This window comes from Excalfactoria chinensis, chromosome 4 (assembly GCF_039878825.1).
Source record: "Excalfactoria chinensis isolate bCotChi1 chromosome 4, bCotChi1.hap2, whole genome shotgun sequence".
In the NCBI taxonomy this organism is placed as follows: Eukaryota; Metazoa; Chordata; class Aves; order Galliformes; family Phasianidae; genus Excalfactoria; species Excalfactoria chinensis.
This window is the reverse complement of record NC_092828.1, coordinates 6,872,686-6,942,551: the sequence shown is the minus strand read 5'-3', so window position 1 is coordinate 6,942,551 and position 69,866 is coordinate 6,872,686. Positions and strand designations below refer to the sequence as shown.

The window sequence follows — 69,866 nt, the reverse complement described above, 5'->3', positions numbered from 1 at the left end:
CTTCTCAGGTTTCAAGTGATAGGACACAAAGAAACAGCCTCAAAATGCACAAGGGTAGATAAGGTTGTGCAAAAGAGCAATTGGATCTTGGACAATGAATGAAGAATCATGAGAAAAACCGAAGTGACTTGGCTTGGACTTGGCTCAGCCACTTCTGATGGTTGGACCACAGCAACAGTGAGTTTACATGTGTGAGAGAGTGCTATCAAGGGGTACACATTTTCTTAGGAACACACATTTATTATATTTGCCCTACAGGTCTTACCACACCTGAGCTGTAATGAGAAACTGAGAAATACAATATTTCTGTCCCCTTGCTTTGACAGAGCGTTGCTACTGTGGGCTAGTAGTACATGTTGTAAAATTAACTTCCCACATTCCATTTTAATGGGCATCAAGGGTGAACAAATATCCAGCATCTTGGTAAGTGTGCACCTCAGGCTATTTTGCCATGCAGCGGCAATAATCCCAAATGATTATTTCTTGCTGCTTGACATTTCCAACAGCTAACTTCTCCAGAGAAGCAAAGGGCTCAGAACAGATGTATAACTCATCACTGATGTAGACAGGATGCATTATTGTAGGAAGCTGAAGTGACAATGAGGGCTTTTATACTGAATTTGCTGCTTTGGTTAATAAACATGCTGAGGCATCGTATCAGCTACTGTCAAAGTTTGACTGCAGACCATGAGCCATCCACGCCACTTCCAGCAGAGGCTCTGGCTTGCAGCAAGCATTGCACCTGCAAGAAAGACTCCTGGCTTGTCTCTGTGTCTCAGACGCATCACTTTCCCAGCTGTTGTCCTAAATAACTTATGTTTGCAATGGCCAGTTTGACAGCAGTGATGGTCACCTGAGGAGCAGCAGTCCCATATCAGTCTGCTAAGAAGGACTGAAAAGCAGCTGTGCCTTCTGGAGTCACCCCAATTCATTTAGAGGGCTGTACAGACAAAATCATTTGCTCATATTACCACAGTATTGGCCCACTAATCCCAAATAAGATACACAGGAACCACAGTAATTTTGTGTCTGCAAGTGGATTCAAAGTCACTTGGGAACATCACTTCTCAGGACCCATGCTGGTGTGGGGCCATGGCCCCACTGAAAGCTTGAAAAGCCTTAAGTTCATCCCCCTCTGTGTCTCCCCATGCTCACCACACTGTAAATATTATGTTTATACCCTACAGCTATTTTGAACATAGAGTTTTGTTCTTGCATGTACTATTTTCCTTTCCAAGGACAAACATAATAAACAGGTTCCTAATGTGCTGGAATTACTAGGGAATTGTCTCTGTTCAAGATAACAGTCAGCTTGTGTTGAGTACTGGCCATCTGAATTGCTCTGTCTCGGAAACACTCATTGATGCTGAGGAGAATGGTAAAAGCAGAGAACACGTGAAGCAACAATCCACCCTGACTGCACAGGATCTCCAAATTTACTCCCGTCAGAGGCCACAAGCAAGCTTCAAACACAGCAAAGATCCAGAAGTCTGAGTCTCGGAGACGATGTGGCCCTGAGGGACATGTTTTAGTGGGCAATAATGGCGGTATGTGGACAGTTAGACTAAATGATATCAGAGGTCTTTTCCAAACTTAATGATTCTATGATTCTCTGAAGAGGTAAATCTGGGGAGAAAAGGTAATAGCTGTGAACAGTGAAACAGAGGGAAAAATAAAGTTCAGACCTCATAGTAGGAATCTCAGTTTGCAGATGGACTAAGCCTTCAAAAAATGCCAGTCGCCAGTAAATCTTCAGCCTGACATTAAACACTTGCCAAACAAGGTAGCAATAAACTCACCAGCCATAGTCACTTACGTAGAGATGACAGGAAGAGAAGAAAGAGGCCTGCAGAGGAATGCTAGCACTGGTGAGCACCTTGCTGGCTAAAGGAAACCTTCCTTCAAACTTAATTGAAATGTGAATTCTGCCACTGTGCAAGGCTTGAAATCTGAATGCTTCCTGACGTTCCACACTGCTATTAAAAATAAACCGAAAAGGCTTCCAACAAAGCAGCACATTTTATATATGCCAGGAAGAAAATGAATAAAAAATACATATCTTTGTTTCTTCCTGACAGTATCCCATTGATGCAAAGCAGTGGGCAAACCAGAGCAACAATCAGTGCTCTGCAGAGAGGTGCCCACTACCGAGCAAGGAGAAGGGTTCATTCCCACCCATAAGACTACCCTAGAAACCTGGATTTCCACGTACATCTCCCTTCCCACCATGGAGGCATCTCAAGGCCTATTTGCGTGCAATGGCTCTTGGAGGGAATAAACACTTTAAACTGACCCTGACACTGTGGAAAAAAATCAGGAAACTTTAATTAAGGGAACCAAAACAAAAAAATCACCCACAAGGCATTTTTGTATTTACTTTCACTAAGTGCAAAAACGAACTTCATAGAATTTCATCCCACAGGAATTTCCAATATTTCAGTATTTGTTTCCGTTATGACTTGGGACAAAATGTTGAAATATCAAAGCTCTTTTCACAGAATGAAGTGTTCTGGGAAGGGATATTTTATTCGTCACTTTGACGTGTTTCAGACTTGAAATTGCACCTGGCTGAGCTGCTGAGAGCTCTCCATGCGTGTACCCAAAGTCCCGGCTTCTGTTATAGGTCAACTTCAGCGTATCTGAGACTTCGCATCCAACAGTGCATCACCAGGTCTCACGGAGAAACACAGAAGTGCAAAAAGGCAGTAGTTCATTATGGGATACATAGTCCACCTAAGGACTTGGGTTCTATAAGAAAATGAGCCACCAGATCTCCACCCTGTATATATCTCTGTATATTAAAATGCTGGGCACTGCTGACTGAAAAGATGTTGATATTGTTGTATTTAATTTTTATCATTAAACATAGGCAATTCTCACCCAGCTGGTTTGTCAGCACTCCAGAGACATTCCTACCTCAACTTCCATAGCGGAACTGCAGCCAGATGACACAGATGGTCCAGACAAGATGGCTGTGATGGCTGGTGCAGAGGATACCTTTCCACACCGGCATGCTGTAGGTATGCTGTAGAATTATAGAATTGTTTGAGTTGGAAGGGACCCTTAAAGGCTATTTAATCCAACTCTCCTGCAGGGAACAGCGATACCTACAGCTCCATTAGGTACTCAGAGCCCCATTCAGCCTAACCTTGAGTGTCTCCAAGGATCCACCACCTCTCTGGGCCACCTCACCACCCTTTCTGTGCAAAAAATAATTCCTTATATCCAATCTAAATCTCCTCCCTTCTGCTTTGAAACCATTTCCCCTTGTCACACCAAAACAGACCCTGCATGGGATTTCACCTGCCAGAAAAGAATGACAGAACTGAGCGTGCATCTTAATTTTTCAAACACATCTGGCCTAAGGACTGTCATTATATGTTTTCTTTGTCTGATGCTTTCTCACATATTGTTTAGTGCACTCCATCCACTGCCTTTCAGGGAATTCAGGTGACCTGTGGGTTGTGCAGGAATTTCCCAGCCAAGCTTCATTCTTCCAGACATTTTTGGTATCAGAATTCACACATACACATACTTTTTACCTTTAAAACCTCAGTGTCTCCTGAAGCAAGCATGGATCAGGAGCTGGCCAGGACCACACACAGCTCTTCTAATATCCCAGCCTGATGAACAAGAGGAGCGTGGAGGAGACAACTAGCACATTGTGCGGAAAAGAAGGAGATGAAATTCAGCCATCATTAGGAAAGGACCATGAATCCATTGGTCAGAATTAAAAAAGAAAAAAGAAGAAAAAAAGAAAAACAACAACAAAAAACGTGAAAAAGAGTGGAGCTTTTGGCAGAAGGAGGAGAGAAGCCCATCATCTGTATCCTAGAGCTATGTACAAGATTTTCCTGCAGGAATGGGCTCTGTCTGGAACAGAGCATGAAGGCTGACATGCCCATTGCTTCCTCTAAGGACTCCATATAGGTAGAAGTCATACAGGCAGCCAAAGGCACTCTACAAAGGTGGTTTTCCGGCTTCTAGATCAGCCACAAGGGTAGTCCAAGCCCTTTGCAGAGCTCCTGGGGCTGGGAGCTTGGCTGGAAAAAAAGTCATTGTTGCATTCCTATGGGTTTCCTGGCAGATAAAGAAATCCCAATCTACTGAGGTAGGATCGCAGCCTCTTATTTACCATGAACATACTTTCTATAGTAACAGAAGGTTTAATTTCCACTGTAACTCATGTGTCAACACATCACAGGCTGTAAGGATGTATCTTGCCAAAGACTGGAAATGATGCATTAGGCAGAGTTCTTCCAAAAGGCAACTGTTTTGTTCCAAAGACAGGCCCTCACCCTGCAAAAGGTACAGCCTGCAAATACAGCTCCTTCCTGCAGCCTGCAGCTTTCCTTGCATCTCTTGCAGGTGCTCTTTCCGTCTATAAACAAGTCTTTCTCTTCCCAGTATTTCCAGCATGTAGGAAGATTCTGATACATATTCTCTGTGGTCACAAACACAGTGTTATGTTGTGGGCTTAATAAACAAACAGAATTTTTAAAGTTTTCCATCAAGACGTGACACATTCTCTGGTCAAATCAGTGGAAGCTTTTACTTAGGGAAGAGTCAGGGAAATACATCTGTTGTAGCAAATCTCAGCTGATAGCAATTGGGAGAGAGCCTCTATCTCTTGTGATGGTATGCTAATTCAAACCAGATTAGACTTTCTTGGATACCATGGTAGCAGGCTCAGATTGTTACAAGAACCAAAACTGTTTGCAAAAGCACTCTCCTTACTGGACCTAAACTCTATAAATGCTGTCATCTGGTCAAAAAGCACCAGATTTTCTGATATGGTGGGTTCAACAGGTCCCACTGCTACAAGATCTGCCCATTCAAATGTCCTATCCTACATCAGGCCAGGACTTCCTCTCTTTTTCATTACCATAGTGCCAAGAACTCTCAGTCCTCTGCTCTGCAAATGACTGATGCACGTGCCTTTCTTTTCAGCCAAGTATCAAGGAAATGATTTCTCTGCCTTACAGTAACCTTTAAATTACGTGTGACTTATCTAACTTGGGACAAATCCTGTCATTTTGCATCACTTCCCAGTACAAACTGATGGACCTGCCCCACGTCAGGAGTTATTGGCTGACACTGGAGCAAGAGAACCAAGTACTGCCCTCTCCAGCATGAGTGCAGATGTATGTTTGTGGCATTGGTTTCTTTGCTTTTGGCTCCAAAAAAACCCTTCCATCTCATGAAGACAACAGAAAGTTAAAAGGTGTTTTGCAAGTGTATGTCATTCCTCAAGACTGTGGGAATCAGGATTTACAGATGCATCATCCCCTCACAAACTCCAACATGAAACATCCAAACACATTTACTTACGGTGCTGGACCTTTCCATAGCCTCTCTCTCAGTGATGCTTAGTGTCTTTGTGTTTCCATGCTTAAGCCGTGTTTCCCTGGAATCCTAAATGGCATTAGGTAAAATACTTTCTCATATTCATTTTTGCTGCTTTGCAGATGTGATATCTCCATAATCAAAGGGAGCACTGGCCTGAAATGAGATTTGAAGAAGGGAAGAAGGCCATGAAAGCTGGAGGAGCAGGGAGCCCTATGGGGAATACTACCCCATGTATGCTTTCCATATATTTGTCACATCTAAGCTCAGCTACATTGGAGATGGCCGTGGTATTACAGCCCAACAGAAGCTCCTCTGACAGTACAACAGCAAAGCCCACCGGCTCAAATTGCTTTCTTATCTGTCATATCTTTCTACATCATCTGCAGAGCTGAGGCTGCGTATCAAGACAGCACCAAGCTGTGGGTGGGTTCACTCTCGCTGTAGCTTCAAAAACTGAAATAAAAGAAAATAAATCCTCAGTACAGGCACAGAAGCACCAGAACTAATTTTCCGGCAGATGCAAGAGACCGTCAGCTAATGTAGGAAATTAAATGTTTAAAGAAATTATAGAAGGAAAATATAAACTCTTGAATGGGGGCCAAAAAACACAAATTCCATCATTTATCAAAAAAAAAAAAAAAAAAAAAAAAAGGAAAAAAAAGAAAAACCCCTCCAAAGTGAGCCTGAAACTGTGTGGGGACGACTGAATGAAAGGCTATATTCAGGCAGCAGCCCTGTTTAGCTTACTTACTTTTTGGACCTTTTCCCTTTATTGATGCTTTTGGGAGGCCTTCATTCCAAAACCTCTAATGCCGTCGTGTTCTAGGATGAGTTACTAAAAGCAACCGTTCTTCTGCATATGAAAACATTCCATTATTTGCATGTTCGGTGTCTTTAATAACTCTTTTGTTCCTCTGTTTTAGGGGGTGGGGCAGATGGGGGATCTTGAATTTCAGCAGTATTCTGATATAAACTTCCTCCAAGAGAGTGAAGGCAAAGAAGAAAAAGTCTTTGCAAGCCTGAAATGGAGTCAAGGAGTGCTGGTTTTCTTGAGTTACTTGAAGGGACTGATGAAGGTGTTTATTCAAGACTTCTGGAGTGCTGCCAGCCTGTATATAAGGATGCAGCTCTGAAGGTTCAGCATTACCTAGCATTTCTCATGCCATGTGACAAAAAATGCTCAATCCGAACCACCCCAAACTGTTATTATAGTGGCATAAATATTAGATCCGTGCACAGGAGAGATGAAGGGCTCCAAGAGCTGCTCCACAATCATCTCTACTCAGAAAGGAATGAAGGTGGGTAGTGCTGGGAAGACATTTAGTGTCAAAAAAAAACCTGCCGGCACATCACAGCAGCCAAGTCTGAGGTTTTGAGTGGTCATCTTGGATCTTTCTTGGGTTAAGAGGTTACAGGAAAGCTGGAGGCACCTGGCCAGCGGCAGGCATTACCATAATTAGGAAACACATAGAATACTGTCTAATTGATCTGTGAAGTTCACTGATGTCTTGTGACTGATGGTTGGATATTAGGAAAAATGTATTCTCTGAAAAAGTAGTCGGGCAATGGAACAGGGTGACTGTGGAGGTGGTGGAGTCACCATCCCTGGAGATGTTCAAGAAACGTGGAGATGTGGTACTTAGGAACATGGTTAGTGGGCAATATTTGTGATAGATGGATGGTGGAGTGATGATCTCAGAGGTCTTTTGCAACCTTCATGATTCTATGATTCTGTGATTCTAACTCTGGTTATGAGCAGCTCCTGGATTGTTCTCTTGCAGGTTGGGTGATGCTGAAACAGTGTTTGGCAGTGGGGGGTGTTCTACCTTTCTGTAAATGCATATTAAATCTCAGTAAATTGTGCTGCTGAGCTCTGATGGACAACTGAAGGGCTGAGGCCTCCTGAAGAGCCAGCGGCCATGGCTCATCAAGGAAGTGCTAATTCATTAAGCTACAACAGTTCAATTCCAGTGATTTTCTTACCATAGCCAACAAATCTTGCAGGAATCCACAAGAGAATTGCTTGTATGTGCAGCTAACAATATTAGGTGGCCATAATAACTAGTATTAAACAAGAACCAAGAGGTTTGGAAGCAGTCAAAATCCTCAGGGCTTAAACCAGTGACTGGAGATTAGGAAGAAATGTTCAGTTATTCCTTATCTCTGACACCTTATGTCTCCTGCCAGAGCATCTGCTCTTTGCCCAAGAAGGACTTGCCTGAGGGCAGCCCAGTCTTGTTTCACCACAGGCAGGCATGGGTCTCTACATTCTCAATGAACATCTTAACGTTCTCAATGCCCCTGAACACCCCGGTGGTCGTCTGTCACTCCGCACTGTCTCTCTCCACCTCATTTTCAACACATCACCTTCTGGCACCGGGGCTCAGTAACTACTCATCAAGGTTCTCGGAGATCTCTGAGCTGCCCTGGTTTTCTCAGTCCCTGACTTCCTCGATTAACAGCTGCTTTTATTGCTGCTCCTATGACCAGCAAACAGCCCAGCTTTGGTTTCGTGGGCCAGCAGCACCACCTACAGCCAGCTCCCGCACTGCAGCCTTCAGCAGTGCACCCCTTCTTTTCACAGAATCACAGAATCACAGAATTGTAGGGGTTGGAAGGGACCTCTAGAGATCATCGAGTCCAACCCCCCTGCCAAAGCAGGCTCCCTACACCACGTCGCACAGGTAGGCGTCCAGGCGGGTCTTGAATATCTCCAGAGAAGGAGACTCCAACACCTCCCTGGGCAGCCTGTTCCAGTGCTCCGTCACCCTCACCGTAAAGAGGTTCTTGCGCACATTCGTGCGGAACTTCCTATGCTGGAGTTTCAGCCCATTGCCCCTAGTCCTGTCCCCACGCACTACTGAAAAGAGACCAGCCTCGCCACTATAGCTCCCACACCTCAGGTATTTATAAACCTGGATCAAGTCCCCTCTCAGCCTTCTTTTCTCAAGGCTAAACAGACCCAGTTCCCTAAGTCTCTCCTCATAGGGGAGATGGTCCAGGCCCTTCACCATCTTTGTGGCCCTCCGCTGGACTCTTTCCAAGAGATCCCTGTCTTTTTTGTACTGGGGAGCCCAGAACTGGACACAGTATTCCAGATGAGGCCTCACCAGGGCAGAGTAGAGGGGGAGGATCACCTCCCTTGACCTGCTGGCTACGCTCTTTTTAATGCACCCCAGAATGCCATTGGCCTTTTTGGCTACAAGGGCACACTGCTGGCTCATGGCCAACCTGTCGTCCACCAGGACGCCCAGGTCCCTCTCAGCAGAGCTCCTCTCCAGCAGGTCTTCCCCCAACCTGTACTGGTGCATGCAATTATTTCTGCCTAGATGCAAGACTCTACACTTGCTTATGTTAAACCTCATCCGGTTTCTTACTGCCCAGCTCTCCAGCCTGTCCAGGTCTCTCTGAATGGCCGCACAGCCTTCAGGCGTGTCAGCCAATCCTCCCAGCTTCGTGTCATCAGCAAACTTGCTGAGGGTGGCCACTATCCCCTCATCAAGGTCGTTGATGAAGATGTTGAACAAGACTGGACCCAGCACAGACCCCTGGGGGACACCACTAGTCACAGGCCTCCAGCCAGACACCGCACCGCCAACGACAACCCTCTGCACTCTGCCAGTCAGCCAATTCTCGATCCACTTCACCGTCCACTCATCTATCCCATACTTCCTCAGCTTTGTTATAAGGATGTCATGGGGGACCGTATCAAAAGCCTTACTGAAATCAAGGTAGATTACATCTACCGCTCTCCCCCCGTCCACCCAGCTAGTGACATCTTCATAAAAGGCCACCAGGTTGGTCGAGCACGACCTCCCCTTGGTGAACCCATGCTGAGTACTCCTGATAACCTCCTTTTCTCCCAGTTGTCTGGAGATGGCATCCAGCACAAGCTGTTCCATCACCTTCCCTGGGACAGAGGTGAGGCTGACTGGCCTATAATTATCCGGGTCATCCTTCTTGCCCTTTTTGAAGACTGGGGTGACATTGGCCATCCTCCAGTCTTCAGGCACCTCCCCAGTTCTCCAAGACCTTTGAAAAATTACAGAGAGCGGCTTAGCAATAACCTCCGCCAGCTCTCTCAGCACCCGTGGGTGCACCCCATCAGGTCCCATGGATTTATGGACATTAATGTTTCCTAAGCACTCACGGACCACCTCTTCCCTGACTAAAGGGAAATCTCCCATTCCCCAGATTCTCTCATCAACCACCGGGGACTGGGATTCCTGGGGGAGAGCCCTTTCACTAAAGACAGAGGCAAAGAAGGCGTTCAGTATTTCCGCCTTCTCAGCATCCCCCGTTACCAGAACACCCCCCTCACTTAGTATGGGGCCCACATTCTCCCTAGCCTTCCTTTTGCTGTTAATGTACTTAAAAAACCCTTTTTTATTATCCTTTATCTCCTTAGCTAGATTCAGCTCCAGGTGGGCTTTAGCCTTCCTGGTCGCATCTCGGCAGTCCCTGACTACATTCTTATATTGTTCCCAAGTGGCCAGACCCTTTTTCCACATATCGTGTACTTTCTTCTTTCTGCGGAGCTTGCACATGAGTTCCTTACTCATCCACGCAGGTCTCCTGGCACCTTTTCCTGACTTCTTAGTTACAGGGACGAATCAGCCCACTGCTTAGTGTGAATAATCCCTAGGCTGTGGTTCTTAAATCTAATCTAATCCCAGTTGTCAGACTGCCTTCTCTTGTCAGTCTGCCCTCCTGCCAGTGGCTTTTCTCCACCATTTATTGGCCATGATCACTGATCATCACTCACTGGAGTGGATACCCAACTGCAGACTAATCAAACCACTCAAATCTGTCAATACAGAATTTCAGGGTTTGCATCTGCTCAGTGTTTCATGAGATCCCTCCCTTCCCCATCTGCCTGTAGTCTTTTCTTCATGGCTTTCATGGTATTTATTGCAGACACTTCATATCTTCACGCAGATTGAAAAGTTTGCCTGGAAAATAAGCACTTTGGCACTTTTCCCCACTATAACCTATTCTCACATCTTTCTGGAGCTTTATTCAGGAGAAAGTGGAAAGCTCCAGGGGTTTCTGCCTTGAATCTCAGCTCAAACCTGAAGATGATTTAATTGCGGCAAAGCCTAAACTCCTTATTACATCTTGATTTGGGATATTGCTCCACACCAAGTAAGGAGGCTCAGAGACTAGGCCTGGAGGTATACACTTTTCTCTATGCTGAATTTAATTTATAGTGTGTTGTCACGTAAAGAGCTGTTAAATGGAGTGCTAATCTTCTCCTTTAAGGGGGAGCTGTAATAACACAGGGGTGTTCGGTCTTGTGCAGTTAAACAAGCCAAGCCACAACGCTTTGAGCCTTCTGCCCTACAGTCAGCTAGGATGGACAGAAACACATATTTTCAGATACTTTACAGATGCATACAGGGGAAAACTTGCTCTATGGTTTTATCATAGACAGGTATATGCAGGGTATGGCTTTGTTTCACTGGTAGAAATCTCATGGTTGGTTGAAGAATCCAGGTGAGATTAGAGTGTCTCCAAGGACCCCAGAACAGTATTCCTCAGTGATGCTTCTGCAGATGCATGAGGACATGAGAAGGAAAAGGGTGACAAGGTGGGTCAAAGGGCCAGATTTTCTGTCTTGCATATTGGCATTGGGTTTGTGGCTGCTCTTTGTTCCTAGTACTCATTACTTTCACATGGACCTTGAAACAGCACTTGGGATCTACTCATCAAGTTATAACCCTGCAGCCAAGTGGGAAGGTGAGACTCTTAGCTCATGCTGAATGCTTTTGAGACATCATGGTGGGGCAGAAAAGCCTCAAAAACACACAGTGAGAACAACACCAAATTGTGATGGGAAGGGTGTGCATGCTCGGAGGGCATGTTTCTCGCAGGTCATAGTTATAAGTATTCAGGGGATGATAGTTTGGAATTCCTCATAGCCACAACATGCTATTTATAACATTCATCAAAATAAACAGCCAACAAGAGGAACATCCCATCTGAAAACAGACAAGCCAGCACACAAAAATACCACTCACTGCGCTGGTAGAGCCCTTCTCCTGGCCTTTCTGCTAGAGGAAACACAACAAATACAAATGAGGTCCCATGTACTATAAACTAACTTTCAACCAGTGCCGCTATGTAGGAGACAGAAAGAGTCAGTAGAGGTAAAGATCCTACAAAGTTTAGTCAGGCTCAAGTCTACACAGCAAAGTATCATGGGATTTTAGTTCTATTTAAAACTTACCCAAAGAGAAGCAAGTGTCTAAATTATAGCAGAAGCCAACAGAAACAAGACAAAAATATGTGAAAGTCAATGGAAACACACTGAGAGCTGACGGGCTTGTTGCCCAACACTGTCTGTTCCCTTAGAAATGGTTGGTCGTTTTTTTTCTGTTTTCAGATGTGTAAGAGAGTAGCTCAGAAGCAGCCAGAGAAAACCTGTTGGTTTTCATAAAGCAAATCAATGAAAGCAAACATCTCCGCTCTCCTCAGTGTTCTAACATCAGAAGAGTTTTGCATTTATAATATCTTGATGAATTTTTCATGTTAGGTGTCACCTTCACCTTTCAGCTTGCGGGCCAGTCAGGCTCCAATCAGGTTGACCAGCAACACCAAGACGGTCAGACATTTGTGCCTTGTCTTGTCTAAGCAACCTTCTCTCCTTCCCCATGTCCATTGGAGGGCACTATCTTAATTTCTTGTTGGGGTTTGTTTGGTTGGTTGGTTTGTTTTGTTTTTACTATTCTTATTATTTTCTTCTAGTTTCTTTGACTCTGCTTAGAATGAATGGCAATGCATTGGAACAGGCTGCCCAAGGAAGCGATGGAGTCACTGCCCCTGGAGGTGTTTTGCCTGTAATGATTCAGCAGTAATTTTCTTGGCTTAACTAACATTTACAGTGGTGTCTGCAGAGGTGCAGAGCTCTCAAGTATGAGCATCAGTGCAGAGCCCTGAGCCAATAATCCTGGAGGCCAATCTGCTCAGCTACAGAGCCAGATCAGAGCTGGCCAATGGAAAAAGTGTCAAGTAAACAGGAATAGGCAGAGATAAAAGAAACGAATTTTCTCCTTCATAGCGAAGGCAACAAAGAAAAAACAAACAAAGAAAAAAAAAATCACAAACACAAAGCAAGACTGGGTTGGTTTAGGTAATTTAAGATATGAAATTAAGGCTAAATCAGGCCTGACTCAGCCCAGAAAAAGAAGGGTAGGCACAGCCATTCCCTATTTGCAATGACACAAGTTTGTATAAGTGATAAGCTGAATCATTAGGGTTGGAAAAGGCCTCTAAGACCATCTAGTTCAACCATCAGCCCACGCTCACCATGTTTACTAACCATGCCCCTCAGTGCCACATCTCTGTGGTTCTTAAACACCTCCAGGGACAGTGACTCCACCAGTTCCCTGGGCTGCCTGTTCCAGCATCTGACCAGAAAAAATTGTTTCTGATATCCAACCTGAACCTCCCTTGGTGCACCTTGAGGCCATTACTTCTTGTCCTAGAGCAGAGGTTGTTCAGGACCTTGCTGGCCCCAAAAGGGAGTCCTTGCTGCCATCAAAATGTTCCCCACCTGTGGGAAAGCTCCTGATGCAAGGTCAGATCTGCAGCCCCCACTTGGAGTGCTGCGACTGTGCCCATACTGTATGCAGAAAGGCAAAACATAACTCCAGTTATAATCCATGCCTTCACCACAGTTTTTACTCTTCACTTTGAGTTTTAATAAATAAATAAATAAATAAAAGAGAGAGAGAAAAAATCTCCAGCGTAAAGCACGTAAGTTACATCAGTATGTGGTCTGTGAAACGTGATGACAGAGGTCGGGCTAGAGCTGCTCAGGAGCTGCGTGTTAGCAGGCAAACCATGTGGAAACCAAGCAAAACGGTGCCAAGACTCCTGGGAGGGATGGATTTCCAGAGGAAAAAAAAAAACTTCAGAGCAACGTGGAAGCAAGCACAGAGTGCAGAGCTGAGATGATGATGGGGTAAAGCAGGGAAAATGCAGGCAAAACTGATTTTTCTGTCTCGCCATGGAGAAAAGCGTAAGAATTGAGTGTGGTGTGACTGCTAAGAATGATGTCCAAAGGAATGTGAAGGCTGAGGGGTCATTTGATGAGCACTGGAACTCCAGCAAACTGAAGAATGAGGAGAAATACTATTGTTTGGGGTTTTTTCTTTTCTTTTTTAATTCATTTCAAACAAAGGAATGGAGGAGGATGGAGGAGAGACTTCTGCTTTGCAGCTAAGAGCTTGGCATCTGCACGTCAATTGGGAAGCACAAACACTTCCTGGCTTGAGGTAGAGCTCTTTGTGAGACTCAAGCTTTTCAGGAGGAGTTACTGAGGGTAGTGGAGCTAAGCCTCCAAACAACAAAGCCAGAAGATACACCCAAGGAATGGATACAATCTGCACAACTTGAGTTGGACAATTACACAGCTTCAAGTGTAATTCAAGTGCAATTCAATAGAGAAACGCAATGAGGAGATAAGCTGGGGAACATTTCATCTCTGGGCACCGCAGTGATGCAGGAAAGAGAAGAAGTAATAAGGTTCTGCACCACAAAATAAGGGAAAGAGACTTACACTGTGTCCCGAGCTAGCCCTTCATTGTCAGAAGTTAGGCAAGACAAGAGGTAATGGCATCAAGTTGCAGCAAGGGAGGTTCAGGTTGGATATTAGGAAAAACATATTCTCAGCAAGAGTGTTAATGCATTGGAACAGGCTGCCTGGGGAGGTGATGGAGTCACCATCCCTGGAGGTACTAAAGAACTGTGGGGATGTGGCACATGTTGACATGCTTAGTGGGCATGGTGGGGATGGGTTGATTGTTGAACCAGATGATCTTAGAGATCTTTTCCAACCTTAATGATTGTATGATTCTGTTCCAAGGAGAAGGACAAGACATGGAGGATGCAATCTTGGACCATGGTCCCACTGGGCAGAGTGTGAACAGCCTGACCCCAACATCCCAAGCACTGAAGGAAGACCTTGTGTCCTAAAGACAATGTGAATATGAAGCATCCAAAGGCTGACAGCACTTCTGCTGGTTGCTGAATGTGTACCCACAAGTAACACCCAAAGAGGCATCACAGTGTCAATCAGGAACCAGTGTGAGAGCTAAAGGACCGTAGTCCCTGATGTCTCTCAGCCGCTTGTTGGCAAACCCAAGGCAGCCCCACTGCTGGATGGCAGGGAGCATTTTAGAGCATATTCAGCTTTATTATTGGACAGCGGCTTGTTACATGTGCACAAAGGTTTTTGTTTGTTCCTGTTGTTGCAATGTTTATTCCCCAAACTCTCCCAATAGTGATCTTTTCACAAAGTGTTTCCCCAGCAGTGGGAACTACTTAGCGCGAAGCAAACACTTACAAGATAAACATCCTTCACATCCTGCACTGGTCCTAACCCCTCGGAGCTGGCTGTTACCTCCTTCAGAGCAATTTAGCACAACTTAATCAAAGTTAAAAACGATACTGTGTGACTTTATTTTTTGTACTCGCCCAGCGAGCTTTTATTGGCAGTGTCTGCCAGGAGCTGAGCTGCTGCCAAATTCCCAGGTTATATTGCTCCAGGATGGGCAAACAAAGAAAGCCTATTTAAAGTCTCTTGGAGGCAAATAAGGTAAAAACAGAAGAAAAGAAATAAAACAATGTGTAATTATTTGTTTCCTTTATGAAAGGCCTCCCTTGGAGTCTTTTGAAATCTGCTCTCGTTTCCACCTGTGAAAGTCACCCGAGTGTATTATTTAATATTAATAGACATTCCTGAACCAGACAATTGCAACCAGAGGCAAAAAATCCTGGGGAAAGAGGCTATCTGTATTTCATTTCATATTAAACTTTCTGGGCCAAAATAGCAACTCCATCTCCTTGGCTTTCACGGTAGTCCTTATTGCTTCAAATCACAGCTCAAAACAATTCTGTATTTAAATTAGATTATATTAGTTATGGGTTTAATATTAATTAAGCATTTTATATCCACTAGAACTTGATACCCCTATTAACAGTGCTTACCTTTACATGCACAAGCTGGTCTCCTGATGTTTGATACTGGAGTGCATTAAAAAGAACATGGCCAGCAGGTTGAGGGAGGTGATCTTCCCCTTCTACTCTGCCCTGGTAAGGACTCATCTGGAATAGTGCCCAGTTCTGGGCTCCCCAGTACAAAAAAGACAGGGATCTCTTGGAAGGAGTTCAACAGAGGGCCACAAAGATGGTGAAGGGCCTGGAGCATCTCCCCTATGAAGAAAGGCTGAGTGAACTGGGTCTGTTTAGCCTTGAGAAAACAAGACTGAGAGGAGACCTGATCCAGATCTATAAATATCTGAGGTGTGGGGGGCAAAGTGGTGAGGCCAGACTCTTTTCAGCAGTGTGTGGAGACAGGATAAGGGGAAACGGCCAGAAACTGGAGCATAGGAAGTTCCACACGAATGTGTGCAAGAACTTCTTTACAGTGAGTGTGATGGAGCACTGGAACAGGCTGCCCAGGGAGGTGGTGGAGTCTCCTTCTCTGGAGATATTCAAGACCCACCTGGACGCCTACCTGTGCAAAGTGTTGTAGGGAGCCTGCTTTGGAAGGGGGGTTGGACTCAATGATCTCTAGAGGTCCCTTCCAACCCCTACGATTCTGTGATTACAATTCAGCAACCCTGTGATCTTGAATACACATTTATATTCAAAATAAGCTCCTGGCATTAAAAGGCCTTAATTACTCTTTCTGCTTCTTTCACTTCAGGAAGGGGCAGAGCAAAGCACAACTCTTGTAGGGCTCGGTGCAAAAATGTGATGGGGAGGTTTCCTGGGTAGGGAGGTGAGGAGAGGAGGAGAAAAAAAGAGAGAGAGGCACAGATAGGATGAGAAAGAAGAGAGAACAAAGAAGAGGGAAGAGAGAAGAGAATGAGAAAGGAAGGGAAAGGGAGGGGAAAATGTCCCCGATGGACAACGATACTTGGCAGTAGTTTGGAGCTGAAGTGCCTCCTCCTGTCACCAGCACACACAGTGTCCTTTTGACAAAGCAGAAGTGCACATGCAGTTCCTTGGCAAATGGAACGAACTGTTGATGTACAGACAAACAGGTTTTTGAGCATATGTTTTTTGAACTCCCAAGAAACTGCAGCTTATCTGGTGTTGTCGTGTTTGTTGTGTTTGTTTTTTTTTTCAGGTCACCTCCAATTTATTATGCAGAGTCAGTCACTTTCTGGTGTGTACAAATCTGAGTCACAGAAAGCACTAAAAAAGAAACCCAACCTCTCTCCCAGCATAAAAGTCTACCAGAAAGAAAAAGAGCGAAGAAAAGCTTCTTGTTTCCACACCAGTGGCTGCAAAGAAGAGATTAGAAAGAAAATAAAGTCCCTGTTTTGCTGGTCCCTCTCATTCAACAAGTTTTGCTCTGAGGGAGACTCTTGAAACTTGGTTAAGAAGCTTGAAAATTCTAAGTCTTAGCAAAATTCAAGTGGGATTAAAATGTGCAGTTCTCCAGCATGACATATATAAACAGCTGACTCAGCAAGGCCAGTTTCTTATCTCCATTGACTTCTGTGTGAGATGTTGGCTCTTCACTGCTTTTGTCAGGATGGATGTGTATTGGAATAAGATGGAGACAAGGAATCTGGAGTTTGCTCCGAAGAGCTCATAGAATCATAGAATCATTTGAGTTGGAAGGGATGTCTACAGGTCACCTTGTCCAACTCTGCTGCAACCAACAGGGACACCTACAGCTTGCCCATGTTGCTCAGAGCCCTACCCATTGCCCAGAATGACCATTTTGAGGAAGAAGTCCTGCATTCTGCAGACATTCAGCACGACGTCAGTCTTTGGGAGTCTCGGGCTTTGAAACCTATTGATTCCTCTCTGCGATTCACTCTCTGCTCCTGCTGCAATTGATCCATGGCTTTAATCCAAGAGGATTTTTTGTGCCGCTTCCCTGGTTCTCTTTGTGATGGAGTGATCAGCTCCCTGCTGGCCTAGTAAGAAAGCTGAAAGTGGCCTATTGATCCCTGTACAGAGCTGTGAAGAGGGAGGTGTAAATGGAAGGCAGCAGAGCAACACCCATTTGCTTCATATAAATATTCATTTATGGAGTCTTTGTAAAGTTACCTCTGGAATCGTAACTTTCATTGCAGTGGTACCAAAATGCAGCTTTGGGGCACGTGTTCATCACCTGCCATCTCATGTGCAAAACACAGCATGGAGAGAAGGAACAGCACTCAGGTCTTTGTCATAGCCATGTGCCTCATTCCCACTGCAATCCATGAGAATGACACAACCAACCCCTATGAGAAGCACGGCCTTATCACTTTCCATATACGACAGACATAATGAAACACATCCTGGTCCTATTTGTCACTATTATCTGGATGATGGTTGTTTCTCTTGGTGCTGACCCTGTCCTATGGCTCTCACAGCGGGAATGAAGCAAATTGAGAGCGTGTAGTTCTACAGCCAACATGGAAACCTAACTCTCTGCTACTTGGTGCAGATGGTATGGACATGTAATCTTATAACTTGTTTTGAGTGTCCCAAGGGAAGAGAGGAATAAATAATCGTTTTCACTTCTTCTTTTCTCTCTTTTAATTGCAAGAATTCCAAATGTAATCCCTTTTATCCTTTTCATTAACATTCTCTGGATTCCACAGCCATAAAACACAGCAAAAATGGAACTGCAAGATGCAGACTGAATTAATTGCTTTATTGGTTGCCAGGAATATAAAAGCTCCCATGAATTACATTCTTTACAAAGCTGAGAAACTGGATATCATTGTGAGCAAAGCAAGTAATGAACTGCACAGGTTTCATACCTGGACAGGCGTGAAGCTGCTTTTCTCCCTGTACATCCACACAATTAAGCTGAAAACCACATATGGCAGCTGTGCAAAGCACTTTTCAACCGGTGAGAACTCCTGTTTAGGCATAGCAAGACTTCTTCATGCTGGTAGGACCCTGAGCCACATCTTAATGTAGTAGAGACCACACAATACCCTCACCTAGAGGCTTTCTGGCGCAGAGACAGACTCCCTCTTCATTCAGTCACATTGCAGTCTTGGAGCAATTCCTTTTTCAAAGGTCCATATGAGGCAGAGGTGTCTGATTGTGGCGCAGAGCTGGATGCCATTCACGGTCAAGACCACAACTGCACTGCTTCTCTGTATTGTGGGGCTGCACAGGGCAAAAAGCTTGGCTCCTTCTGTAAGCTCAGATACTTGGTCATCTATACTTTTGGCTTGTCTAGGCCAAATGGGCTGCATATAGAACATATAACATTGTGAATATGTATAAGTAACAAAACTCCTTTTTGTTGTTTTATTTTATTAAAACATAAGTAAGAGGGCAAAAAAAACCCCAAAATACAACTAGCTGGTTGGACATATGGCTCAGAAGATTCTAATTGCAAAGCAATTGAAGTTTTGTGCCTATTTCCCACACATGGGTCTGTCTTTTGAGCGAGTCAAGCCTCTTGTACAATAAAGAATAGACAATTCTCTGCAGCTGACCTTGACCTCATAGATCTCCAGCAAGGACATTTAGCTCCACATAACACCACAGCAAGTGTCATCTTGCTTCAGCAAGTGCTGGATTAAAAATGAGTAGATGAAGATTAAAACAGCCTTTAGCTGATGTGCGCATTATAGTCTCAAACTAAAAGATGGGAGATTAAGATGGAATATTAAGGGAAAAAATTACATCAAGGGTAGTGAAGCAGTGGCACTGGTTGCCCAGAGAGGTGGTGGGTACTCTGCCATCCCCAGAAACATTCAAGGTCAGGCTAAACAGGGGCATTAAACACCTGATGGAGCTGTAGGTGTCCCTGCTCATTGCAGAGGAGTTGGATTGGATGACCTTTAAACATCCCTTCCAATGTAAATAACTCTATGATTACCAATCCTGCTGTTAATAGTGCAGGAAGCTTTGACCAGACAGCAAGGAATGACATTCACATAGATAAATATACACGTACATACCCATATACCTGTATATATATGTGTGTATGTGTGTGTAAATAGATGACATACGCCAACATTTCCAATTGCAATATTTACTTTCACATACCATGCTGGTATTTTCTAACTCTTTACCCAGAAGTCTTGATGTTAACATTTTCAATCCATATAGAAACAACAAGGTGTGCCCACCAGCATCCTCCTTTGGTCTCTGTTGCCCATCAGACACCAAAAGCACAGTTCTTTCCCAGGGTGCCTCAGATAGGATTTATGGTAGAAGATGAGAGCAGCGCTCAGAGGAATGAATTACAGATCCCAAGCAGACAAACTGACTCCAGGCTCCGCCTTGCATAATTGTCACTCGGAGGACCTCGGGCACCAGAAGGAGGTTAATAACACTCCATACTTGTGTTGAGCCACTCCAAGCATTGAAATGTCAGGGCTTTGAGCAATGGCTTTGTCAGTGCCAGCTAAATAAACAGCATGTGATAAACCAGCTGCTGCAGGCTTTGCTGCCACCCAGCCTCTAGGATGCTCACAATGCACTTCTGCCTTGCTCTAACAGTGGCCCCCACTCATAAACTCTTTAAAAGCCTTTATTTTAAAGAAAATAAGGGGCTGATTGCATTTTCATTCAGAAATAGCACGTTTTTCCTCACTAAAAGTTTCTCACGCATCACCTCATTAGTGCTAATAAGCACAGCCTGGGTGCAGTGCTGGGCTGACAGGTAGAGGAGCACCACTGATGGCTCCTACATCTGCAGGAACAACAGCCACAGATAACAGAATAGCACAACGAGATCCACCAGCCTTTGGGTTTTATCCTTTTGAACAGACGTCACCTATGTTAAATAGTTAAATCCACAGCTAGGCCTGCTGTCCTGGATTCCAAGCAGACAAGATCTCAGCTGGAGACCTCAGATTTGAGACCCAGATATAAGTTCCATTGTTTGGATAAAAAAAAACTTGCTGATCCAAACAATGTTTTGGAAAGGAGCTTATTTGTTTACCAAAATCTCCATAGAAACTACAGCAGAGATTTTTCTACCAGATGCAATGCTTCATTGTTAATTAGTTCATTCAACTGAACGACAGTTTTGCTATCACAAGATCTGGGCAGCTGAAATGTGAAGTGCTGGCTGCGGGCTGCCCAACACGCTCAGTGTCTGGAACAGGAAAATCTCCAAGAGCATTGTGTAAAAGCAGCAGACGTTAATAATCTCCATCTACCACTGTGGAAATAGAAGCAGAGAGGACCAAAGTGGTCTCACCAAGGGTGCGCTACTACTCAGCACTCAGATCCCAGCACTCACTTTCAGGTCTTTGTTGATTATACTATGATAGAATCAATGAACGGCTGAGGTTGGAGGAGAACTTAAAGATCACTGAGCTCCAATCCCCAGCCATGGGCTGGTTGCCATCCACCAAATCAGGCTACCCAGGGCACCATCTAACCTGGCCTCCAGCACCTCCAGGGATGGATTACACCCTGCAACAAAGTAAACCCCTTCTTTACTGCAAGACTTAATAAAGAATATCATTGATTCATGTTTTGAATTATGCTCAGTGTCATTCTGCCTTTGAGCCCTGGGGCCATGCACTAAGCAGCAATAAGCATACCAGCAGCAGATGATGCTGTGATTGGGAAAACAGAGAACATCCCTCGCACCTCCATCTCCTTAGATTTGCTCAAAGCACTGAGGAACCAGGCTGAGCTTCTATTTTTAGACCAACATTTCTCTCTTCCAACCCAAACAAAACTCTCCCTTATAATACTGATGGTGTTTTCAAAGGGAATGACAGGTCAGTGCACCATGATTATAAAAGAAACTATCAGCTGCTGTGCACCAGCTCATCACTGCAAACCAGGGCAACCTTATCACTTTCCAAACACAGCCCTGCTCCAAGCACTAATGGAAAGAAAAGCAGCCATTTGTTGGCTTTAGATGGTTTAGTTCCTGAAGACACAGGGTAGTTTTCTGGTTGTTTTGTTCTCTTCAAGCTTATATACCTTAGGATAAGGTCAAGCCTAATGAGCCACAGGACAAGTGCAAGTATACTCGGTATTCACATGCATTAACCCTATTAAACTGTCACAGCTGCTTCTAGGACTCTGAGACCTGATTTTCAGCTCCAGCAGGGTCCTGCAGGTGACACCAGTACCAGGCTGGACTCAGCCTTGCTCTCCTCTCTTGCACATCCAGGGTCAGGAGGGACTCCACAGGGACAGATAAAATTTCACAGCCCTAGCAAGATTTCCCCATTAGGAAACTCCCAGCAGACAGAAAAATTAGGGTTGTACAGAACGACATTCCAAGTACACAAATGGCCAGAGAGGCACTCCATGAGCAACACCTCACCAGCAAAACCTGTCAGTAAGCGCTGGAGAACAAAAATCTGAGGTAAACAACAGGACATTTTGCTGCCGTTTGTATAACCAGAAGTAGGATGAAATCCACAAGGAACTTCCTTCCCCTTCATTTCTGTGCAGTATTTCGTCTGCAGTAGGTGGAAAAGAAAACAGATGCTGTGACTGAGCCATTCGTCAAGTCCAAATCACACAGATCACTCAAGAGCACGTGAAGATCACTTGTGTGTCATGATCTACCAACTTCCTTCAAGGCTGAGAGCCAAAGAGAGCCTGCTGAAGCTAACTGCTTTGTACGCCTCATTTCTAATGGGAAGAAAAGAAAACAGCATTAATTTTTTGCTTTTAAATGTTAACAGGTTCAGGCAATAAATCCTTCCTCCACTCTAAGGAAAAATAGATGTTTCATTCTTTGCTTGGTTTTTACTTCTTTGTCATTTAAGGTTGTTTACTACTTTGGTAACAGTGGTTTGTTTTTGTTTGTTTGTTTACAATGGGAAGCAAAATAAATGAGTGACATCTGCTTTGGAGGTATAGACTGAAGCCTCAGAAGCAAAGTTGATCGGTACATTTGACTGAACCCTGATCAGCTCTGAAATAAAATACCTCATCATGTATATTGGCAGAAAGAGGCCGTCTGGAACAAGAACGGCCACCCTCTGTTTCTATAGCACCTAGCAATTGTTAGTATAAATAAAGAAAACCAAGTGAGCACAGGGGCACCAGGCGGTATCCTATTTCCCTGTTATCTGCTTGCAGAGAGGCTAATTCACATCAGACAAAATAAGTAATAAACCAGAAAGCTCGATGCATATCTCAGAATAAGCATATGCTGACCGTATCCCACTAAAACACGTGTACATACCATAGAGCAGCTTGCATTACTGTGTTGCACACTGACCTCTTTCTATGAGGACTGTCCAGTATTAGAGGAATTATTGTAAAAAGAAGGGTGCTTTGAAATGGGGAAGGTGACGTTTAAGCAGCACTTTTCAACTAGGAATTATAAAATAATAGATTAAAAAAAAATGATTGTGTGAATGTGACATTGGAGGTATATGTTGCATCCACAGGGAACAATAAGCCAAACCTTCCAAGCTGTTTAAAAATGCTGAAACCAAAGGAGCAAAAAAAGTCAGCAACGACTTTTGACAAACATAAAAACTTTCAGTCTGGAGAACTATAAAGTAAAACCTTGATATTAAGCTCTGCTAATTCATTCAGAAACTGCCCACTCACCCTCTTCAGCTTGCTGGTATTTATAGCCATCTCCATTCAAGTGGAGATTCAGTAAAGGAAGGTAAGGATTCCAGTACTCTCTTAAGTAGCACCTGCTTAAAGGTATGCAGCAAATACAGTCCCCTTACCCCACAGCCACAGAGCACAAGAGTTAAACTAATAACACTGTCTTCCAATCCTCTCTAAAGAACTCAATTATGTTAATCAGTGGTATCATACTAGTTTGATAGCTGCTACAGTAAAGCTCCAGACAGCACTGCCACTACTTATACTCAGTCTGTTGGCACATATCACTTTGTTGCTCTTCATCCTGCCCAATGGGAATCTACCAGGACAATAGTTTCATTAGAATTAAGCACTAGAGATGGACCTCCTCCATCTTCACAGTGTGCTGACGCACATCCCTGTCAATTACAGCAAATATTTCAAAGAACAGCAGCTACATCTTGTGGAGAGATTTAACATTGCAGGTTTATTCCTCTATGAACTCAACAATGCAAACTCAGCTCTGTATTCATCTAGCCAGGGATTCTAATGAAGCAATCTGCCCTTTTCTAGGCCTTTTTTGTGCAAGATGTACAAAGTGAACCTGTACAGAACAATAATCACCTGCAAAGCAGTTTCTTCCAACACCCTTCGCCCTGAACCAAATAATCTGCCAGGGTCACCTGACCACACTGATGATCCAGCGCCAGAAAGGAAAGAGCAGACCTTGGTGACTGCATGTTTTATCTTATCTAACTTTAACACCAACCAACAGCCTCAATATTCACTAGTATTGAGCAGAATTCTGCTTCCATAATTAAAAACATTAGCAAAACTGTTCATAAATTTGACTAAGCATAAGTTCTCAGTTATATTTAAGTCTATGACAAAGGAATAACACAAGACTCAGCCTGGAGTTATCCCTGTTATCTGGCTGAGACAGTGAGAAAGCTTTGTTTTCATGGTCACAGACTTATCCACTCCCACCTAACACTTCCTAAGCAATATAGCAAGGCAGTCTCTGCAGGGGATCAGTATTCAGTGTTGTTGCTATTGATTTCACATTGACATTCCCAGATTAGCATGGAAACCACAAAGAAAACATACCATGAACTTGAAGTAAGTTAATTAACTATAGGCCTGCTCCACTCTACGGGGTACTGCAGCCACATGCTGCTTCCTGTGCACATACCAATACTCATCAGTAGCTACCTAGCAAGTATAGATCTCAGATCTCTTAAGTATTGCCATTCAGTTCTTCCTCCAATGCTGACAAACTACCCTTAATATATATAATGAAAGGGCTTCAAGTGTATTTAAGAACACACCCAGCAGCAACAACCCTTCTGAGAGAAAAATATGCAATCACTAGTTAAGTAAGAGAATGACCTCTCAGTAATACTAAAACAAAGCTGTAGCTTGTGGTCTGTTAGGTAATAACAGCTTATTTAATGTGCCTGCTAATGTCCTAATTAAAGCTGACTTCATCATGACATGTAACCTGCAGCCTACTGCAATTCTACAAGTTGTTCCATGAGGCAAGTACGAGCTCTGGGTGGGTGATTAGCAAGTTAATAGCATCAGACTGAGGACTTCAAAAATATCATAGTAATAGAGTGGAAAGCAAGTCAGTATTGTTATCCAGTCCCTTGGCTGCTTAGCTTGTCTAAAAACAGGCTCACTTCAGCTCAGTTATGGGTATGTACAGGCATGTACACAGACAAATACAACATGAAATAAAAGCTGAAGTTGTAAGTTTTTGCAGCACTAAATGAACCATCCCATCCTAAAGTTCAGGTTGCAAGTGCACAAAGTACAAAGCAGTTCTATATATTCTGCTTACTACTCACTGTCAAGATTAGTAATCAGCCTGGTCTGCTGCAAACACTGGGAAAGTCTGCTGAAGCTTCTTACCAATAAGCAATGTCCTTTTAGAGTGAGAGAATAAGTCACAACTGACAGGACAGAATTTCTGCATAAGCTTTCAGTTCTTTCTAGCATCTGCTTACAGGTCAAGTTCTATTACAGTCCTGTATCTTTGGAATGTTTTGACTGAAATTAGAACAAAATGCAAGATACAGACACAAACCATGCTGACCCTTATCAATAAAGCCAGGTCATAACACAGAAACTGTGTGCTCTCACACAGAGAAAAGACTGAGGATACAACTAAAAGCTTTTCCTTTGAGTGGCATATATCAAAATGCTACACAAGATGCTGACGCCAAAAGCAGCAAGTGAACTTGTCAGTAAGTTGACACTTCCTGCAAGAGATACACAAGAAGGGTGAAAATTAAGCGTTTTATTATTATTTTTTTTTTCCCACATAATTAAAAACAAGAATGAACACAGGACAGGAAATCAGAGAAACTAGACATATTTACAGAGACAACTGAGCTATCCATTTTTTCCCAACTTCAGAATCAAGTCATCACAGATCTTCGTTAGTTCATCATTTTCTTTTGTCTGTTAAAGATAGAAAAAGAAGAGTTGCAGGTACACGTAAGCTAAGTTACAGACAAGTAGTGACCTTTCCTAACAAACAAGAGAAAGCTCACTTACATGCTAGCAAACTATACAGGTTTAACCCAAAGGACAGTGTACTTTTTTTAAGACATGTTCCTTTTGTTAGGTATACTGACAGTTGAGATGGTAGCAACAATTTAGATCTCAATCCTCACATCACAGACATCCCTGTAGAATGTTTCCATTTATTTGTTCCAGCAAATGAAACCGACGTGCCTTTAAGAAGCGTTTTAAGACTTCATCTATGCAGTATGAAGACTGCAATCCAATCCGAGGATTTAAGGCCTGAACAATATTGAAAGAGTTTGTACTAGTACTAATGGCTTACAAATTAAATGCTTACAGATGTTTTAATTCAGACAGTTATTGTGAAGATTGTTCACAGCTTCTACTCTTGGAGATGCTTAAGTTTTAGGACACCATCTCTATTAGTAGTTCAGATAATCTCCTGATCCAGCAACCTGGACTGATCAATTCTGTGACTCATCTATAGGAACAAGCCTTTCTGTTCCAAAAAAAGATCTGTATATACAAGGTGAGTCTTGACATAATTGACTTCTGCCTTAAGCTTCAGTGCTTATTTCCCAAAGCCTACCTAGAGAGCAGACTCCAAAACCAGCACACATAGTGGTACTGCTACAAGATCTTGAGATAGTCTAAGGCAATAGCTTAAAGAGACTCATGGAATTTTGACAAACCTTTTGCTCAAGGCTCCTCTCTAAGGACTGGATTCTCATTTGTTCTTTGCGGAGACTGGCTTGTAGGGCTGCAGTTTCTGATTTAGCTTTGTTTCGTACCTGGGCAATTTCCTCATTTGCTCTGGAATTGAAGAAATATGGGCATTTATATTCTCTTCAGACAGCACAGCAGAACTGTTCAATAGAATCACACTTGTTTATTCTACTTGAACAGTAATAAAAAAATATTTTAAGCCAAGATTTGGCATTAACGAGCCACATTTTGCAGCAATTAGCATCTTGGCATAGTACTTACTGATGTATCTTTTCTTCAGCATGTGCCTTTAGTGCCTGGTATCTCTGCTCCTCTTTTTTAATTCTAGCCAGATACTCTTCAGCACATTTTTTCAAAGCCTCTTCATTCTGATCCAGAAACAAGTTTAGTTAGCTTTTATGTACTTGTAGGTGGAAAAGTTACCTCAGTCTACCTAACCTATAGTTAAGTCAGCTACTTAACTATACCAAAATGACAGTATTTGCTCAGAATACTAAATACAATTATCAACTTCCATAAAAGCATGGAAACAAGTGTAAGTCTCCCTACTAATTCCAGCTCTTGAACTGAGCAATTCACTCTAACAGATGCTTCAGTTCTGTGCTAAGGAAATGACATCAGAATTCCAAATACAGCAATAGAAGGGATGTGAGATAAAGGAAGTCATGCATAGGTTTATGTTAAATAAGCTTATGCATTTCATACAAGTCACCATAGTCTGTGATCCTTATTGCTCCATTATTCTAGTCCACGGGTATGTTTACCAGTTTAAGCTAAACAATCCAGTAAAGTATGAGTTTGACTTTTAATAGAAAACCTTCTTCAGCATCCATTCAGTGCTATGTATGCAAAAACAAGTTGCCCTCATGCAACAAGTAGTTACATTGGATTTATTCTCTGTGATTAACAGAAAAAATGATATGCATACAAAAAGAGAAGGCTCATTTTGTTTGAGGAAATCTTGACTTCTAACAGAAAGCTCATCATCATCATCATCATAATCACACTTTAAGCCAGCCACTAAATATAACAGGTCATTTTTTAATCTTTAAAGCAGACAACTTGTTTTACAGGTAGTACATCGGCCATTCAATTAATGGCTGCAGAAGAAATTAGTAACTTTCTTTCCACCTTCAAAAGATCAGAAGGCTTATTTATCTTAAAAGATTATTTGCTCTACGGCATCTTACTTTGAGGTAACCCTCCAGCACTTCTTTCTGTTTTTCAAAACGCTTGAAGAGTTCAGAGAAAGATTTCTCCATAGAGTTCAGATCTGAAATAACTTGCTGCTTTTCTTCCATTATCTGCTGTATTTCTTTCTTTGAAAGCTCCTTCTGTTTCTGAGAATCCTCTAAAGAAAGCAAAGGTAACAGGTTTAAACTCATACTAGTTGCTAAATTAGTATAAAGCTAGTAGTATGGACATGACCCTCACTCCTTCAACTCATCCTTTTTTTAGGCAAAGATGTTGTGTTGAGGGATATGATTTAGCTGGGAAATACTGGTGATGGTTGGACTGGATGATCTTCTAGGTCTTTTCCAACCTCAATAATTCTGTGATTCTGTGATAATATAACCCCTCCAAAATAAGGAAACAAAAGTTGTATCCATGCTTTTAGGAAAACAGTAATACTCTCTTAATTTACTACTTTAGGCACTAACCCCAACACCACTGAAGGTTATGATCATGAATTGCTTAACCAAACATGTGGATTTTCCTCCAGCACAGTCCAAACACTGCACATGAGCTCATCAGAACAGGAGTCTCAAATCTCATGGTAGCAACAAAGAATAAAAAAAAAAACAAAAACATCTGTTTTCATTAAATATACACAATAGCTGGAAGGCCTGGAAAAGACTGAGATAACAAGCCAACCTGATATGGCAAACCCTTCTAAGACAAGTTTTTGCTAGCACACACACTATGTGTTCTACAGGCTAATAAAACCTAACATGCTAGTCACCTCATTAGAAAAAAAATACAAATTTAAGCAAGGACCATATTTGGCTAATTCAGCTTCCAGCCAGAACAGTGTACCTACACGTGTTACATTTAATGTCTTCTTAACTTTGAAACCACAAATCTGACTGAATAAAAGGCCAGGTCTGTCCAGCAAGAACTCCTACTGACATCCCATCACTTAGTTAAGGCCAGATAATGAACCACCAAACAAGCTACAGATAACAGGATCTGCCAGTTTTAATAAACTACTAGTTCACAATACACTGGAGAAGCAGAAAAGGTAAGATGTGTTCATGCCTGACTACCAAATAATATCAGTATATAGCAATGTCTGGATAATTAGGGTTACAGTTCAACGCATACAAGTACCTTGTCTGAAGCCTTACACTAACCATGAAAACATTTGAAAAGTTAATTACATCAGAAGTAAAAGAGCACTAACTTCAGTCAGCAAATGTAGGCTAAGCACAGGCCCCAAAATGATTTGAAGTGTAAATACTGAACTTACCCATCATCTGGGTTATTGTTCCTTCAAACTCCGCAACTACTTTTCTAAAAAACAAAAAAAAAAAGAAAGAAAAAGAAAAAATTTAGACCACAAGGTAGAAAAAGCAGCTGGAGTAAATAAGCAGGCAAAGTCAAATGCTCACCCCATTTCTTTGTATTCCATGTGAAGCTTGTTGTACTTCTTTTTCCATTCAAGAGTCTCCAACTCTTTCTCTTGAACCTTTAAGGTGAAAAGTACCAAACATTTATTTCTTGAACAGGAAATAATACAAGGGTTGTTACTCAAAAGAGCCCAAAGGGTAGCCTAGTTATACTTAAATTTCTCATGTCAAATTCCATGTTCCAAGTAACAGATTCAAAATGAAATGTCTTATTACAAATGTGTCAAGTAAGAAGAAGGAAATGTACCCAAAAACTAGATATCAAACTTCTTGTTTGCCACTCAATGTTACCAATCTCTCAAATGTCTAAGAGTAAGTTCAATTGATTCTCCTTGGCTACTCTTAATCATGCTACATGAAGGTCACTGCTCCCTGGCAAGTAATAGCTTGCCTAGTAATACCTTCTCAAGTAACAAATATTCCCTTTTATCTACAAGGCAGATAGAGCAAGTCACAAAAACAGATAAAGGAAACAAATACTGAAACATTATGTTGGTCAAGATTAACTTGATGTTTAGAATACACTCAATCCTCCTCTTAACACATTCCCAAATTTAAGATAATTCAGTTCATCTTAAAAATAACCACTTATTTTGCACCAAATGAATCAAAGCAGAACTCACATTTTTGTGCAAACTCCAGGAGTCCAGTTTTGTCCGGAGATTTTTATTAATAATTATGTCAAAAGCGTGATATCATTCTTCCGGAGAAGTAGAAATTCCTAATAGCTACCCTGAATCTCCCCTGTATAGCTTGAGGCCATTCTCTCTGGTACTATCACTAGTTACGTGAGAGAAGAGGCTTATCCCCACCTCATAACAACCTCCCTTCAGATAGTTATGGAGAGCAATAAGGCCTCCCCTGAGCCCTCGCTTCTCCAGACTAAAGAACCCCCAGCTCCCTCAGCCACTCCTCATAAGACTTGTGTTCTCACAGCTTCATTGCCCATCTCCAGACACTCTCCAGGACCTCAACATCTTCCTCACAGTGAGGGGCCTGAAACTGTACACAGTACTTGAGGTGTGGCCTCACCAGTGCTATATAATTCTATCCATTCTGAAGTGCCACAACAGCTGGATTAACAGTCAAGACTCTTGCTCCAACTAAGTTTACACACTTAAAATAGCTCTTTGAAGTGAGAGATGAGAGCACCACATTTAAAGATATTCCAAGCTTTACTCTCTGCTCTTATCTAAACTCTGTTTTAGATCTGATCCTTACCAGAGCCAGGAATTTACCATTTCACAAACTGGACAACACATTGGGTAAAAGCATCCTCTTGAGAATCAGAAATTTAAGTTACCCTCAGAGAAGTTAAGTTTTTCTTCTTGTTTTATGCTTTGTTTACTCTAAAGTGAAATTAAAACTGTAAAGCAGCAAAGGGCCACAGGTCATCATCATAACCATCATTAAGGGTATTTAGTGTTCTTAGTGTCACCAGCTGCAGTATTGTTGACCAGGAATTTAGAATGCTGTTTTCCCAAGGTCATTTTGAAGTGATAACTAGCTTTAAGGATATTTATGCTTAAATACAGCTATTATATTACTCAGCAATTTAAAAGGAGGCTCAGGGGGATCTCACCAATATCCATAAATACATGAATGGAGGGTTCAAAGAGCCAGGCTCTAGTCAGTGGTGCCCAGTGCCAGAACTGGGGACACTAGAACACAAACCAAAGCACAGAAAGCACCTCTGAACATCAGCAAGGACTTCTGTGCCTGGGCAACCTATTCCAGTGCTGTTAGAAGTTGCGGAGTGCCTCTTTGGAAACCTTCAAAAGCCATATGAACACAGTTGAAGGACCTCAAAGAGCAGGTTGCCTATTTCAGTAATGAAGTTAGATAACGTGCTTTCAGAGATCCCTGCCAACCTCAGCCATTCTGTGGTTTAAAAACCCACCAACTCCTCTCCTTCATCAGTGGAGAGTAAATTAGATATTTTTACTTATTAGCTGGACATACTGATATGCTTCCCTGTTGCACAAGCAAAACCAACCAAGCACCACAATCACTGCACTGAATTACCATTAAAGATATTTCTTGTGTCACAGAAATTATGATATGAAAATAAGCCCCTCCTTCCCACTAGCAAGAACAGACTTCTAGGTAATTCAATAAAAAGTGTCCTGATAATGGAATGATTTGAGACTTCATATCAATTTGATAATGGATGCTGCTTTTTAATAGTGACGAGTTCTAAAGCAGAAAACCATTGAAAATTACCTCTGCCTTGTGTCCTTAGATGCTAGCTCTGAGGAGTTCTACACCTACTGGTCCTATCAAGCATTAGCAAGCTTTTCTGGATGAGATGTTGATGTCAAGTATGATGGATAGAATTGCCAAGTGTAGAAATCTACAAAAGGTAATCTAAACAAAAGAGATTTTTCAGGGCAATAGAGAGTCAAGGGTCACCTTACCTCTCTTTTAACTAGTTCAACAGCTGCATCCATATCTTTCTGGCTGTATTTCAACACATCTATAATAGCATCCACTGCAGTGTTTGTGGAAGCAATAAAAGGGAGTGGAGAAACATCACATGCCAGGGAGTCCGGAATAATGGGACCAGTGTCCTGTAAGGAGACAAAAATTGAGTTCTAAGTGACTCTGATTTTCATGCAGTCATTCGCTGCTTGTAGATTATTTAATACAAAATCCATATATTTAATTAAGAATCTTCATCCCAAAATACACCCATAAATTAGTTACCATAGCTTTCCTACCCTGTTGGTATTTCGTAGGACAACATAATAAAGGTGTAATGAAGTGCTATGCACCAGTTCTAACAATCAGAAACAAGACAGACAGCATGCTATTCCCCACCAGTAAACAACCTTTCAGGATTAGAAACTATGCACAGATCACTTCGTGTAAGTGTTTTCATTGCTCTAAGTTTTAGTATAAAACTTAGTATGGCATCAAATTTAATCAAAGAAATGCTTCTCATCTCAGCAGTGCTATTAAAACACAAACTTGTCTTTCTTTTGTGGCTTCAGCTGCATGCAAAGGATTGCTTTGATTAAAGCATTCTTAAGAATGGCTCAAATTTTCCCAGACCATGTGCAATACCACCAGCTTCAAACAAACAAGAAAATTTAGGCTACAATATTAAGTACATCAAAAGTTCAACTTTATACAGTGGGTACCCAACCTCTTTAAGATGACAGTTTAAATAAGTATTAAGTACTCTGCAATCCTTAGAAGTTCAGCATAAATCTCCATGTTCCGGCTGACCCCTTCCCCAAGGTATCAACATAAACTTCACATCAATCCAGACATCCTTACAGAAGTTGTAAACGTTCCTAGAAGATCTAGTCCTTTTGGTTTTTCCTCATTTTGAAGACTTAATGCAGGCTTCTCAGTTTCTTCAAACAGTTTGTTTAAATCAGAAATAGGGCTAAAAATGAACAAACATACACAATTATATTCAAGTGCTGCCTTCCCTTGCAGAGCTATGCACTACAGGCTAGATTAAATCAATACCTACCCACACTGAAGTGGAGCAGTCATGATACTCATATTTGCTTCAGTAGTACCAAAAATTGGTTGCTTTCTGGGACTGTCTCTCAGCAAAGGATCAAACTTCAAATACAACGATTGCTTCCTCAAAGCAGACTCTTTGAACTGAGGAGAAAAGGCATAAAGTGGCAGATTTGCTGCTTTGTAGATAACCTCCCACTGTCCCACCCTCCCCACACACAAATAGTCCTCCAGAGGGAGGGTGAGTCTATTCTTGTGTGGCCAGAGCATTGTTTGCTGGAGAAAAATACTTAGGCTTGTGGGCACTGAGTTCTTAAGTCCTTATGTAACATCAAGTGATCTCAGTCCTCTGTTCATATATAAACTTGTCCTTTTGGTTTTATTTTAACTATTCAAAACCAGCAGAAGATGCTAAAAGATAAAGATTGCACTGTAAACTGAACAAGCAGTCTCAAGACAAACACAGAACTAAATAAAACACTTTCAACTCAGTATGTTCACTGTATATTCAAAGCCACACCTAACCTGGCTCAAAGCAGGGGAAAAAAAAAACCACAGAACTGAACTGACTGAAATATGACATGCCCAATTTAGAGACAGACTTCCTGAAAATGCCCATAAAACAGAGGAGCTTAAAACTTTTCAAAAACAATGACCTTTCATTCTCTTCTTGTTTTGGCAACCAGCGATGGGAATATCATCCATCTGACCTTCACCGGTGTAAGGAAAAAAAAGCACCTCTGCAAACTGGAAACACAGGACCTCTGATCCTTAGGCAAAATTACTTATAACCGCATTTCCTCCCCACCACTCTGTGCCTTATAGACACATTCCTGTGAAACAGAACCTGTATTTCTGTGAACAAGTTCAAAGTAAAGCTACTTCATGACAACATTTAAGGCCTGACAATTTCCTTTTTCCTCAGTCAGGGAAGAAAACAAAACATTTCAATACCATACTTACAGATGAAGATCCAAATTGCTCCAGATAGTCTATGCCCATTCCGAGAACTGGAAAATAAATTATATGACAGCACTGCATCTTCACTGTATCTCACAGAAGCATTTACAGTCTGAAACAGATCTGCTTGTGCATACAGTAAGTATAACTCCATTCTCACATTCATTAGTAATAGCTAAAGCTGAACAATGAAGATGTTACTGTTTCTCAATGTACAGATCTCACTGAAGTATTAATATAAGTGTCAGACTCATCCTTCCACACAACAATCCTACAAGGACTATTTCCAGGTGTTTAACAGCTATATGGTAACCATTTAAGACACATGTAAGTGCAGAAAGACCATTCACATTGCAATGAATAATCAGTACTGCAAGCCCTCTGAATAACCTACACAACTCAGTGACAGGTAGTTGCATAGCTCTAGTGCTTTCAATCTAGAAAGCCCTTAATACCAGAAATACCATAAGTTATCTTTAAGGACAGACAGTTAAACAGAGAACTGCCACTGCAGCTCCAACAATATTGTTTCTATACCAGACTAAGATTCATTTTCGCTGGCAGCTGACTGCTAATAGTCAGCTATCTGAATTTAGCTTAATCCAGAGAAAGTTATGAGTAAACCAAAGTATGTTTCCCAGCCTGATAGTTCCTGCGTTTACTCCTTCTGAAAGAGTAAAATGGAAGACAATAAAAGCTAAAAATCAATGTCAAAACCAAAAAGAAATAAATACACATTAGTTATCGTGATAATGACCAGATTGTGGTGACACACTGTAACAGACTGCCCAGAGAGGTTGTGGATGCCCCATTTCCTGGAGGCATTCAAGACCAGGCCAGATGTGGCTCAGGGCAGCCTGGTCTGGTCATTAGCAACACTGCACATAGCAGGGGGCTTGGAACTAGATGAGCATTGTGGTCCTTTTCAACCCAGGCCATGCTATGATTCTCCAGATGTTTTCCCAGTTTATACTAGAGGACTGCCCTTACCTTCTGCTGATGGTCTGAAGATCTCCTCAGGTTCAGCACTAGCTGCCTGCTGATCTGCTGTTATTTCATTTCTGTGAGAAGCAGGTTTAATTTTTTCTGCAGACACTGACCTTTTTCCACTGTCAGTAGAAACTAAATTAGCTTGAGTGGGGACTTTTGCTGGAGACATTTTAGATGGGCTTATTTGTTTGTCCTGAAGAGAAAAGAACAACCCTTTTTACTGTTGAGATAATAATTTAAATGCAACATGAAAATCACAATAATGTTCAGATTGGTTTGCCACAAATTATCTCAGAAGCCAGCATAGTAAGCCTCAGTTATTCACAGACAGAAAGTAAACAGTGCAAACATTAAACTACAGGAGTCACATTCTAAGAATCCACACCCTTGTGTTTGTCCTTATATGCAACTGCTGATGAAAAAAAGATACCACATACCAAGGTACCAATTGTCTGTCTTCTGATGTTACCTTCAAAAGAGAAGTCTGTACAGTTCATATTCACTCCAGAACTGGGTGAGATTCATGAAAAATAATTCTCCAATAAAATAGCAAACAGGGGTTTGACAAAGTTAAATGGCAAAGAACATTGTTTCATGGAACAGCTAGGTGAGAATCTTTTGCATACCTTAACCATGGATGGCCCTCCTGGAAGATCAATTTGTCCTTGAATTTCTGGCTTGTCTTCTTGCTTTGCTGACACATCTTCTACCACATTTTGTTTGTGGATTTCCCTTAGGAGGGGAAGAGAAAAAAAAACATTAAAAAAAAGAAATCAAAGTCCCAGTCACAGATTGTTTTGATTTTTATTTATTTTTAAATCAGATACTGAGTAAAATAAGCTTATTTCAGAGTTCCTATTGCCATGTACAGGAAGCATCCAGGAAGGTAGAGATGTAAATTCTGTCTCGCCTGGTAACAACTTAAATGACAGGAAGCCCTCCTTCCATAAGCAGCAGCTTTACATGGGAAGCAGAAAAATCACAGCAGTATCACTTGGCCCTATTCACTTAACATTCTTCCCATTTCCATCTGAGAAGCCTGAAATTTGATGTTGTTTTCTTGTTTTTAAAGTTAAGCTTTTGTTTAATTAAGAATAGGATGACAAGCATCCCACTACTCTTCCCACTAAAATAATGCTACGATTACTGATTTAAGCCACCTAACTTCACTAGAGAGGTCCAATACTTCAGTTACTGACAACAGCATAGCTGTAACTTTTCACTTCAGGTAAGCAACTGGTTTATGTAATGCTGCCATTTTAATAGTTAAGCTTCCTAGGAAAGGCAGTACAACATCACCCATTCTCAAGTATAAAAACTTGTTTCACCCGGTGTCAAAGTGTAACTTTTGTGACAAGCATTTTTATTGCAAATATAATTCTGCTGCAAAGAAACAGCACCTCAGAGCTCAACAGGGACACAGAGTACAGAACAAAACTGCCCAGTTCCTTCATAAGCTGCATAATATGCAATTCTGCCTATTGACTCTTTTGAGAGATAACAGTTGTAAACCAACATCACTCATTTTACTCCAGTCCTGGGTTATGGAGAGACCAAATTATTTAGTCTTGCCATGTTAGCTTCATCTCCCCTCCCTCCAGATTTAAGAATACATTCTGACTACAGCTATCCACCTGGAGATGGTTTCTCCAGTAAGGTCTTCGCTGCAACATATTGCATTAGAGGTTACAGAGTGCAATACAAGCCAGCCATCCTTGGAGGGACGAAGCCAAGGAGATGCAGTAGCCCAGTTCTTATAAGACAGTTATAATCTTCTTTCGCACAAAGCACCTTTACATTCAGTTACACAGAATTACTTACGGACTTGGTTCTTTTTTCTCAAGAATTTCACAGCTAGTTGGTCTGTTATCCTGCTCCACTGGAAGATGCTCCATTCTTGGTGGGGTACCATCCTGCTCCTCTTGCTGAGAAACTGTTTGAGAACTGGGCTCAGAACACTCAGGTGAGGTGGAAATTTTAGAGCCTCCCCCGAATGGATTAAAGTTTGGATCATCAAGTTTGTCCCAGTCAAACTTATACGATGCTTTAGGAACAGGAACTTCATCTTCCACATTACTTTTGTTTTCCACTTCAGTATTCTCTGTTTTCAGTTTGGTAGTAAAAGTTTTTTTGGAAGGTGGCTTAATTCCAAGTCTTTTACCTAGTTTCTTAGGAGGTGGTTTTCTAACACTGGTGTTATCAAAGTCAAATTCCAGTTTTACTGGTCCAGCCTTAGTGACACCAGGCTTTTCTGCAGGTTCCCCTTTGGAGGCAGCAGGCTCTTCTAAAGGCTTCAACTCTTCTGCTGAAGCTTTTTCTGGTACAGGAACATTTTGAAGCTTTGATTCCCCAGTTTTGGAGGAACAGGTCACATCCAAACTAGAAAGATCCAAATTGCCAGACTTATCGAAGTCGCTTACTTCTCTGGAAGGAGATTCCTGCAGAGAGCCAGTGGTGGCTTGCTTTGGGAACAGATCAGGTTTATTAGACTCCAATTCTAACAGAACAGACTTTTTTCCAGAGGAAAGAGTATTATCACTGGGGTACTCTGTACTCGTAGCTGTTGAAGGAGAAGCCGTATTATCCAATGGAAGGGAATTGCTACTTTTTTCAGAAGTTTTCTCAGGGCTGCTAGATACCCTTACAGGAGACTTCTGCAGATTCCCAGGGGAGTTCTGCAGCTGCGTTGAACTCTGAAAGGGATTGATGTCATCTAGGTTATCAAAATCAAGACTGTAGGAACCTCGGCTCTTCACTGGCATCTCATCATCTGGATAAGGAGCAGTGCTGACTTTCTCTGGCATTTGTTTATTTATCTCTGTATCACTTGCTTCAGCTTCAGTCTTCTGTTGACTTAAGCTGCTTTAAAAAAAAGTCAGATCACATTATATAGCTTTTTTTTTTTTTTTTCTTTTTAAGATAGCATTCACACCATATTTAAAGACATACACAAGCAGCTTTTCTCAGATAATGTTTTGCTTTGCTTTTTCTTAAGTGTAATAAGGGAGATGACAGCAAAAGAATATTCAAACAACAAGAATTCAGTTAATACTAACAGTCTGAAATCATGAGACAGCACAGGTTGAACTACAGGAAGATCCTTGAATCCTTGAAGGCACTTGGTATTCTCAGGCTATCAGTTCTGCACACAGCTATGTTACTTTATGCCAGTCACCACACATATGGATATTTCCATTTCACTATATTCAAAAATATACAATGCTTGTGAGTTATTAACAACAAGGAGTTTGAATACCAGCACAACAAGTAGTATATTTTTCAGTAAATTCATCCATGAGTCATGACAGACTCACAAGACTAGGACCAAACAGAAGCATGATTCAGATTCTCTCATTCTAGTCATTATTTTGTCATTCTAGCAGACTTTTCCCCCCCCACTTAAAGTATACACCACCATATCAGCCATGTATATAGCCAAACAGATTCTGGACTTAGGGATTCTAAACTGCATGCAACAGCAGAGCTGAAGAGCAACAAACGAGTTCACTACAGTAAGGAGAAGAAAGAAAAGAAAGTTCAAGATGCTCTAGCAGATTCAACAGGCTAATGAACAAGTTTGAGTATTCAGTACCACTGGGTATTTTACAAGTTATTGCTGTCTATGTTATTTCCCCAAACGCTTCTTAACTTCTGAGGCTATGCCTCAGACCACAGAGAGTTAAGCCATTACTTCCTGAAACAGGATTTCCTCCCATTGTTTTGTCCCTGGACAAAGTAGATATTTCTATGTGCCTTTCATATCTCCTGTAGAGAAAAACATGATTAAAAGCCACTCAGTAAAAACACTACTTCGATAAACCTGAAAGCAAAAGCAAGAGAGAGTTCACAAAGTTCTTCTCACCCGGTTTGAGAGCCTCTTCCCTGCAATAGCTCAGCCCCAGACTTGTTCAACTACTAAAGGCCCCTCCCATTCTCCTTCAGTGCTTAACCTAATAAATGCCAGTCGAGAGCAAGACATTTGCTAGAAACTTTAATTACTTTGTTATTTAGAACTGCCATCCTTCAGCAACACCAAGTTCTTCTGTTTACTTGTTACAAGCAAATCTGAATAGCTTGCAAGTAGCAAGGATATGCACAATAAATGCAACATCTTGACACACATTTATGCACCTAGAACCAATTAGATGCCTTTTTAACATGCTTGAGCCATGTGTACTTGATTTTCATTTATTCATTTAAACACTATGTCTGAAATGAACACAATATTACTTAAAAATTACAGTGGCTGGCTTAGAGGTACTTGTCTGAATTAGAGCATACATAGAAATTAATAGTTGAAGCAAATGTAAACATTTAAGGAACATACAAGTGTTCCAATCTTTCTCCCTCCTCCCTGCCTGAAATACAAGAAATTGGGAAGAGTACAGGATAGCTGAAAGAACCAGATAAACTTCCTTGGAGATGACAAAACTGAGGGCTAAGCTGTCTTGCCACTGGGCACTATAGATGTCAGACACGCATTGAGGTCCACCTATTTAAATAGCAGTCATACCACAGGAACATTATGCCATTATAGCAATATTTTAAGTAAAGGAGAGGTTGCAAAGCACTAAGTTGTTACACTGCAGAACTTGTGCTCTCCTCCAGACAGATTTCAAGAGCTTCCTTGAGACCCAGGCTAATAGATTATCCTTGGGATTGAAGTTACATTCACTGTATTATCACATTTAACTTAATCTTAGCACTCATTGACTAAGGGTGTCAATTTCAGCAAACCATTCAAATGAACATTTATGAGAAGAAAGTCTGAAGAGATAAAACAGTGCTTAACATACAAGCCATAACATCTCATCTCTTGTTCGATAAACTCTAGGATTCTCTTAATCCATGAAAAACTCACTGAATGAAGCAGTTCTGTATTCCATGCCTATCATGACTCTTTTCTACAAAATTATGTATCTAAAATGTAACAGACATTTCTAGGAAATCAGTTAATAAAGGGCTTAAAAACACAGTTCAGTATTCAACATTACAACCAAGATAACGCTTTCTTAAAGTAATTAATTAGCTTTGAAAGAAATTTGCATATCAAAGTCAGCGCTGACTTAGGTTCTTTCACACAGCTTCCATCTTGTCATACTGTCTTAGAATATAAATACACACGTTTATAATAGGGGAAAATTAACTTCATTATGTCCCACATTGCTAATACTACAAGCAGGGAATACATTACTTACCCAGCACTGATGGGCACAGATAGATCATCCTGCAAGGCTTCACTGCAATCATCAAGCATGAAAGTAGACTCAGGTTTGTCTGTCATGGTAGGACTTAATATTTTTCGAGACTGAGGATCTCTTAGAGGAGTTTGAAAGGTTACCTTTAAGAAAGAGACAAGAGGGCAAGGGAAGGAAAAAGGAAGGACATGAATACCAGTGTATTTTCAAGCTCCGAATACCACATATATTCAGTATTGTAGATCATAGAAGAATATACTCAATATGAAAGCAAAATTTTACCTTCATAGCTTTTGCCACGCTTTTTGGTGGCAAGTTTTCTTTCTGGGACAGGCGCAGAATAGAAGGCCTCCCTGTAGGTTCCGGTTGTGCAAAGTAAAAGCTACAGTCTTCCGCTGTTAGATCATCACTGACGTTTTCTCCATTTTCTGCATTTAAGATCTGCAGACTCATTCTACGATATCAACACACAACAGCAGGCCATGAATGAGAGGGTGTGGTCAGCCAGATGGACATTCAGATAGCTGAGAAGTTGGAAGCCTGGCATCGGCCAGCAGAAAAAAAAATCCACAACCCACCAAACACAAACACCACCACTTCCAAAGCAATCTTAAAAGTATTCAAGATCCTCACGTTAAAAGGTCTATCTCCATACTCTTAAAGCACCTAAACGCAGCACCTGACCAGCCTCACTGCTTTTGCTAGTTGTCTAGCAAATTAACTGCTGATATTTATGTTTTCTACTTAACGTACAACCCTACTAATTAAGCTGCCCATCCTTTAAAGGGAGCTCTATTGTGTGCTCATTTCTTCATTCTAAATGCCTTAAAAACCAGTAGAAGCATTCAGTCACATCTCATGTAATAGGGTAAGACCACGTGAATAAAACAGAGAAATGACCGACATTTCTACACTGTTAATCAGCAAAAAGCAAAACAAATGTGCTTAGTTAGGATGTATTTAGGATCAGAGTTTCGAATAAGATGAATTCAGCTTTTTCTTGCACTGTCTGAACATATGCTGCTTTTGTGAAGCACATGGTACTTCAGAATCCTTTGTTGTATAGACATTACTAGTATGCAAATCTGGTGGGGAAAAATAATAAGAAAAGCAGGTAATTCTTAAAATACTGCTCTTTTATTAGACATGCACAAAAGCTTTACTGGACTGCAAAGTACTAGGAAAACTGGGTAAGTCTAAGTGTGAAGGACTCGAAACTAAAGCTTACAAATTAAGTTAGAGATAGACAAAGAATATTACAGGTGGGCCAGGCAAGCTACTAAGTTTTACATACATGAACATCTACTTTTATTCCCATCAGGATCGCCTCTGTTTTAAAGCATTAAAGAAATGATATTCTGTGATGCTACTGCTAAAAACAAAATAGGAACTGAAAAGGACCAGATCACAGAAGGCATCTTATGCAAGATCTGGGCATAGCCAATGTCCGCCATGGACCACTCCTGAGAAGCGCTTATCTGACAAGCCACAAGCAAATCAATTTCTTTCAGAAGAATGGAGGTGTTAAATGGGTTACACACAGGACCTAGGCAAGAAAATCAGGATCCTCAGATAGGAAAGTTGGCTTTCTACAGTGGGGATAAGCATTCCAAATGATCTCGGATGGCTGATGTGAACAAGCAACTGATTATTAGCTTCCTTGCCCACCCTCTGCCATGTAGTCAGTAAAATTAGATTCCAAATGATTGTTTTCATTATCATAAAGTGGGATTCTCCCACTGAAAACTTTGTCATGTTTTCAGTCTCACTGTCTTTGCACACTCAAATTTCACTGTTGTTTAAATCTCTGCACATTCTTCCCTACTCTTACATTAATCCTTACAAGAAAGTCCAGTTCCTGCTTTCCACTGAACTCTACTGCTTTGTCTGCAACACTGACAATTTTAATCAGCAATGGAATGCAAATGATATAGAAGCAATGGCAAGCAAAGTACACTTGTCTTCTGTTTCCTCATTTCTTCTTTAGCCTTCACCACACTCACACAAGTGATTTTAACAAGTTATTTTACAAAAATAAATGCACATTAAATCATAGAACTCAAAATAAAGAACTACTTTGCTTCCCTTCATTGGGAACTATAATTAAGATAACAGATCAACTAAAATCATTAAAGACTGCAATTGTTCGGTCTAAAATATTTTTTTTAGAAACCAAGCCACCATCTAAGACAGGTTCCATAAGCAGGGAACACTCATTTAGAGACAGTAGTTTTGTCAGTTCCCTCAAGTCAACACACACAAGTTTCATTTCCGTTTTTAAAGGGCCCTAAATTCTCCCTCTACTACAGCCACTCAAAGATCACAGACTTGTTTGAGTTGGAAGGGACCCTTAGAGGTCATCTAGTCCAACTCCCCTGCAACAACCAGGGACATACACAGCACAATCAGGTGCTGAGTCCCATCCAGCCTGACCTTGACTGTCGCCAGAGATAAGGCTTCCAGCACCTGTCTAAGCAATTTGTTCCAGGTCTTCACTACCCATATCTTAAAAATTAATAATAAAAAAATCCTTATATACAATCTAAATCTCCCCACTTTCAGTTGGAAACCATTTCTCCTCATCCTATCACAGCAAATCCTGCTATAGAGACCATCCCTTCCTTTCTTATAGATCCCTTCAGAATCTAAAGGGCCACCATCAGATCCCCCTAGAGCCCAGCTCTCTCAGCCTGTCCTTGTAGGGAAATTGTTCCATCCCTTGAATCACTTTTATGGCCCTTTTCTGGACACATTCCAACAGGTCTGTGTCTCTCTCCTGTACTGAGGACATGTGGACACAACACTCCAGGTGAGGTCTCACCAGCACAGAGTAGAGGGGAAGGATCATCTCCCTTACCCTGCTTCTTTTCTTGTAGTCCAGATACAGTTGACTTTCTAGGGTGCAAAGGAACATTGCTGTCTCATGTCCAGCTTGCCATTCACAGAATGAAACTGCTCCATGTCTCTGAAGACTATTTAAATAGGCAGACTTCCATTCTGGATTTGTGAATGAACATCAGCTCAGTGACATCAAGTAAACCCCAGGTAACCATCACTGATAAACTGAGGGCTTCCTGTTGGCTATGGGTCACCGGAGCACAACAGCCAAAACACCAATATGATCTCAGAAGCCAGAGAAAGCCACCAAATAAGTAGGGCAAAGATAGACATTTATCTTTACTTAATTGCCCTTTTTAAGTACTCCAGCATCTGAGACACGGAGGACTAGCTCCACACAGAGCAGCGTAGTATGAACAAAAGCGTGCCCTGTGTTCCAAGCAAGATTCCACATGTTAACTGTAACTCATAAGAGAGCAACTCTAGAGGAGTCCTCGCTCTCAAATCATTTCAGGAAGGAAAAGTTGCAGCAGCTTTAGCCAAAAACAGGCTGGGGTGGAAGCAGAAACGGAGCTGCAGCCCTGGGAGCTCTGCTGTCCGCCCTGCCCACAGCTTGTAGGGAACAAAAGACTGCCTCAAACCAGAAGCAGCCGCCCTTAGCAATGCTTTAAGGAGGGAGGATAGGCAAAAAGGGACTCCTCTCTATCCCCACAATTGCTCAGGGTGCCATGCAATGCTCCTGAGCCACCCTAGACTATGAGGAACCCTTCAATCCCACATCACCCACCACGAAACTCACTGGGGTGCCCTCTGCTAACCCCTCATCACCTCGATACCCACCAGACCCCATCCTTGGAGGTGTTCAAGGCCAGGTTGGATGGGATCCAGGGCAGCCTAGTCTAATATTGAATGTGGAGGTTGGTGGCCCTGCCTGTGGTGGGGCACTACAAAACCCCCACACTGAGGCAAGCCCCCCACCCCGAGCCACGCACTGCCCTCAAAACACGGAGAAGTCTCCAGGGCTCTCTTAAGCCCCACATCACCCATCCAGCTTTGTCCTGCAGTCCCAAGCCCACAGCAGGACAACACCACCCTTATGCACGAGCCCCCCCCACCCAGCTCCAAGCCTACAGAGCGATCCCCATCCGCCTACTTTTCCCCCAGGCCACGAGATCCCCTCCCAGCAACTCCCCATACACACAAATCAAGCAGGATGAGCCCCCAGAGCGGCTCCCCCTCCTACCTGCCGGCAAGGACCAGACCCACAACGCGATGCGCTCCGCCACAACCGCCTCAGGATTTCAAACTTCAACGGCAACTCCAACCAGCCAATGAGAAAGCGGCATTCGGAAGGCGGTCTCCAATCCGGAAAGCGTCTTGAGGAAGGGCGTAGACTTCCGGGGTTTTCCACCAATAGGATCTCACGGAGCGGGGCTGTGCTGTGGCGGCGGGCTGAGGTTGGGGGGGTGCGGGGAGTTGGCGGCCAAGCGCCTCCTCCGTTAGAGCCGCCTTCAGGGAAGCACCGAACGGTTCTGTGGGGAAAATAAAGAGATAAATGAAATAAAACAGCAACAAAAGCCCCGTGTTCGATGTTCGGTGACCCTACCCACGGCAGGGATTTGGATTCTATGATATTTCTATGTCAGTGGGAACCAGAGATGACTTTTTACTGTGTTTTGGGTACGTTCAACCCCTTGTAGCCTCATGTATGTCCACGGCATTTCAGCTATTCCGATTTAACCATCTTCTAAATAAATAATAGTAAAAATATAAGCAAATACTAGTAAAAACCAATGATACAGAAAGCAAGCTTGCAGCTTCCCAACCTGATTTTTACGATTGATCGTCATTTCGCAAATGAAAAGAGGTCAAATATCCTTTGGGCCACAAATAAAAGAGATTTTGAGTGGATCTAAGGAAGTTCTCTACAATAAGGGTGGTGAGACCTGGCACAGGTTGCCCAGAGAGGTGGGGGATGCTCTACCCCTGGAGACAGCCAAGGTTAGGCTGGATGGAGCTCTAAGCTACTTCATTTGCCGCAGCCTTTAAGCATGAAATCACGCGTTTCCGAAGCTCCAGCAGGCAGAGAGCTGCTCAGACCTGCAGATTCTCTCATTCCCATTCAGATTTAAACCCGGCCATAGAGGCGGAGTGAGGGAGGAAGGGGGGGAGGAGAGGGTGGAACTACCGCTCCCAGCGAGCCGCGCGGCGCCGCGCCGGGCCGTGCCCCTGTGGGAGGGTGGGCGGCGGGTCCGCGGAGCAGGATGGAGAGCCCGGCGGTGACCTTCACGTTGGCTTACCTGGTGTTCGCCGTCTGTTTCGTCTTCCCTCCCGATGAGGTTCGCTCGGCTGGGCTGACGGTACAGAGCTTGCTGGCTTCTTGGCTGGGCAGCGAAGACGCGGCCTTCGTGCAGTACCACCTGCGGCGCAGCACCGGCACGCTGCTGGCTCACTCACTGCTGCCCCTCGGTGAGCGGCGGGCCGGGGGGTGGGCTGCCTTCCTGCCAGGGTTCTTTGTGGCCTACACGCTTATCTTTGTGGGCAGCACTTGGAGTTGCGAAGGAATCATGTTTTACTTAACTTGGAAGTTCGAATCAGCTTCCTTTGGCAGTGTATTTCAGGTAGAAATCAGTGACAGGTAAGGATATGAAGTATTGAATGTACTCTTGTCCTGGCTAGGGAAAGGACTGTCCAGATGCACATCAGTGAACACACCGGATGGGTTAACCAGGGGTCTGCATTGATTGGTGTGCTTAAAATTAAAGAAATAGAATATTGCAAGTTGGACTCATAAGGTTTGAATTCCACTTTCGGCTCCACGTGAAACCACTTCAAAATCATAGGATTATTTAGGCTGAAAAGGCCACTAAGTCCCACCATCCACCCAAATCAGAACATATGTGCTGTCCAAACATTCCTTGAGTTCCAGCAGCTTGAGTTCCCACTGCCCTGTGCAGCCCATTCCGTGCCCACCACCCTCTGGTGCAAACCCTTTCCCTGACCCCCAGCTGCCCCTCCCATGGCACAGCTTCATGCTATTCCCTCAGGCCCTGTTGCTGTCACAGAGAGCAGAGCTCAGAGCTGCCCTTATGCTCCCTGTAAAGTGCTGGAGCTGCCATGAGGCCTCCCATCAGCTCCTTTGCTGAGGGACCATGGCTGCTTCTCACACTTCTTGTCCTTTAATGGTTGAAGTCATTGCACTTAATTGTTTCCTTTTCCCTGCAGGTTATTACCTTGGTATGTGCTTCGCTGCACCTGAGAAACACCTTTGTTTTTTCTACCTGGCTTCAAAAGAATGGAAGACTTTCTTTTTCCTTGCCGTTCTCCTTCCAGCAGTCAGCAGCACCCTGGCATATTACTGGTCACGGAAGGGTTGGAATAACCACCCATTGGCCCGGACGCTCGCTGTTTATGCTCTGCCACAGTCAGGTTGGAGGGCAGTGGCTTCTTCCATCAATACAGAGTTTAGGAGAATTGACAAGTTTGCCACCGGAGCCCCAGGAGCGAGAGTGATTGTTACAGACACGTGGGTGATCAAGGTGACCACCTACTGCCTACATGTCGCCCAGCAGCAGGACATTCATTTGACTGTGACAGACTCCAGACAGCACGAACTCACACCAGACTCAAACATGCCCGTGCAGTTCCTCACCATCCGTGTTGCCAGTGTTAATCCCTATGTGAAGGCGTTTGATATCCGGTAAAACAAAATAACACTTTTCAATGATGACATATATGTGATATATGATGGTGTTCGTGAAGTGTTTTGGGGGCAAATCTGAAAGCTCCTTGAGTCTCTCTCTCCCTGCTTGGTGCTCAGAGATGCTGTATGCACAGTTCTACCATGCAGCGCAGTGAAAAAAAGGTTTAGAAAGATTCATGTGCCCACAATAATAAATGCACAGTGGTTAAAAAGAAACAAGAGGGACTGCCCTGTTCCATCCTCTCTTAGGAAAAGGATTGTGCTGGATGCAGAAAGAAGTAACTGGTGAAACTCCAGTGAGAGGTAGATGCTGGAAGAGAGCAATAAGAAGCAATAGAGAATAAGAGAGAATCTTCAAGTCTTCAGTCTCTCAAGTTTTGGTGGTGAACTAATAGTGATATGTCTAAACTTGGCTGTTGTTCACTTGTAGTTTTACCCCTCACTCTGCACAAGGCTTCTGATTTTGTTGTTGCTCCAAAGAATTCATGCTGAGCTACTGCAAGTCAACTGCCCTTAAAGCTAGGAAGTAACCCATTTCTGATTGATGAGTTCTAATAGCAGTAAATCATAGTAAACAGGCTATGAACAATTAGGCCTTGTTTTCCAAGGGCCTCAGCTATTTTTTTAGCAGTCTTCCTATGCAGCTGAAAGAAAGTTCTGCAGAAACCCTCAACGCTGATCAGAACGGTGCTAAAATCTGCTTTGTTCTTGTGTCATGAAAGGGAGTTTGTGCTCCCACAGTTATGTTTGAAAAGGTATTTGAGTGTCTGTTGTTGTAAATGTCAGCAGCCTTTATTTACCAGGTAATGAAAAGCAGGTAGGCTTGTAGCATGAGGAAGGCATAGAGGTGACGTGTCAGAAGTTGGGTGATATGCTCCGACTGCAGGGTTAAGGTAAGCATTACAGGATCCTGAGACTTCTATAGACCTGTGAGAGTACCAGATAAATATTAAACAGCTAATTATCTTCTCTTAGTGATAAGAGAAGAATCATCCCCTCATACTGGGAAAAGCATAAGATCCTCCACAGTCCCAAACCCCCAAATTTTGTGGTTAACCAGAACAGCATCAAGAAGAGTTTTTTAGAAGTTCTTGTAAGAAGATTCATCAAAAGTAGCCAGTATTCTGGAATGCAGTCATACGGCATTTAAAAAAAGTGCCATTGGACAAAATTCACTTTTTAAGAATGTAGGACCATTGTGTATTTCCAGAATCAGAAATAGGGATGTTTCTGAAAGAAAAATGCTTCTGTGTAGGCAGAACATGGAGCAATGTAGCACATTTCCCTCTGTGCTCAGTGAGGGTTCTTTATCTGGGTACAAAGGTCTGTGTTAGTTTTGCAGTCAGCAAACTCTGTTTCAGCAGATAAAACAGTGGAGACCACCAGGAATTAAAGATGAGCGCTTCATTGTGCTGTGCTGCAGGCACTGAGCTGGGGCAGAAAGACCGAGGTATTTTAGGGCAGTGTTCCCAGGGCTTCTCTATAAAAGCTGCTTAATGAGTGGGCACACAAAGCTGGGGAGTTCAGTGCTGTATTTTGAAGGGTAACAACAGTAGTGCGTCATCTGTACAAGGTCTTGTGCCATGTGAGGTCTATGGGACTCAGGGAGACTTCCTTTACTAGAAGCAAGCTAGTGTGAAGCACAGCCTTATCAGAGCATAAGTCACATTCAGCAGCCACTTGCAGCCTGTGTGAAGTTTCAGTTTTAATCTATAAATGTATCAGAGGATCAGAAATTAGTATCATCTTTCTTCTGATACATACATGTGCTGCATCAATACATGATACGTGCCTCATGGTACAATAACTAATTTCTGTCCTCAGGGGTTAATATACTATGGTTAACTACATATATGTTACTATATATACCTTATAATTAACTTAGGGTATAAGGAAACAGACATTGGTGGACAAAAACTGTGCATGCAGTATTTTATAAATAATTCACTATATATATACTTTTGCTCATGCTATTGAATTGACCGATTGGACATGAAGCCTGAATATGTTTATATATACTGGTTGGGATCCAGGCAGGAGGACTGCATGTTCTAAGAGATACGAGGGAAAAAATACAAACAACAACCAAAAAAACACCCTAGATAAAACAAACCCAGCACAACAGTTGGGTTTTCTGTGTACTCGCTTTTCTGATGTTAACCTCTGCAAGGTACTGTCAAGGTTTTTGAATGGATAATTGAGGTAACATTTTATTCCATCTTTTCTTTTTCAAGGCTGAACTCCACAGAGTATGGGGAGCTCCGAGAGAAGCTTCGTGCTCCCATCAGCAATGCAGCTAATGTTGTGATCCATCAAAGCCTTAGTGATTTATTTCTAGAAACCTTTACATCTCTGGTGGAAATGAACCAGACATATTCTGTTCCAAGCACTCAGGTGAGACTTTCTATCCATGTGAGACTGTAATCATTTATTTCACAATATAGCTGAGCCTATGATTATTGTAATTGGTAACTTTGTTTACTTTGAGTTCACCTTCTAGTCCAGTGAATGTGTAATGAATGTAGATCGAGCTGCTGCTTCTGTTTCTTCTCTAGAAAGTGAACTGTATTGTGAATATCGTACTTTTGAGACATGAGAAATAGCACAGCAGAAGTTGTTTCTGTAATACTGTAAAACATTTGGACGTGGTGAGGTTGCATTTCCAGAGGGTTTATGGAGCACTGGAGTAACTGGGCTTTAAACAGCTTGATTTTCTAGACAGCCCAGTTTTGCTGGATCTTCTGTAATATATTAATAATTCTTAATTGGGACTTGCTTTAATTGTAAATAAGGACATGGAGTCCTTCCTTCAGTAATATTTCTGGGGATCTGATTAGTATTGCAGTTCTTACAAGGAACAGATGAGGGAACTGGGATTTTTTCCTTCTGGAGAAGAGGAGGCTCAGGGGAGACCTTGTTGTTCACTGTAACTCCGTGAAAGGAGGTTGTAATGAGATGGGGGTCAGCCTCTTCTTCCAGGTGACAGCAATAGGATGAGAGGTAATGGGTTCACATTGCTCCAGAGGAGGTTCAGGTTGGATATGAGGAACGGATTTCCCAGGGAGGTGCTGGAGTACCATCCCTGGAGATGTTTAAGAAACATTTATATGTGGCACTGAGGACATGGTAGGGGGTGTGGGAGGGATGGACTGATAGCTGGACTAGATTATCTTAGAGGTCTTTTCCAATCTTAATGGTTCTATGATTCTAAGCCTTTTGTCTTTGGTGAACCCAATTGGAGGAAATGTGGCAGTTCTGCCTTGAGGTTTTATCCAGCTCGGATTCCTGTTAAGCTCCTGTGCAGATCTTTTTACAAAAGCCTTTTAGAGAGCAAGAAAGAAGCCATTCTTTGCAGTTCATAGTTGTGACATTTTTCTCTTTTAGGAGCTGGATCCATGCATTGGATGCATGCAGACTATCGCAAACATCAAGCTCATCAAGAACTGCCAAGAGCCAAATGAAGGAGAATGCCAGCAATGCTACTGTCGTCCAATGTGGTGCCTCACCTGCATGGGCAAATGGTTTGCCAGCCGACAGGACCAACAGCACCCAGAGACCTGGCTGTCAAGCCACGTGCCTTGTCCAACTTGCAGAGCCAAATTTTGCATTTTAGATGTTTGCATAATACGATGAATAACACTTGGGTATGTTGTAACTTTTTACATTTGGATGTAGTTCATAGTGGTTTGGGTCAAAAGGCCCATTTTCATTGTTTCTTAGACTTTGCATTACGTGGGAGTGCAAGCTACAGAGCTTTATTTTACAACATTGAAAACAGATGTACATCTCAGTTCTTCTCAATTTTTACCTTTTGTCTTTGATTTTTACTCATCAGATGTCAGATTCTGAAAAAATGTTGCTTGAAACATTTACTAAAACTTTGCTTTCTACATCTTGGATGGTATAAAATCATCCCTTCCATGTTTGCAGTACTGTTCTCTTTTTAACGTAGGTATTTCTGACTCTTTCATAAAGGGCTAACTGAGAAAATTACTTCCGTTAGACTTCACTGATACTTTTGTTTGTTCTTTAATCCATCTGCAAAGTTCTTATTCATCTTTGCAAGTGTTCACCAAACAAGAATACCAGTTGTTCTCCTTCTGCTGGTTCCCTCCATTATAAAGGGGATTGGTTTCTCTAGACAAAGGAGTTGAATTCCTGAATATGAATAATTTCCACAAGGACCTTTTATTCCATTAGTCTGCCGACAGTTTAGTTTCTGACGGACATATCTATTTCAAACAGAAGGATTTAGAACTGTGCCCTGCTTACTTGCTCTGCTATTGCTGTGCGGTATCACATCTACATTGTAGTATTGCATACTACATTGCTTAGGGTTTTAGTGTTTTCTAGGTGATGGATTTTTTCCTACATTTCAAATATCTGAATTATCTAAATTACCTGAAAGAATGCTCGACTACTTCGAAGCTTTTACTTTCTATTTGTTTGTTTTTTCTCCTGAAGGACTGCCTTTTCCTTGAAATAGATGTCAGGATCACAGAGATAGAAGTTGCTGTGCTAGGCACCCCGAGAATGGCCAACATTGTTTCCTTAGTGAAAATTTTCAGGCTTGCACTTCAAAGCCTGATCATAAGCAATAGACATCGAGGAGCCATTCTCCTGGACCTCAGTGCAATGCTTACCATTTCATCTATCCATCAGACACTTCAATGAACAGTTACTTGGCACACTTCTCGGTGAAGAGCTTCAAGCTTCTGGAGAATGTGTGGGTTTTTATGTTGCTCTGTGCACTGCAGTGGCTGAGATACAAATGTTTGTTTGCCCAGGTTGTTTTCCTTACGGGGCAGTAACTTATAGAAACAAGTGGGCCGGATGATGAGAAGGGTGTATTTTAATGCTTTGGCCTAGGAGAATGAAAGCCCTGATACTTCCCATGATCAGAAGGATCTTTATTGTAAATCAAAAGCACAAGTGACATGGCAGTGCTTAACTGGCACAACTTGCCTTGAGAAGAAAGATTGCTTTGAGCAGGAATTGCTGGCAGCACGTTATTTAACCTTTAGAAGAGTCTTACAGGGCCAGATGGTGTTGTCTGCTATGCACCTTCTCACTATATACAGTAGACTTAACAAAAAAAATGTTTACTTAAGTTTGCATAATATGGCACAGATATAAAGGATGCGGTAATTGAAAGAGTTATAAAAGGAAATGCATAATTTTGGACTTTGTCACTGACAGTCATACGTCTCTTTTTCTGTCTGGAATAAAAATGTTTATTTTAAGGATCTATGAAGATCATAAAGACTAGATTATAACACATGTAATTGCAAATATTCTTATTAAAGAGCCAATTGCCTGTGATTCCACACAGAGCAAAAGCTTTAGGATCCCAATTGCTTGCGCAGTACAGTTTTTCCTTAGAGAAATCTATCATCTTCGAATTGAAGTTTTTATTCCAGTGGAACTTTGCTTTTACTCAACTTATTTCTTTTGCCAACATGGCAGTAAAACAAAGTAACAGTCATAAATACTCCTGAATCTTTTGATGGTTGTGCTCTTTCCACAGAAGTGCCTCAACTTAGTAATAATTACCAAAATAAAACGATGAATGATGTTAATAACAGTGCCTGGCTTATATTCCTTAAGCATGTTTTCTAAGTTGAAGTTCTCACAGTACTCTGGCCCGCATCCGAAGTTTAGAAGCTTTTAAAAGGCCGCGTTTCAGAATGAACTTGTTCAAAAGCTCCACCACGTCTCCTTAGTAGAGATGGTAGAAGGCAAAACCACGACAGGTTTGTGAGCACAGGTCATCTGATATCCTATAATGCACCAGAAGTGAAAGGTATTCCTTCTATAAGCTTTCCTGCTATAACCTGAATAGGACTATACCCTGGGTTATACCCAAGGGTTACCTGCAGATGCTGTGGGTCACTTTTACCCTTCCCATACTACACACCTGCATTTCACTGGTTATTAGTAGATGATACTCTGCTAATCTGCATTCAGAAGGCTTATATGAGCTGAGATGGCTTAGATGAGGATGCTTTAAAGTATTTCCTAGTTGTGAAATATATACCATTCCTAATTTTATGGATTTTATTAAATATATGATTTTGAAGCGCGTGTAGTTTTATTCTTGTATGTTATGTGTTTTAGGTTCTATCATCAAACATTTAAACGTCTTTCCGCACTCAAACAAGCACCCACTAAGGGCTCTCACTTCCCAAGCCGGAAGGAGAGGCTACAACGCAGTGCGCTCCGCGCATGCGCGCTTCTTCAGAGGGCGGAGCCGCGCTTGCGCAGTGCGCCGGGCCTGCAGCCATGTTCGGTGGCGGAGGCGGCGGCGCTCGGCCCAGCCATGTTCGGAGCGCAGCAGGGCCGTGTCGGCAGCGGGGAGCCGGGAGGGCTGCGCGGGTGAGTGCTGCCGTGGAGAGCCGGGTGTGCTGGGGTACGGGTTTTGCTGTGGTCTTACGGTGCGTGGGTCTTACGTCCGGTCCGTAGGGCTTCGTCCGCTGCGTCCTTTTGCCTGGATCTGTGGTTAGGAGTAAGTTGTGTGGTGTGAGGACGGAGCAGCAAACTGCCAGAGTGAGACAGTAAAGGAAACGAACCCAGAGTGCTAATCCAGGATTAAATAGGAAAATCCTTTCCTCCTCTCGCTTGTTGGCTTCAGGAAGTGCGGAGATCCGGCAGCGCTTGCCGTGCACAGAGCGGTGTGGTAATGAGTGCGTTTTCTGCTTTGGAAGGAACCTGTAAGATCCATCGAGTGCAGCTCCTCATAACCACCATCAAAATCTGAACCCCACGTCTTGAGAGCAATGTCCGAATGATCCTTGAGCTCTGTCAGCTTGGGGCTGAGCCCCTGCCCTGGGGAGCCTGTTCTATGTCCCTTGATATCCAACCAAGTCTTCTGAACTGGGGAACTGACAGCACAGGCTCCCATTTCAGGCTCACTTACCGTTGCAGTGCTTGCTCTGTGAGCCAGGTCTGGTGTCATTAGGTGCTGAGAAGCTGCTGTACATAGCAAACAACCTTCTAAGACAACAGAGCTGCCAGAACTGTGTAGGAAGGCAAGGAGAACTCAGCAAACTTAATCCTTAAGCAATCCTTGGCTGTCCTTTCAGTGTATCTCAGGTGCCACGTGCTCTCTCCACTGCTTACCTGTGAGGGTTCCATGTAGTGCCTGATGAATTTCTAATGTCAGAGTGTTTTTCTGTAAGCGTTTGACCTACTTCACCTTAAATATGCCATTTCCTGTGCCAAAACTGACAGTTCTATAGGTTTGCCTCTTCCAAGAGTTTAGTGATGTACTATATTTATATGTGGGTTTGGAAGCCAGCATTGAATGACTCCTTATGACGTGAGTCCTGATGAAAATGCTTGTTTTCCAGTTCTGTGCAGCATCCACAGTGTTGGCAGCAAGAGCAGAAATACAGAAGCTGGAATGATTCAGGTTCTTTGGCATTCGGCAGATATCAATATGGCCATTTAAACCACTGGCTGGAGAGGTAAGGAATACATGGGAGGTCTGTTTAAATCATGTAGTGCCATTTATTGTCTTCTTTGATGGAGCTGCAGTACAAGGAAGTATTTGCAGTGGCTAAGCTGGTACAGGTAAGAGACTGTCAAGTCTGTGCTCTGATGTAAAGTTCATCTTGTGACTGTTTCCTTATCCCACAAAGTAAAGTGAATTATCGCTTCAGAAGGTGACTTAAGCTAAAATGATTTGTTTGAATTTGAACTGAAACGAGGTAGAAGTTCTCTCAGGGAGTTACAGTTGTGAAAGCTGTGTTTGTCCTCTGCTGAAGTTTATGAAGTTCTGAGCAACAAAAGCTCATGAAAATTTCTTATTTTCCAGCTCTATAACACCAGGAGATTCTAGGCCTCTTTCTAGTTGCCCCAACTGGGAAGGTGGAATTGAAGAAGGGAAAGCAATGAGGACATCTACTAAAAAAATGACTAAGTAGGTATTGAATAATTAATTAAATTACTGTTTTGTGGTCTTCGACTACTTCAAATACATTAATGAAGATCTGAAATGCAACCAGGCTGTCAAAACTGAGGAAACCTAGAGGAAAGAAAAGCAATGAGAAGTTTCATCTACAAAGCTTTTTATGTGATGATTTCTAACTCTTTTTAGTTTTAAATTGCATATTCATTGCAGCTTTCCATAACACAAAATAGTGAAAGGAAAAAGAACCTTCTAGGCTTAGAAAGAGAAACAGCCATGAAATCATTCAAGCCTTTATGTTATCTATTTTTATGGAGTAGCAGTTTTCTACAGGTGTGTGCAAATAATCATGTGCTGCTTTATTTCCCTGTTGTGGCACTATCTGTAAACTTCTTATAATAAGGCAGCTCAGGCTTATGTTTACTTGTTACAAATCTGAACGACTGCATAAACTTAGAAACCTCATTGGTTCTAATGGTTGGTTTGGTCAGCACAACTTCCAGCTCTGTGAACTGTTGAAGTAAACATTACTTCTACTGTTTGAGTACCTGCGGTTATGTTTTTATATGACTTGATGTAAAGCTATTAAGGTGCTTTTCAGCTTTGTTCTAACTTTTGTTTTTAAGCTGTGTTTCAAATGATTCTGCTGCCCCATCTGAAAGGGAAACAGATGAAGTGGTTCTGAGGAGAAGACAGAAACAGATCAATTTTGGAAAGAACACACTTGCTTATGACAGATACATTAAAGAAGTTCCTAAGTAAGTTGCACTGTGTTTCACGTTTCCAGATAAACTTGCTTTTCCTTGATGTATCTGCAGGCTGACACACAGCTTTAGTTTGTCTTCCTAAAAAAGAAGCTGGACTTTTTTTTGCATAGGAGTTACTTAGTTAAGGAAATTTTATAGTTAAATGCTGCATTTGTGTATTGCTGTTCCTACAGTAGCAAACATGCTTTGAATTTGGTATGAATCTGTTTCCTTTGACCTTTCTGATGACTGCTGCTAGACCAATACACAGTTAACTCATTACAAGAAAAGGTGCTTCAGCGAGGAATGAATTAAGCCTTGCGTTTAAATATTGGTAACCACTTTTCAGTGATAAGTCAGTAACTAACTGAAATGAGAATTTGAACTTCATGCTTTCAGTCATTCTTGCTCAGGAGTTAAAAGTCTGTGAATTTAAGAACTTAAATGAAGACTTAGCAGTCAGCCCCCTCTGCTTACTGCAGACCTGTTAGAACTCAGGAGCTGTTCAGTAGTAACACATGAACATGCCTCTATGTTTGTTGTTTTGGAGATTGTTTAGAGGTGTTGTTTTTACTTTTTGTAATGACTTGCTACTTAAAGTTGCCCAACTTTCTGTGGGTTCTGCTTCTAAAATTCTGTTGTGAGTATTGCCAAGCAATGCAGGGAGCTCTGTAAGCTTCCTCTTGACCAAAAAGCTGAAAGATAAAACTAGAAGACTGTAATGCTATAGTGGGATGGAATGTACCACAATAGCAGGGTGGGAAAGGCTTTGGCTACAGCAAAAGACAATGTGCCAAAATGCAGCAGCATACACAGAAATGAAGGAGAAGAGCTAGTGACCTTCAGAAGGCCTCTCATAGGCAGGGATCTCTGGTGAGAGATGCTCTTATCTCCGCTGTCAACCCTTAATGAGGTCTGGGGAGGGGTGGATCCTAGCTCCATCCCTTCTGGTCACTCAGGTACATTGCAATACGTCTGAGCTCCCCTGGGTTGGCCTTGACTTCCCACCAGGTGCTCAGGTGCTTGATTCAAGCTGTGACTTAGCATTTCATCTGCAGTGAGTAAAAATCCACAGCAGGTATTGTAAATTATCACAGATATTTCACAGTACCACGGTCATATCTTCCATGAAGTTAAATTATAGGTGGAGAATAGAAAAGGTGAGAACATCCAGGAAAATAAATGTGGATACACTATTTAGAGAAAATAAATCTGCATGGCATTTAAAAGAGTAGTTAATAATACTATTCCATTATAGCAGGGGCCTGTTTATCTTGCAGAATGATAACAAAACTGATATGGCTAATTCTATCAGTCTGTGAAGCTGTTATGAGAAACCACTTACAGTGCTTTGTTTGATTTAAAGCATGATTGTAATATGTTCACTCTCCCTCTTCTCCCCCCCCAAAGCATAAAGACAACTCCAATATGGTGGGACTAGAAAAGGTATTATTTTGTGCTGGAGGTACTTGGGGATTGACCCCTGCCAGCAGCCCAGTACTCATACAACTCAGTGGGATGGAGAGTGGGTTGAGAATAGTGAAATTTAATAGGTAAAGGGAGCAGGGAAGGTGGTGGGTGCAAAGGCAGTCATTTATTGCCTCTCTCAAGCAGGCTGATACCATGCCATGCGCTGAGCAGTGCTTGCTTTGTAAGATGCCTCCCCTTCTTACACTGTCACATTTATTTATTTCTTAATAGCTAAGCATCATGTTATGTAATATGGAATTCTGCTTTTTTCATCCCAGCTTCTTGCCTGCCTTCAACTTAATGGCTGCAGGAAGGAGCTCAGCAAAGTGAGGTTAGATCAGAAAGCCTTGAAGCAACCTTCAACAGCAGTCGAAATATTAGTGTCTTACTAGCACTGTTTAAGCATAAATCCAAAACACTGTGCTTTGACATCCTTGCTAGACTGGATGACCATCCAGTCTGAAACTGTACCGTATCTTTTGTCTGTTGTAAACAGTGCTTTAGAGTGTGCCTGTTTCAATTTAGGTGTAAACAATAAGAAAGCAATTTATTAAATTACTGATGCTTGCTTTATATGATGGGCAGGATTTTTTTGAAGGGCAAAAGTCATGTCTTGAAATCTCAATGTTACTGTGTATTTACAGGAATCAAAGAATACCAGGAGTTCATCCTAGAACACCAAACAAGTTTAAGAAATACAGCCGTAGATCCTGGGACCAGCAAATCAGGCTGTGGAAGATAGCACTGCATGCATGGGATCCTCCTACTGAGGAAACCTGGGATATGCAGCCAGTGTATGTATTGGTGAATCAATCAGCACGCCTCTTATGGCACAGAACTGTTAGGGCAATACTAACTTGGAGCGAAGAGGGCAGGGGGTAAAAAAAGAATGTCAGGCTCAGAAATAGGAGGAATCACTTAAAAACCTTTTTTCCACTTTGAATTCTATTAACCTTCAAGATGGTATTTTATTTAGTCTGAATTTAGTTCCAGTAAGGCACCTGGAAGAAGCTCAGTCTGTCTGCAGTAATACACTGTCTCCCCTTGCATGTTTTAGGCTTCTCATACTTATGAATTTCTGTAACAAAGCTGGCTTCACTCACACCACCTGAAAGCTTTGGACTAGTAAATAGGGAACAGATAATATACTTCTGTTAGCACTGTAACTGCAGTATAGTTTTTAGCTATGCTGTGTTTGAACTGCAGTGAAAGCTGCAGGTATTTGCACCATTTGAATGTTATTTGAGGTTAACTATTAACCAGCGCAGCTTAACTGTTTTCTTTTTAGAGTATTAAGCTACTTGAGCAGTAATTGAAATCCAGGTGTTTTTTTGTGTGTTTCTAGGAGTACAGAACCCTCAGGCAGTACCCAAGAGTGGTTCTATAAAGATCATGATGATTCTGGCTCCACTCTGTTGGATGAGAAGCAGTACAGAATTAAGTGTGAAGATCGGTGCTGCCAGACAGACTATACGTCAGAGAGGTATGAGCTGTAACTTCTGTCATTAACTCACTGCAATGACTGAATACACACTGCTGCTGTCAGGTTGTATTCTTTGTTTTTTGTAGAAGTCTGATGAGGGGAACAGTTAATGCTGAGTAGCGTTTACATTGTAGAATGAAGTCCGTCTCTATTACAGGCAACTGAATGCAGGAAAAATTAACACCATTACAGGATTTCATAGTTAATAGCAAAAGAAAGCAGTGTCCTTTATTATTAATTGTTTATTAACAGTATTGTGCAGGGAGAGTAAAAGGAAAGCACCTTATGCACTCACTTGCCTACTCTGAGATACTTTGCAGGTTATACGTGCTGAAAATAGTTCTGCTTCCAAGCTTAGTGAAGTTCCTCGTGTGGTTGTGACTCAGATCTGTTTTCAAAATGCAGTGGAATGGTTGCCAAATTTCATTTGAATGCAGATGAAGGACACTTTGTGTGTAAAATCTACATCTTATTTTTGTAGTCCCTGTTCTCCTGATTCTTCACCAGTATGGAAACGCAGAAAACGAAACAGTCCTGACTCCTCTGTGGTTTCAAAGGGCAAAAGCCATTGTGTGCATATGTACTGCGCACTGGGAAGGTATGAAGCGATTCTGCATGTGGTATAAAGCGATGCTGTAATTCATATTACAAACTGACTCTGGGAGTATAACTGCAATTTCTCTCCACTAGTAGCTTTAATTTTCTTTAAAAATGTATATGATTTAATAAGGATAGGAAGTCATGCCGGAATAAATAAGCTGTGTAATTGCATGTGTTACTGCAAAGCTGACAAAGCTTCATTGTCAGAGGATACAACATTGGCTACTTGGGGGCAAATTAGAGAGTCATAGAATGGCTTGTATCGGAAGAGACCTGAAGGGTCATCAAGTTCCAGGGCTGCTGGCTGCTTGATCAAGTGGTGGATCAGATCACCAGATCAGATCTTCTCCAAGCTAAACAATCCCAGTTCCCTCAACCTTTCCTCACAGGAGAGGTGCTCCAGCCCTCTGAAAGTAAAGCAGACAAAGATAAGTCACAACCACAAGTAAAGTGAAACGATTTAACTTCTGGGGAGATTATAGAATCTTTTCATTAGCCCCAGTAAAAATATGAATACAGGTGTTTTTTCTTTACTTAGCTCCCTTCTGAAGAATTAAGAGAAACTATGAGATACGGCTCCATGGTTTCCAACCTTTTCATTTTCTTTCTAGTCTTACAGAATCGGGACATCAGGAAGCCTTTACAAAGTGTTCAGATTGGGAAAAATTTGGTGAAAATGATGAAGTAATGAAAGTACAGCACAACATAGGAATAAGAAGGTAAATACCATAACGGTGATCTCTGTTAATTGCTTCTGCACTGACGTTGTCCTTATTTCGTTTAATCTTGTTTTCCCTTCACAGTTTAATACTGTTTTGTTTGTGTTCTTTGCAGCATGTAGTATGTTTAGTTATTTTTGTTCATAGAATTTAGCTGGCTTTTCCCAGTGTGATTCTCCATCTGCTGCTTCCACCATGAAGCTGCAAAATGCTAAGCCCCTTTACCCTGCTGTCTTATGGAAAACAATGGCATTTAGCAGAATTGGGCCCTGTGGTTGTTACTTGTTTCTCACTTGCTATGGCCAGGAGCTGAAAACTCTCTCTTCAGAAGCAAAGCTGTTTCGCAGCTGACAGTTACAATGACAGTTACTTCTCTTTATGCAGTGACCCCATTCCCACCAGTTGTTCTTCAGGGTGGAACAATCAGAACAAGGCCAGCATCTTTCTGCCTGATAGCAAAACTTGCAGAGACTCAGACTGCCAGCTGGAGAGGTATAAAACACAGCCTGTCAATCAGGCTTTTCCACATGTTAAATTAGAACCATGTCTGTGTTATTGCCATATTCCAAATCAAACTTCTATAGTAATGGATTTTTTTATTGTCATTCTTAGGGAAGTCTCAGGTGTGTAGTAAAAATCTATCCTTAAAGTTCTCTAGTTATAGTTTATTACAGTAAAACACACGCTGTATTTGATATTAAAAGATTATTGTAGTTAAGCTACTTAGTCATTTTGAACTGAAATAGAGATACAGAAGGAAAACGTATGGATTTTTATTTATAGGCTTAAGCTTTGTAGCAGTTTATTCAAAGGACATCAGTCAGAGTACCCTGAAAGGGGATGGGGAAGTACCGAAGACAGAATATTGAGGAAAAAACTTTAAATACCACGGTGAGTTGATGGTGACAACCAACTTTTACCCATTCAGTAGCCCATACTGTTCAACAGAATCCAGTGCTTCCATTCAAGTAGATCAGTTTGTTTTTTCTATTCAGTTACTATGCTTAGCATTCTATCCTATCCTCTTATATTTAATTCAGTGCCTTAAAAGATCTGGCACACTGGGCTTGGTGAGCTTAAATATCAATCCATTCAGCCAGAAAACCTATAATGCATTTTATCCTCCACCTGCCTCTTAATGTTCTGTGATGCAGTCACAGCTGTGTTTGCAGCAGCAGATTTCACTGGAAGTTTTCTTTTGAACTATAGATTTGTAATGCATTAATGGGTTAGATTCTATTTTGAATCTTTTATGAACATTGTATTTTATCTAATTTGATTGTTGTTGATCTACATGACGCATGGAATAGGATATAAATGTCTTCAATGTTGTCTGGAATATTCTGCATGATAAAACTACCTGGAATGTGGCACCCAACTGGTTTTACACGACTTAGATTTTGTATTCCTTTATTAGTATGAGGAAAGGGCAGGTGGAACTCTAACAAACAAGATGTCTCTAATAGCATTTATTCTATTGGCTCAAACGATTGTAAGTTCTTTAAGTATAACTGAGTCTTAACGTGGTATTTTTCTAAAGTGCTAATTTAATATTTGTAAATATTCAGTCTGTCTTTTGTATATAGAAATATCAAAGGAGGACTTTCTCCTGCGACAGAAAATGATTTGAAGAGTAGGATATAGTCTGAAATCAGCAGATCAAACCTTGGACGACTGGTGCAGTCTCCTGAGTTCTGCACTGAACGAGGAAGAGATTTACAGTCAGCATTTATGCAATCAACACAAGGTGAAAAACACAGGTGAAAAAAACCAAAAAGCATGTGTCTGTAATGGAATCTGAGAGCCTTTAGTCAGTTGATACTTCTCAGCTTTGCGGTTACACGTCTGTCCTGTTGAAAGTATGCTTGGTTTTCAAAGGAAAAAGAAAGTAGAACACATATCAGGATTTTGATAATCAGAATTAAAAGAAACGTGTTCTGTGAATTAATAAGTGTTTATGTGAAGATGATATAAGGGGTTGGAAAAGAGATCATTTATATGTGTGATACTCTGTTTTTACTGTAAGTTACATTCTCAAAGTGTTAACGCTTTCTTTACTGTGGACTTATGACTTGGTCTTTTACACTGTGCTTTAAGTTCAGGTCTGTTCCATTTGTTACTTCTGTAACATCACAGCTTAAGAGAGTAAATATTTTGTCATTAATGACTAGATACGTTGTATTTAGAAAACACTGTTTGTCTCTTTGTTTAGGCTTCTCCAGATCTTTAAGGATAAACCGTCTTCTCCAAGCTCTGCCTCAAGTATAAAACCTCCGATTTTATTCAGATTTTGCTAAGATGATGATGGATGTTCCTTAAAGCTTTTGTGAGGACGTTTCTACTTGACCTGTGTTGACAGATGACGTGCATCATGTTCTCAAGGCTCCTTTCATTGATGGGTCTTGCTGTTGCCATTTGGAGATGATGCTGCTTAAAGCAAACTAACATTTTGCTGGTGAATTGGTGCGATATTGAGTCAGAGTGAAGAATGCTGCCTGCTGAATCAAGGAGTTAAACTTTGTTTTCTCTACTGGACCAGAATCATGTATCCAGCCTGGAGAACTGCTCCAAAAGAATGTAGATAATTCCAGTTTCCAGTTGCTAAAAGCAAATTGCTTTTAGCTTTTCCTGATCATCTTTTTGGCTTATTTTCCATTCTCTGAGGTAATACATATTAAGCTAGCATCTGCCTACATGAGAAGGGAGAAAGGGAGATGATCAGAATCAGCACTTTCTCTTTGAGGGGATGAGACTGTATAAACAGCCATGCAATCTGAATACCTGGATTTCACTTTGATTTATGTTGCATTGTGACCAATATTGCTAAAGGGGATAAGATGATGAGGTCAGTGGCTACTCTTGTTACAGTAAATAAATGAGAAGCAGCAGTATTTGCAGGTTTGAAGCTGCTTGGCCTTGGGGTGTCCTGGCTAAACTGACTCTCCCTTGTTTCACTTTTCTAGTGCTGTGCTCCAAACATTAAAGTGAGGTCTGTGACTCCAATGGAGTTTAGATGAGAAGTATATGTCAGGTACAATACATTTTTCTTTACAGACTTTGTGACTTAAGTGGTGGGATACATACATTTGTTAGAGCGGTTAATTGTCTTTCTGCAGTGGTTCAGCTCTGCCACTGTTAGTTGGCACTTCATAACGCCACTGCAGGAACTGTGGCCTTGTTGAGATAATGCACAGTGACCTTGTGGGGCTGGCAGTGTACTCCCAAGGCCAGACACCCATTGTTCTGCTGAAGCAGTAAGCTGCTAGCTTGGAAACTACTTCCAGTCCCTTCCAAAGCATTACTTCAAGTTGTTGCTTAGATTGTTTTTTTTCAAGTGAGTTTTGTAGAACTTCTGTGCTACTTTGAGGTTTTCAGATACACTTCTCATTTCTCCAAGACTCATCAAGAAAACTTGACTGTATGACAAAAAACTTGACACTGGAGCATTAGCTTGACTTCACCAAAGCCTGTCAAGTGTATAGAAGTTTACTACGTTGGTTATGTATAGCAAGTTTTCTAGTTCCCAATGAAGAAAAGACTCAATATGTAGGGGAATGTGTGCTGCTGCTTTAATAGGAGTGTATTAGGATTGGTGGCAGCTGCTGCTCAGTAGTAAGAATGTCCTCCTGGCTGTGTGCTTGCCCAGACATAGGAAGAGGGTGAGGCCTCTGGTACTTACAAGTCAAATTGGTCAAGCTCCCACCATTGTGGGGTGAAAGGAGGCTGCCTGCAGGTTGGTGAGGCTTGTGCTCTATATTTCCTGCAGCATCTGGGACTCATCTATCTGTGCTTATTGCATAAGGTTCAGTGGAATCCCAGTGCGAAGTAGCTCAGTCACATACCACAGTGTGTGTATACAGGGAACAAATCTGTCCAGCACCTTCTGAAGTACTATTGAAGAGTGATGGTGTTCCAGCATGCATGCTTCCATGTGTTTTATGATGATTGTAAATATGAGAGTGGTTTTTGGTTTTGGTATATTGTCTTTGTGCAGAGGAATTAAAGTCTTTAACCTTTAAAAATGCTTCTTAGTCTACTTTAAGTGTTGTCATTAGTGCTTCATTATAAAAGAAATATGTGGGTTTGGTTGTCTTTCTATTTGTTTCAGCTATCGCTGGGCAGCTTGGATGAGTTCAGATGAACATGTTATTAACTCAGAGCAAGTCTAGGGAATATGGCTTTGATTTCCGTGTGTTTTGAACTTCAAGCATGTCCTTCATCCAGGAGTACAGTGCTGTTATCTATAGCAGTGTGTGGGAGAGTGGTAGCATAGCAGAAACATTCCAATGCAAGCGCAGCTATTTCTTACACGCACTGCACAGGAGATCCAGTAATGCTCAAGGTGAGGCAAAGGAATTTCCAGGACAGTACAACTGAAGTGATCTGCTTTCAGCTCTTAGTGTTCCGCTGAGCACAAAGCCGGCCTGTTAGCGCACACAGGGAGGCAGCTTGGAGCCTATTCTACAACAGACTCTGGTGCTGCCATTGGTGGCTGCGGGAACAGGGAGCGCGCCAAAACGGCGCTGAGCCGCGCTCCGATCTCCCGCCACGGCGGGGCGGGGCCGGGCCGGGCCGAACCATCGCGGTGGGGGGACGGAGGAATTCGTGTCGCGGTTCCGAACGAGTCCCGAGGCGGGTTGGATGGCGGTTGCTCCGCGCTCACGGAGCGATTGGAGAGAAGAGACGCCTCAGAGGCCGCGCTCCCCTCTCCTGGTTCTCTGCTCCCCCCGTACCTGGCGCTGTGGAGCGGCCGGCCGGGGGCGGGGCCTGCCGGGCTGGCGGGAGATGCGAAGAGCTGGCTGGTAAGGCGGCAGTTCCGCACGGCCTCCTCTGTCCGTCCGTCCTTCCATCCGTCTTTCCATCTTGAGGGCCCCGCGCAATGTCCTTCCGCCAGAGGAGCCCGCACGGCACGGCCAGGAGCAGGTAGGGCGGGCGGAGGGTGAGGAGCGGCCCGGAGCGCTGCCCACGATCCCGGCGGGGCCGTGTTGCCCTCGGCGAGGTGCCGCCATGTTGCGCTCTGGGGGGGTCGGCAGGGCGGGCGGGTCTCTGAGGAAGCGCGTCTGTGCTGGCAGCCCGCAGCCGCCGCCTCGCTGGTCCCAGGGAAGGAAACGCGGAGCGGACGGGAAGAGGAGGAAACAAAGTGATGGCGGTGAGGCTGTGTTCGGAGAGACGGAGCGCGGACCCTCGGACAGCAGGGCCGACAGGTGAGAGAATGAGACGGCGGTTGGAGGGACCCGCGAACGGCTCGGGGCTGAGGGGTTGGGACGGCGGAGGAGGCCTCTAGTTGTGCCTGGGGAGGTTCGGGTTGGAGCTCCGTGAAAGGAGGCTGTGGAGAGGTTGGGGGGCTGTCTGTGCTCCCAGGTAACAGTGGTTGGATGGGATTCCCTCCCATCAAGGCCTCAGTCGCTGTAGGCAGCAGTTGATGATTAGGAAGAGATATAAGAATCGTGGAATGGCCTGGGTTGAAAAAGGACCACGATGATCATCCAGTTCCAACCCCCTGCTGTATGCAGGGTTGCCAACCAGCAGACCAGGCTGCCCAGAGCCACATCCAGCCTGGCCTTGAATATCCCATCCCACTTTTGAACCTTCTCGTGATGTTAGCAGGCTATACTGAAGTTATTACTTCAATTATTATTATTGCTGACGTTTCTATAGAATCACACAAGATCTTCACAACCGTTGTGAGTACTTTACCTGAAAGCATCAAACAACTGGCAAATTGCAGATGGTGGGGAAAGGGTAAAACACAATAGAAGAACATATTATTTTTTTTCCTTTCAGTTTTACAACACCAGAAGGCCCTGGTCCCCTTTCCCGGTGTTTAGACTGGGCAACTGCAGTGGAAGAGGATGAAATGAGAACCAGCGTTAACAAAGAAATTGCAAGGTACCCGTGGGTGCTTGAGATGAAGTGGAAAATGGAAGGGAAGTGGCAGCTTTCTTGTAGAAAGCTGTATAGACTTGAATTTTTAACTTCGCTGTTCAGTCAGACTCAGATTGTGGCTCAGTCCTAGTCTATGATAAAGACTGGAGGTCAGTCGTAGCCTTGGAGTCAGAGTTGTGCTTTTCAGGCCAGCTTAACTGCTGCAGGAGTAATGTAGCACACTGGGGGCATGTGTGTCTCTAAATCTCTCCCTTTTGGAAGAAACATGGGTTCCTTTCAACGTCCTTTCTCATTGTTTACTGTTTTTCAATATCTTTTCTGTTTAAAGATCTTTTTATAATAGCCTTAGGAAGAGGAAGTCCTTGGACGTGTTGTGTTCTTTAGTTCTTAGGGGAAAACTGAAGCATCTGCTTCACAGTGGAAAGTATTTACAGCATATAGATGGATTTCTTTAAGGCTATTGCCCTGAGGTAAAACTCACTGAGCTGTCACAGTGCAGCCATGTCTGTTCTCTCTGTGTATGTTCTTAATACCCACTTGAACTCTTGCAGATACAGAAGAAAACTCCTGGTAAATGAGTTTTCAAGAGAAAGGAAGTCCTCTTCAGGAAGGTAAGTTTCTAGCTTAGCTGAAGAAAATCCTTGCAATGGATTTGACTTTTCGAACATGGTGTTGCTTTTGAGAAGCCCCGAGTTGAAGAAGTACATTTTAGCTCTCCCCCAACATTTAAATTCATTCACATCTCAAGCATCCATTTGAAAACGCTTCACGTGTTCCTTTTGACTCTTGTATATCTGAGTTTGCTTTTTGGGTATCGCTCGTTTTTTGTTGCTCCCGAATTTGTAACAGTCTGTCCTTACAGTTCTGATTCAAAGGAATCCACTGTAGCAGTAGAACTTGAGACGGATGAGGTGGTTTTGATGAGAAGACAAAAACAGATAAACTATGGAAAAAACACAATTGCCTATGACAGATACATCAAAGAAGTTCCAAGGTAAGATGCTCGGGCTTCTGGAAAACTAAACATTCAAACGTAGGTCCCAACTTGTTCTTTCTAAGCATGCAAACATACTAAACACACTGAAATAAAAGGCATTTACAAATTAAATCAGTTAAATGAAACAAGCTATCAAATGGATCTTGGATTTCTAAGTTTTACGACTACTCTGTGCATGAGCAGTTCCCCTTCAAGCTTTTTCATGCTGCAGAAATGAAAGTGAAAGTTCTTTTGGCTGTGCTGATCAACTTGAAGAACCGAAAGTGCTTTTTATTTGCAGTCAGTTTTCTTGTTGGTAAAGTAAAAGGCCAAATAGAGTGTGGTTGTTCTGCAGTTTGGAATATATATTTGGAATACACGAAACTGCACGCTTAAGTTTTTAGATCTAAGATTGTCTCTTTTTGCCCCACTTGACCCAAAGAAAGAAAAGCTCAAAATGTTCATATGTGGATGCCAGCCTTTCAGCAGAGTGCTGCAATTGGGCAGTAGTTATTATGGAATAGTTTTATTGGGTTGAAAGGTTATAATGTGCCTTTCTAGCAGTCTGAAGCATCTGTATGATAAGTCTGTGTGAAAAGCATTAATTTTTTCTCCCCGTGTCTGAATAGATGCCATCGTATACCAGGAGTTCATCCCAGAACTCCAAATAAATTTAAGAAGTATAGCCGTAGGTCATGGGACCAACAGATAAAGCTGTGGAAAGTTGCCTTGCATTCCTGGGATCCACCGACTGAAGAAGGATGTGATCTGCAAGAAATGTACGTGTGGAATATTCTAGATAAATAGATACATTTTAGATATATCTATATATATAATAGAGATATTAAAGAAAATGGTGTGGCCGTTTATGAGACAAGTCCATGGTTTGTGCTCTTGAGAGCTACTCAGTTCTTTCTCACTAATATGAAATAGCTTTCAGGATGTGCTTGGTGGGAATGGCCTTGCAGCCCTTGCTTCTAGAATGTATCTCCAGTGGATGAAATCAGAGTCGATATCACAGTGCTCTATAAAGGGAAAAATGCCAGTAAGACAAGGCTGGTTTTTGCAGTGCAATCTATATTAATTACTCTGTGCTAGAAGCAGTACTGGAGAGTTCTGATTGACTGGCAGGTCTCATGAATATTGAGCTCAGACCAATAGAGAGTGCTAGAATATGCCTTACAACCTTCTCACTTACTGGTTCAAGAACAGCGGTATAATATTCTTGTTTCTTGAGTGGAGTAGAAAAATACTTGTAAAATCAACTCTAGCTACTGTTAAAGTGTTATGACAGACATTTCCAATTGAAACTACTGCGTTGTTTCATTCTAGAAGGCATAGAATAATGCAAATAGTTATTTTTCTCTACAGAAAACAATTGAACAGATTAGGGAAAATCAAAAATCAAACTGTGGGCTTTTGGAATGAAGGGAAACAAATGTCACTAGTTCCTAAGGAAGTTTTGTGTCAGACTACTTCTCCTGCCCTCCCAAACTGTGGTGAGGATTATACATTCAGTAGGGATCAATAGGATCCAAAAGCACAGCGTTGCGTTAGCTTACATTTACTTGCAATCAACGTGAAAGGGGTTAGTTGGTGTTTCGTTCTGAAGCCTGCTGTGTGTTGGTGTAGAAATGCTAACGTATCTCCACATGCTGGGGTCTAGTTCTGTGTATAGTATATGGGCTGTATGTAGGCTGTTAAATCTGAATTGGAATGGAATTCCACTTTGTCCAGTGGAAGAAGTAACTTAAGGAAAGAGCAAGGAATTGTCTTCTGTATTGAGGCACTGCTTGAGCGTCTGTTGTCTTTAATCATTCAATCTTAAGGCTTTTATTTATTCTTTGGCATCTAACCTGCAATTCTCTTCTGCCCCTGCAGTTTGCCCCTGCTGTCCCTATACCTTCTGCTCAAGCAGTGCCTCAATACCTTCAATACCTTCTGTAGTTCTCCTTGCTCTTATGGCATCACATTCACAAGTGCACCCATGAACTCCTACTGTAAGATATGATTTGCTCTAAGATGTGTGCTTTTGAATTGTTTCACAGTAGTCCTGTTGACCTCGGTGAGATGGAGACAGAATCCGTAGGCAGCAATTCTACAGAATCTCAAACGAGCTGTCAAGATAATTATGTAAGAACACCTCTTATTTGCATAAATGTTTGTTAATAATCTGCCCAGTCATTAGAATTATAACCTGAATGGCCTGAACATAGGAGAGATTTCATAAGCTGCTGTATTTAGGGACTGAGAAATAGAAAGTGCATGAACGGACAGAAGCCTTCATTTAAATCTTGTCAGTCTTAAGACTAGGTTATTGTATGGCCTTTAAAGAGGTGTTTGTAAGCCTCTGTTATAAAGTGACCTAAATGAACTGCAGAATCATAGAATCATAGAATTACTCAGGTTGGAAAAGACCTTGAAGATCATCAAGTCCAACCGCAGCCCAACCAGTAGCCTATCTCTTAAAAAACAACCACGAAACAATACCACAACAACAAACCTCTGCTAAATCATATCCCTGAGTACCACATCCAAACGGCTCTTAAACACATCCAGGGATGGCGATTCAAACACCTCCTTGGGGAGCCCATTCCAGTACCTAACCACCCTTTCTGTAAAGAAGTTCTTTCTAATATCCAACCTAAACTTGCCCTGGCGCAACTTGAGGCCATTTCAAACAAATGAAGAAGAAAGTATGCGAATTATTGCATCAATAAACCTGCATTTAACTGCTCTTATTTAACTGACTTTGTATTCCAGGATACCTGTTCTGGCACTCCCACCAAAGTTAGACACATTGACTATCAAGCAGAAGGCGAATTTGACTTGGAAGCGTGTTTGAGCGAACCTCTTAAAGATTTAAATACTGTGAGTTAAAGAGTTCCGTGCAAATCATTTTAGAGCAAGTTTGTTTGAAATGTGAGACATTCGATTGATTCATCGGTTGAGCGTTTTCCGCCTGTCGATAGTGAGAAATCTTAAGCAAAGTTATAAGCGAAGTTCTATGAGCTGTGGTTGGTCTACCTGTTGTCTGGACCAAACTTATGTTTGAATTCAACAGTGCGGCTTCTTTTTAACTTTTAATTTATGTATATCAGATATTTTTTAATATTTTTCTTTTAAACAAAACTTTATAAAATAACAGCTGAAGGCAATGCAATCCTCAAGGAATTACAGACAGTTGGGCAAGATCTCGTCGTTTTATTTTTCCCTTGTTATCCTTAATTCCAGTGTTTCACCAGCAGATCGAAAGCAGAGTAGGGAAAGGTTTTTCATCAGATGTATGTCATTTTGCTTCTCCTTCTGTCTCTACTGCAAGAGATCTGCCTGGATGCAATGAGGGTGATAACAGAAGCATGCTGCTGATCAGCACGTTTGTCTGTTGCAGTTACTTCAGTTTTGGCTGCCTTGGCTTTTAAAAGCAAAGAAACAAACAAAACAACCACCCACCAAACCGCAGATTCTTTTCATTTACAAAAATGCTTTTGAAACAACTGGGAAGGAAGTACTTAATATGAAGCGTCAGTATGGAAAGACGTAGGTAGCAGTAACGTTACTTTAAAGATACTATAACCTGCATTTGGAACTTGTAAATAGTGATGAGTTATTTGTTAATACAGACAAGAGCATAAAATGTCTAGGGAAAAGAACCGATTCTTTTTAATTTGCTGGTTTTTAAATGTAAAACTTGTAAATGATAACGCTGTACAGACTTTCTGCTGAATGCAGTTGATGTTTCTACTGCTTTTGTATGGGATGGTGCTGGAAAATAAATGGATATGGATTTATTTATGACTCCCAAGCTTCTTTTCCCACTACGGGTGTTCTGTGGATGACACAACGCAAAGGAAACACTGAAGGTCACGTATCTGAGGCACAATAACAACAGGCTGTGATACTATATGGTCTTTTGCACCTCCTTTTGACTCTGGAGGAGACTCTGGAGCTGTCAGCATGCAGATTTCTGGTTGCTGGTGTTACAGCACTGGCAGGCTTAATGGAGACAAATGTCTCAGCTCTCAAGTGAGTAACCCAGCTGTAAGGAATACCACTGGCTATCTGAATTTTTCAGGCACCCTTAAAGTAATGTAACTTCTGTCTTGATCTGATAGGGAAACATACAAGAGGAAGCACTGCTGTGGGGATAAGGTGGTCTTAAGGTC

General features: G+C 42.2%; 4 protein-coding genes across 7 annotated transcripts; 3 read left to right on the top strand and 1 right to left on the bottom strand.

Annotated features, from left to right (window-relative positions):
• Positions 1-25,144: 25,144 nt before the first annotated feature.
• TACC3 (transforming acidic coiled-coil containing protein 3) lies at positions 25,145-43,588 on the bottom strand. 3 transcript variants are annotated; one of them, XM_072335109.1, is made up of 16 exons: positions 43,452-43,588; positions 39,653-39,824; positions 39,371-39,513; positions 35,994-37,034; positions 34,799-34,904; positions 34,173-34,365; positions 33,186-33,232; positions 32,230-32,366; positions 32,028-32,139; positions 31,163-31,315; positions 28,728-28,804; positions 28,586-28,629; positions 27,306-27,466; positions 26,377-26,483; positions 26,082-26,202; positions 25,145-25,323 (listed from the first exon to the last, which is right to left on the bottom strand). In XM_072335109.1, the coding sequence occupies exons 2-16, from the start codon at positions 39,821-39,823 to the stop codon at positions 25,255-25,257; spliced, it is 2,682 nt and encodes an 893-aa protein (XP_072191210.1). In that variant the 5' UTR covers position 39,824; positions 43,452-43,588; the 3' UTR covers positions 25,145-25,254. The 3 variants fall into 3 exon arrangements, with proteins under 3 accessions (XP_072191210.1, XP_072191211.1, XP_072191212.1); XM_072335110.1 differs by having other exon boundaries at positions 35,994-37,031; XM_072335111.1 differs by lacking the exons at positions 39,371-39,513; positions 39,653-39,824; positions 43,452-43,588 and adding an exon at positions 38,035-38,096.
• An 820-nt stretch (positions 43,589-44,408) lies between these two features.
• On the top strand, positions 44,409-52,120 carry TMEM129 (transmembrane protein 129, E3 ubiquitin ligase). Of its 2 annotated transcripts, XM_072335203.1 has the most exons (5): positions 44,409-44,677; positions 45,434-45,908; positions 48,146-48,305; positions 49,296-49,555; positions 52,029-52,120. In XM_072335203.1, exons 1-4 carry the CDS (start codon positions 44,473-44,475, stop codon positions 49,542-49,544), a joined length of 1,089 nt encoding a protein of 362 aa, XP_072191304.1. In that variant the 5' UTR covers positions 44,409-44,472; the 3' UTR covers positions 49,545-49,555; positions 52,029-52,120. The 2 variants fall into 2 exon arrangements, with proteins under 2 accessions (XP_072191304.1, XP_072191303.1); XM_072335202.1 differs by lacking the exon at positions 52,029-52,120 and having other exon boundaries at positions 49,296-51,988.
• LOC140251066 (uncharacterized) lies at positions 51,051-62,872 on the top strand. The gene is made up of 13 exons (XM_072334303.1): positions 51,051-51,055; positions 52,029-52,286; positions 53,261-53,377; positions 53,728-53,832; positions 54,447-54,578; positions 56,681-56,830; positions 57,382-57,519; positions 58,001-58,117; positions 58,731-58,838; positions 59,223-59,330; positions 59,622-59,729; positions 60,407-60,598; positions 61,051-62,872. The coding sequence occupies exons 1-11, from the start codon at positions 51,051-51,053 to the stop codon at positions 59,719-59,721; spliced, it is 1,338 nt and encodes a 445-aa protein (XP_072190404.1). The 3' UTR covers positions 59,722-59,729; positions 60,407-60,598; positions 61,051-62,872.
• Positions 62,873-63,417: 545 nt separating this feature from the next.
• Positions 63,418-69,490, top strand: LOC140251612 (histone RNA hairpin-binding protein-like). Its single transcript, XM_072335593.1, has 8 exons — positions 63,418-63,761; positions 63,911-64,042; positions 64,623-64,727; positions 65,276-65,335; positions 65,587-65,718; positions 66,330-66,479; positions 67,749-67,833; positions 68,464-69,490. Exons 1-8 carry the CDS (start codon positions 63,718-63,720, stop codon positions 68,578-68,580), a joined length of 825 nt encoding a protein of 274 aa, XP_072191694.1. The 5' UTR covers positions 63,418-63,717; the 3' UTR covers positions 68,581-69,490.
• The last annotated feature ends 376 nt before the right edge of the window (positions 69,491-69,866 follow it).

What these genes read in the sequence shown, in the direction of transcription:
- TACC3 (XM_072335109.1), bottom strand. Translation starts at nt 39,823, where the DNA reads ATGAGTCTGCAGATCTTAAATGCAGAAAATGGAGAAAACGTCAGTGAT. An exon ending in GAGGGCCATCCATGGTTAAG is followed by an intron (nt 34,366 to 34,798) that starts GTATGCAAAAGA and finishes TTTTCTCTTCAG; the next exon opens with GACAAACAAATAAGCCCATC. An exon ending in TAGGAACGTTTACAACTTCT is followed by an intron (nt 31,316 to 32,027) that starts GTAAGGATGTCT and finishes GTCTCCTTACAG; the next exon opens with GACACTGGTCCCATTATTCC.
- TMEM129 (XM_072335203.1), top strand. Translation starts at nt 44,473, where the DNA reads ATGGAGAGCCCGGCGGTGACCTTCACGTTGGCTTACCTGGTGTTCGCC. An exon ending in TCACTCACTGCTGCCCCTCG is followed by an intron (nt 44,678 to 45,433) that starts GTGAGCGGCGGG and finishes TTTTCCCTGCAG; the next exon opens with GTTATTACCTTGGTATGTGC. An exon ending in GTGAAGGCGTTTGATATCCG is followed by an intron (nt 45,909 to 48,145) that starts GTAAAACAAAAT and finishes TTCTTTTTCAAG; the next exon opens with GCTGAACTCCACAGAGTATG.
- LOC140251066 (XM_072334303.1), top strand. An exon ending in GAGCCGGGAGGGCTGCGCGG is followed by an intron (nt 52,287 to 53,260) that starts GTGAGTGCTGCC and finishes CTTGTTTTCCAG; the next exon opens with TTCTGTGCAGCATCCACAGT. An exon ending in ACAGACTATACGTCAGAGAG is followed by an intron (nt 57,520 to 58,000) that starts GTATGAGCTGTA and finishes TTATTTTTGTAG; the next exon opens with TCCCTGTTCTCCTGATTCTT.
- LOC140251612 (XM_072335593.1), top strand. Translation starts at nt 63,718, where the DNA reads ATGTCCTTCCGCCAGAGGAGCCCGCACGGCACGGCCAGGAGCAG. An exon ending in GTTAACAAAGAAATTGCAAG is followed by an intron (nt 64,728 to 65,275) that starts GTACCCGTGGGT and finishes GAACTCTTGCAG; the next exon opens with ATACAGAAGAAAACTCCTGG. An exon ending in AGGAAGTCCTCTTCAGGAAG is followed by an intron (nt 65,336 to 65,586) that starts GTAAGTTTCTAG and finishes CTGTCCTTACAG; the next exon opens with TTCTGATTCAAAGGAATCCA.